Source organism: Zingiber officinale, chromosome 5A (assembly GCF_018446385.1).
Source record: "Zingiber officinale cultivar Zhangliang chromosome 5A, Zo_v1.1, whole genome shotgun sequence".
Lineage (NCBI taxonomy): Eukaryota > Viridiplantae > Streptophyta > Magnoliopsida > Zingiberales > Zingiberaceae > Zingiber > Zingiber officinale.
In genome coordinates, this window is record NC_055994.1 from 70,877,301 (window position 1) to 70,949,389 (window position 72,089).

The 72,089-nt window shown below is 38.6% G+C and overlaps 2 protein-coding genes and 1 non-coding gene across 8 annotated transcripts; 1 reads left to right on the forward strand and 2 right to left on the reverse strand.

Annotated features, from left to right (window-relative positions):
* Window positions 1-17,953: 17,953 nt before the first annotated feature.
* LOC121980562 (CDPK-related protein kinase-like) lies at window positions 17,954-39,183 on the reverse strand. 6 transcript variants are annotated; one of them, XR_006111590.1, is made up of 11 exons: window positions 38,661-39,183; window positions 30,824-31,072; window positions 30,264-30,314; window positions 29,976-30,128; window positions 29,170-29,300; window positions 28,830-28,871; window positions 28,622-28,730; window positions 28,386-28,464; window positions 22,029-22,136; window positions 21,756-21,932; window positions 21,604-21,663 (listed from the first exon to the last, which is right to left on the reverse strand). XR_006111590.1 is itself a non-coding variant. In XM_042532652.1 (8 exons), the coding sequence occupies exons 2-8, from the start codon at window positions 30,267-30,269 to the stop codon at window positions 18,237-18,239; spliced, it is 525 nt and encodes a 174-aa protein (XP_042388586.1). In that variant the 5' UTR covers window positions 30,270-30,314; window positions 38,661-39,183; the 3' UTR covers window positions 17,954-18,236. The 6 variants fall into 6 exon arrangements, 1 of the variants encoding a protein (XP_042388586.1); XR_006111591.1 differs by lacking the exon at window positions 30,824-31,072 and adding an exon at window positions 38,297-38,381; XR_006111589.1 differs by lacking the exon at window positions 30,824-31,072.
* Window positions 33,119-33,224, reverse strand: LOC121983470. Its single transcript, XR_006112521.1, has one exon. It is a non-coding gene; the product is annotated as a small nucleolar RNA R71 (small nucleolar RNA).
* A 6,623-nt stretch (window positions 39,184-45,806) lies between the features above and the next one.
* Window positions 45,807-46,943, forward strand: LOC121979623 (F-box/kelch-repeat protein At3g61590-like). Its single transcript, XM_042531617.1, has one exon. It carries the CDS (start codon window positions 45,807-45,809, stop codon window positions 46,941-46,943), a length of 1,137 nt encoding a protein of 378 aa, XP_042387551.1.
* Window positions 46,944-72,089: the final 25,146 nt, after the last annotated feature.

Sequence of the window (72,089 nt, forward strand, 5' to 3'; positions counted from 1 at the left end):
CATGGAAATCCACCCAAAACCACAACAGTTTGGAGAACAGAACAACAACTAGTTAGAATAGCAAGAAGAATGAAAAAAAAATGTTAATCAGCATTCTATCTGAAGCTTTCGGGAACCCAAGAAGAAAACAGATCATCCTCGAAATCGACTTGAAGACCTCACAGGAACCAAAACCAACTCTAGGACTCCATAGAAAACTCAAACTTAATCCTATTACACCAATTAACATCTCGACCAGACATATAAACAAGCAGGTAACATTCAGAAACTCGCAACATCAACAACATGGAGGAAATCGAATCCAATCCCATTCACAGCCAAACGAACATCGTGAGAATTACAAACAGACAATTCCACTGGCAATCAAACTCCATCGATACATAATGCACTGGCAAAATCTAGAAAATCATGCAAACCAAGCAAGATCTTCATTGAAACCTCAAAGCGAAACAATACTCCATAGATGTGAAACCCATCCAAGAAAAATCAGTGCGACATCTCACGGTAACAAGCATAATCACATCGAAACCCAAACCGCATCGAATTATCATCATAACACTTGAATCCAGCATCGTTGCAACCAACCCAACCACCAAAACCACACGGAATACCGATTAAAGCCACCATCTGCCAAGAACCTCACGACAATCTCAAATTTCAAAGCATAAACCCAACATACATTCTCTGAATCAAAAGAAAACACTGAAACCTCGATTAAATCACAAGCATCACTGGATAAGATGTATCGCGATCCTTACAGTCAAACGGAACTCATCGATAAGGACTCTATCGTCTCCCAGTTCCCTATTCCATACCTCACAGATTTCGCAATTAGCATAGAGATTGAACTTGCCTTTCCCTTGTCGTTCCCGTCCTCGTTCTACCGTCGGAAGCCCTCATCCAGCCGTTTCGTGTCACCAGTGAAAGGATTGAAGACCTCCACGTCCGATAGCGACACCCCCCCAGAGGACTCGCCAGCGTGGGGTGTGTTGGGTGCTACTCGAAATATCGTTATGTTTCCCCTATACAAAAATTTGAACAAGCATAGAACGTTTCCTAGCAACCCATGTTCTCTTCAGAAGTTAAACTTGGATTGGAAATGGAACTTAACATTTTTACTCCAAGTTCGTTCTTCAAAGTTAAACTTGGATTAGGAACGAAACTTAACATTTTTATTCCAAGTTCAACCCTTGTGTTCTTCAAGTTAAACCATATTACAGAAGTTGATTAAATTTTTTTTCTAGAATTGGCTTCCAGGTCGTTGGCGAGGCACTAGGCTTTCTTGGTTATGGGATCATCCACCACTTCCTAGACAAAGCCTTTCAAAGAAATTGAATATTTAAACTTCTCACAGTAACCTTAGGTTTAACTACAAAGATCTCAATCAAAGCACAAGATCAAAACACAAAATCGAAGCACAAAAATGAAAACACGAAATCGCTAGCCTCTTGTGTTGGTATTTCAGGATCCATACAAAGAAAACAAAACTAGTTGTGCTGCGGAAAAATAACTAGTTGTACCTTTCTTCATAGATAAAGACCTCTTGATCTTTTGTCGTATTCCTCTCCTCTTCTTGGGCATCGTGTGGACGACGATCTACCAAGTTAAAAACACCCGAACCCCTTTTGTTTCCAAGCCGCCTACCACCAAAAGATGCAAAGAAAGGAACACCTCCTCCTTCTTCTTCTTCTCCTCCAAACCGTCGGGCACCAAGGTGTTTCATCTCTTCGTTTTCTTTTCCTCCAAGCTCCGGCCACCATGAGAAGATGGGGCGCCGGCCCTAGAGGGAAGAAAAGGGAAGAAGAAAAGAAGTGGGGCGCGACCCTAGAGGAAAGAAAAGAAAAAATGGGCGTCGGCCTTAAGGGAAAGGAGAGGGTTTTTAGTTGTGGAGAACAACTTATCAATTCTTAATTAAATTGTTGATTTTTGTGGCAGAACCTCCTCTCCTTTTATAACCCTTTGCCTCAGATAAAAATTGAGAAAAAATAATAGATTTTGTTTTAGAAAAAATCTCTAGAAAAGAATTAACATAATTCTTTTTAGAAAAATTTCTTAAGAAAGAATTAGTATAATTGTTTTTAGAAAATTTCTAAGAAAGAATCAACATAATTCTTTTTAGAAAAATCTCTAGGAAAGAATTAACATAATTCTTTTCAGAAAAATTTCTTAGGAAAGAATTAATATAATTCTTTTTTAGAAAATTTCTAAGAAAGAATCAACGTAATTCTTTTTAGAAACATTTATAATTCTGTTGAGAAAAAAATCTCTTTTTTTTTCTTTTTCTTTTCTTTTCTTTTGGTTTGACCGACCCCTTGCTTGGGCACCAAGGAAAGCTTGGCCTACCCCTTTCTTGTGTAGGAAGCCAGGCTTGGCTGACCCCTTGCTTGGGCACCAAGCAAGGATGTGGCCGGCCCCTTTCTTGGGTAGGAAGCAAAACCAAAACGGGTGAATGCAAGGCTTTATAGAGGCTACAATAGGGACCGAGAGGAGGAATTGGTTTTGGCCTCCTGATGGACTTGAGCTTCCTGTGTTCGACCCGAACACCCAACTCAAGTTCATCAATAATAACTCATACCAACCATAATATGATACATTACAATGTCTATTAGTTGGCTAGTTGCTACTATGTGATTAGTAGCTAACTACTACAACATGGCTACTGATAACGTTGTAGTAGTTACAGCCAAGTAGCTGCTACAATAATGAGAAGCCAATAGGGACTGTAGGGTTTAACCACATTATAGTAGTTATGGTCAAGTAGCTACTACAATAATGAGAAGCTTGTTATGCCCCGAGGGTAAGGTTGTCCGACAAAAATCGGACAACACCTCCTTTGTAGTAGTGACAAATGAAACATGTATACAATGTCACAGGGATACTCACAAGCTATCAACAATAACCCACATAGCTAGAACATACACAACCACTAAGTTATATACACAACCCACATGGTTGGAACAAAAAGAATATAACCACGCAGTTGTATAATAAGCATCCCACATGGATGTAACAAAACATAGTGGAAGTCACAAAATAACGAATGCAAAACCACAAAACAACTAGTTGTGAGCCGGATCAACTTGACACAACAACATCAAACTAAATACAAGAAACCACAAAGTTAAACTCCAAGTCCACGACGAGTTATTAGAATACCAAGTTCATAAATTCAAAACACAAATAAAGAAAGAAACAAAACCAGAAAACCATCCTTAGATGTGAGGTAGGATCAGGAGTTAGGATCTTCCAAGTGTCCTTGTATCATCTACCTAGTTCCTAGTGAAAGAAAAACTAGTTCAAGGGGTGGTGAGTGTTGGGACTCAGCTTGTAATAAACAGATAGTGCATGAGCATAATATAAATCTAGAGAACCAAAGGTATACAGTCTCATAGGATAAATTATCATGAACTACAGAGATATCATAATGAATGTCTATACCTGAATCCATATACTAAGCTAGTAATAGAAAGTTAGGGGTAGTGAGGAGCTGCAATAGTACTGCTCATAACTACACGGGTAACATGTAAGGTATATACATACTATCAAAAAGTAAGCCAGTGTATAACACATGCAATAGGTATATAACTCAACATATATAAGCATATCACATGGATACAATAAAACAACAACATGAGTAAGCAAACAACAACATAAGCAAATATAATAACAAAAGTGTATGCACGTATGGTTACTCCCGCCCACCCCTCTATACCATAATCCCTGTATGGTTGAAAGACCGGGACAATGACAAACTATACAATATTCTAGCTACCACTACTCTCGAGTGGCCAAGTGGACAGTTGCATAGTAGCTAACTAGCTACATAGCAATGGGGTCTCTACTGCTCGCAACTCTAGCTACCACTACCCATGAGTGGCCGAGTGTGCTGCGCTGACCAACAACTCACTCAACCACAAGGGAGACATAGTTGTTGGTATATATGCATGTAATGACATGATGAGTAAGATGCAACAGCCATCACATATATAAATAGAAATCAGGTATGCTACAGTAAGCCAGTATGCTTAATAAGGTATGTGAAAAAAAAGAGCAATCAAAGCAAATAAATATACTATCTAGTATCTGCTAAATGTCATGGATGACAACAAGAGACTATATAGATATGGATCTGAACATCTCAAAGATCAAGCGAGTAAGTATCAAACTCAAGAAAAATATGAGTGGAGTCAAGGTAAATATAGCAACTATCCGAATATAGCTCATGCACTAAGGTCAAAGTACTAAAGAAATAAGGTAGGAAGTACCCACCTTCATATGTAGATCATGCTAAATAATCCCACGTCGAGACGCTCGTCTCGAATCAACTTCCTACAAATCATATGATATATAGTTAGCTATTCACATATACAACAACTAGCTAAACCCAAAATCCAATCCTAATTCGATTAGATAACCATGTTTAATTCTACCTAATAATTCAAATCCAATTAGATGATAAGTCCATCCTTAATCTACCGATCAATACCTTAATTCTCACCAATCAATCACTAATCAAATTCCATTATAAATCCTTCTAAATCCACTAATCAGTAATTATCCAAGAAATAATAGATTACAAAATCTCTAACAAAATCTAGTACAAATCCATATCTGACAATCTGTCACAATTATGCAACCAAATATTCATACATAGCTTACCTTAATCCAGTTGGAATCCATTATCTCTCATATGAAGGTCTTACTGCGGGTAAATGGTAATCGACGCTAGGTAGAGCTGCTATCATCCAAACATGTAACGCCCGAAAAATTCTCAAAACTAATTTAGAAATATTCTATGATTTTTCTGGAATTTTTAGATATTTTTCCGGAATTTTCCGAGTAGCGGAAGTAGCAAAAATAATTAGAACCACAAAATAGCTTAGGCGGGAATCGAACCCGAGACCTATGGTTTGCGGATAATGTTAGAAACCAGTGAACCCAGCAGGGCCGTGCTGAAAGAGAAGGGAAACATTTATATTTATATTTAAGTTGGGCCTAGTTACCCACTTAATATAAATTAAGAACTTAAGTTGGTTTGGTTTAAGTTTTGGTTCGGCAACCCTCCCTCTTCAAAACCCTCACGCCGAGACCCAACATCACCGCCGCCTCTCCTTTCTTCTCCCCTTCCTCACGCATGGCACACCAAGCCCCAAGGGCCAAGGGAACATCTTCCGGCGACGACTCCAACACGAAAAAGGTTCTTCTCCGCGAGAGGAACGCGAAGACGTGAGCGGATCGTCGAGAAAATCATCTCCACCAGAATTCTACGAATAGAATCGTAAGAAATTACGAATAGGAGGTAAGAAACCCCTCACCTGCAGTATAATAGCTTCCGTTTGAGTTTTTATGCTTTAGTTAGGATGTATGCAGATTTTTTATCAATATCTAGGGTGTTTTTAACTCTCTTCGCAGATTAGGGATTTAGTTGAGCACCTCTAGACGGGTCGGACACATTTTCCCTCTTCAGATAGGAGGTTAGATGTTGTCGGGTGCCTAGAGGTGGTCTCCCTAATAGGGAGAAGAGTTAGAGCATCCTAGGTGCTCGATTAAAGGTCTAACTCAGTAATAGACAGTTTAAATTAACTTATTAAATGCACTAGAAGCATTTAAAACAGCAAATTAGATTTACTTCGACTTATGTAGGACTACGGTCCAATGGGTGGGCTCCCACAGTCGCCTCTATGTTCAGACAACCTAGCTCTAGGTTCAGATAACCTAGAAAGAGCAATTTAGAACAGTTTAGCTATACTCAGTATTTTACTTTTCAGTTGGCACTGTACTGGATTAGATATCCATTGGGCTGGGCTCCCATAGTCGGTCCCTAGGTTTAGATAACCTAGTAGCTCTACTAAATTCGGGACTTGCAACCCCGGGTCTAGTTAGAGATGCGCGCATAGCACGTACAGTTGTCGGGCCCCTCAGCAGCATGTTTAGTATTTTCACTTATTATATGTATACGGTTTTCAACCTTTCACAAATTAGTTCATGAACTCAGTACAGCTCTAGCAGTAGCTCAGTATTAGCGTAGCTCAGTTTCAGTATCATGCTCCAGTTTAGTTTTTCCCTGTGAATATGCATGATGACTTTATGTTCAGCTCTTAATATGCCATGATTGTATGCTTATATGCCATGCCATGCTTAGTTTATTCAGTATATTCAGCATATGTTTTAAACAGCATGATTTTAAATCATATTTGCATCGTTGCATGTTTTTGTGAGGTAGATGGTTTCTTACTAAGCTTTTTAGCTTACAGATGCTACTTTTCTTATACTGCAGATATAGGTAAAAGAAAAGTGGATTAGTGGAGGCTGGAGGGCAATGCAGATCAAGATGTGTGTGGAAGGAACCTGGAATAAAGATCCTAGGGATCTAGTTTTATTTTACTACGCATTAGAACTTGTAGCAAGTCTAGTTATTAAAGTCTTGTTCTCTTTTCTCTTATGCTTCGCATTCTAGTATGGTTAATGGTATGAATTAGTGAACATGCATTATATTATGTTTTGAACGTTGCCAGTGTATGATAGAATAGTTATTAGTATATGTTTAGAGTGGTTGCAGGGGGTTTTGGCACGATTAAGTGTCGAAATCAGCATTTCTGATTTCGTATCAGGAAATCAGACGCTGGATCGGTCTGCCGACCGATCCAATAGCGTACCAGGCTTCTGGATCGGTCAGCCGACCGATCCAGACGGATACAGTAGCTACAGTATCCTCCTGGACCGGTCGGCCGACCGATCCAGCCACACCTGGATCGGTCTGCTGACCAATCCAGCCACACATGGATCGGTCTGCCCGACCGATCCAGTTGGGAACCGAATGCCCCATAGCTTCAATCGATCTGCGGATCGATCGGCAGGTCTGTAGCTTTGTTGGGAGGTTCAGTTTCCCCTCCTTAGCATATGTACATCAGCAAAGAAGGTCTTTAGACCTTTCTTAGTAATTGTATCCGTCATTAGTAGAGTAAAATTTTAGTTAGCCCAGCTTTCCGCACAGCATTTAGCACAGCATAATGTAGCGATCGGCCTTACAGCTTAGTAGTAGAAGGCGGGTCGTTACAGAGTGGTATCAGAGCAGTGTTCCATACTTCCTACACACACATCAGCATTGTACCTGCAGCTTCCAAGTAAGAATACCTCTACTTTATTTATGCTCCTTGTCTTGTTATTACAGTTCATGTTTATATGTCTACTGCTTGTTAGTATGTGATAGTTTTAACCATGATATCAGTAGTTATATAACTGTAATTACTTTAGTTATGTTATGTTCTCTATGTCTTTAGAAATGGCACGGGGACGCCCAGCTAGAAGGGCATTAGCTGCTGAGCCCCAGCAAGAGGCGGGCAGTTCAGCTCAGTTACAGTAGCAGCTAGCTGAACAGCAACAAGAAATAGCCACCTTAAAGGCTAATCAGAAGAATCCCCCAGTCACCCCGGAACCGAATTTGACTACTCCGGTAGTCTTGGAGGTTCCACTAGCCCAGTACTAGCACCAACAGTCCCAGCAGCTGAGCCAAGAAAGGAAGCCTATCCGATCCAGTGGCAGCGGGTCACCGAGAACTTCTCGGCACTAGTGAACCATGGGATGCACAAGCCTGGTTCAAAACACGGAGAGCACAATGGAGCTTCTGGATGGCCGAACACGAGAAGGTGAAGTGTGCCTCCTTCTGCCTGACAGGAGACGCACGCATGTGGTGGGAAAGAATCAGAACGAAGCGCCCAGTGAACCAGATGTCATGGGCTGACTTTGAGAAGGAGTTCTTCGAGGAGTTCTTCCACATACGGGTTATGAACCGCCACTACGACGAGTTCACTGAGTTTCGGGGCAACCTTTCGGTTGAGGAAGCCGTGAAGAAATTCAACAGGTTGGCTCGTCCCAGAGCTAGTCAGCACAGAGAAGGAGCGAATCCGGTTGATGCTCAAGATCTTGAGGCCGGAGATAGCGAACGTGGCTGGTGGCATACATAGGCCACAAACCACAGAGGAGCTAGTGAGCGGTGCCTTGACCACGAGCATTACCAAAACAGCAAAAGCAAGTCTCCTCCGAGTCCAAAGGCCAAGGAAACTCTCACGCTCAAAAACAGCAAGGCCACAGCTCTAACGGGAACTCCAACAGCAAGCGCAGATCGAAGTGACCCAAAAGGAGGACCATCTAGCAAGCGACCCAGTTATCCAAAGTGTGCTACTTGTGGAAAATTCCACCGGGGTTTGTCGCAAGGGCACACGAGGATGTTTGAATGTGGACAAGAAGGGCACATGGCTAAGCAATGCCGAACAAGACCGGTCTTCCTCGGCCACAGCAGATTCAGTATGCCAGCCAGCTCGGTTATATCAGATGCAGGCGCTCGGAAGGTCCACTCATCACCAGGCGGATTAGAAGCCCCTCGGCTATGGCGAACGCGAGGATCTACTCACTCACCGGAGAGGAGCCAATGCCTCGACAGTTGTCACAGGTCAGATTAGCATTTTTCAGTATAGTGCTACTGTTCTATTTGATACTGGGGCAACCCATTCATATATAGCCAGGGTGTTCTCCGAAAAGTTAGAAATACCCTCAGAAGCACTCAGTGGTCAATTTTTGATGACACTACCTTCAGGAGAGATCATGGCATCCACGCACTGGCTCAGAGCAGTGCCAGTCATTATAGCAGACAAAGAGCTCTTTTGTGATCTGATAGTGCTAGAAATGACCGACTATGACGTTATCTTTGGAATGGACTTTCTGATCAAATACGGTGCTACCATAGAGTGCCGTAAGCAGAAAGTCATCTTCCAACCTGAGGCGGCAGTACAATTTGAATACAGCGGAGAACCAGAGAGAAAGGCCAAGAAGTTCCTCTCAGCTATGAAAGCACAGAAGCTACTAAATTCAGGGTGTACAGGATTCCTAGCACATGTAGTCAACGCCAGCCAGGACAAGAACCAACAGCTAGCAGAGGTTCGAGTCGTATGTGACTACCCAGCAGTCTTCCTTGAAGAGTTACCAGGCTTAGCACCAGACAGGGAGATCGACTTTGAGATAGAGCTCATTCCCGGTACAAATCCTATCTCCAAAGTGCCTTATTGCATGGCTCCAGCAGAACTGAAGGAGCTTCAGGAGCAACTACAGGAGCTACTTGACAAGGGTTTCATACGCCCGAGTCACTCACCATGGGGAGCGCCTGTATTGTTCGTGAAGAAGAAGGATGGAAGCATGCGACTGTGCATAGACTACAGATCACTGAACCAGGTCACGATCAAGAACAGGTATCCCCTTTCCCGAATCGATGACCTGTTCGACCAGCTGAAGGGAGCAGCAGTGTTCTCTAAGATTGATCTCAGATCAGGTTATCATCAGGTGAAGGTTAAAGAAGGGGATATACCCAAGACAGCATTCAGAACCAGATACGGACACTACGAGTTCGTAGTCATGCCCTTTGGCGTGACCAATGCTCCAGCTACATTCATGGATCTCATGAACAGAGTATTCAGGGAGTATTTAGATAAGTTTGTTATTGTGTTTATTGATGACATTCTTATCTACTCAGGAACTCAGGAAGAACACTCAGAACACCTGAAACTAGTATTGCAGACCCTTCAGCAGAACCAGCTATACGCCAAGTTCACGAAATGTGAATTTTGGCTAGATCAGGTGTCCTTCCTGGGTCACATCATCTCAAAGGATGGTATTATGGTAGATCCCAGCAAGATAGAAGCAGTAAGTAACTGGAAGAGACCTAAGAACGCCAGCGAAATCAGGAGCTTTCTGGGATTAGCAGGATATTACAGAAAGTTTGTAGAGGACTTCTCCAGGATAGCCTCCCCACTGACAGCTCTTACCAGAAAGAACAGGAAATTTCAGTGGACAGAGGACTGTGAGAACAGCTTCAGCGAGCTAAAAAGGAGATTGACCAGTGCTCCCATTTTGGCTCTACCAGACAACACCAGCAGCTTTGACATCTATAGTGATGCCTCTAAGTTGGGACTAGGAGCAGTACTGATGCAAAACGGCAAGGTGATCGCCTATGCCTCCAGACAACTCAAGGATTATGAGAAGAATTACCCTACTCATGACCTTGAGCTTGCAGCAGTAGTGTTCGCTCTCAAAATTTGGAGACATTACTTATATGGAGCTCAGTGCAGAGTGTATACAGATCATCAGAGTCTGAAGTACTTCTTCACTCAGAAGGATCTGAATATGCGACAGCGCAGATGGCTAGAGCTGGTCAAAGACTATGATATTGATATCCTCTACCATCCGGGAAAAGCCAATAAGGTAGCAGACGCACTCAGCAGAAAGTCCAGTGCTACCTTATTATCTCTTACAGCCATGTCACCGCCCCTACAGAAGGAGATCATAGATTTCGGTCTCGAACTCATCGTTGGACAGCTCTCTACTATGACCTTAGAGCCTACCTTGCTTGGTGATATTCAGTCAGCTCAGGATCAGGACCCTGAAATTCAGAAAATCAAGCAAGGACTAACAGAATCAGAAAGTAGAGAATTCAGAGTGTCCGATAGCGGGGTGTTGTATTTTGGTGACAAACTCTGTGTTCCAGATCAGGAGGAGCTACGGAGACAGATTTTAGATGAGGCTCACAGGACTCCCTACGTAATGCATCCAGGTTCCACCAAAATGTATCAAGACCTGAAGAAACGCTTTTGGTGGCCCGGGATGAAGCGAGACATCGCCAGATATGTTAGCATCTGCCTCACCTGTCAGAGGGTCAAGGCAGAACATCAGCGACCAGGAGGAGTTCTGCAGCCTATACAGATTCCAGAATGGAAGTGGGAGGATATCTCTATGGACTTCATAGTGGGACTACCCAGAACCACGAATGGTTTTGATGTCATCTGGGTAATAGTCGATAGGTTAACTAAATCAGCCCACTTTTTAGCTATCAAGATATCCTACTCCATGGAGAAGCTAGCTCAGTTGTATCTCCAGGAGATCGTCAGACTTCATGGAGTCCCACGTACCATTATTTCAGACAGAGACAGCAGGTTTACATCACACTTCTGGGAGTGTGTACAGTCAGCATTGGGCACGAAGTTAAAGTTCAGCACAGCATTCCATCCGCAGACATATGGTCAAACAGAGCGAGTAAATCAGGTACTCGAAGATATGCTCCGAGCGTGTGCCCTAGACTTCAAGGGAAGTTGGTGCAAATATCTGAGCTTAGCAGAATTTGCATACAACAACAGCTATCAGGCCACTATCGGCATGGCACCTTATGAGGCTCTCTATGGGCGGAGGTGTAGATCTCCAATCTGCTGGTATGAGAGTGGTGAACAGAAAGAACTAGAGCTTCAGACAGATCTAGTAGCAGATACCACAGCAGCTATACAGCAGATCCGCCAGAGGATAGAGACAGCTCAGAGCCGCCAGAAGAGCTATGCTGATACAAGAGAGTTTTCAGTTGGGGATTCAGTGTTCCTCAGAGTAGCTCCCATGAAGGGAGTAATGCGTTTTGGGAAGAAGGGCAAGCTAAGTCCCCGATATGTGGGACCATACCTTATCAGCAGAAGAGTGGGCAAGGTAGCATATGAGCTAGAGCTACCCCAGGAAATGTCAGCTGTCCACAATGTATTTCATGTCTCTATGCTGAAGAAGCATACCCCAGATGCCACCCAGGTGATTGAGCCCCAGTCGGTACAGATCCGCGAAGACCTCAGCTACGATAGTCGGCCTATTCAGATAATAGACCGAGCAGTTAAGAAATTACGGAACAAGGAAGTATCATTAGTCAAAGTCATTTGGCACAGTCACACACCAGAGGAGGCAACTTGGGAGACAGAAGCCAGCATGAGCCAGAAGTACCCAGAATTGTTCTAAGTTCGAGGACGAACTTTTTATAAGGTATGGGGGATTGTAACGCCTGAAAAATTCTCAAAACTAATTTAGAAATATTCTATGATTTTTCTGGAATTTTTAGATATTTTTCCGGAATTTTTCGAGTAGCGGAAGTAGCAAAAATAATTAGAACCGCAAAATAGCTTAGGCGGGAATCGAACCCGAGACCTATGGTTTGCGGATAATGTTAGAAACTAGTGAACCCAGTAGGGCCGTGCTGAAAGAGAAGGGAAACATTTATATTTATATTTAAGTTGGACCTAGTTACCCACTTAATATAAATTAAGAACTTAAGTTGGTTTGGTTTAAGTTTTGGTTCGGCAACCCTCCCTCTTCAAAACCCTCACGCCGAGACCCAACATCACCGCCGCCTCTCCTTTCTTCTCCCCTTCCTCACGCACGGCACACCAAGCCCCAAGGGCCAAAGGAACATCTTTCGGCGACGACTCCAACACGAAAAAGGTTCTTCTCCGCGAGAGGAACGCGAAGACGTGAGCGGATCGTCGAGAAAATCATCTCCACCGGAATTCTACGAATAGAATCGTAAGAAATTACGAATAGGAGGTAAGAAACCCCTCACCTGCAGTATAATAGCTTCCGTTTGAGTTTTTATGCTTTAGTTAGGATGTATGCAGATTTTTTATCGATATCTAGGGTGTTTTTAACTCTCTTCGCAGATTAGGGATTTAGTTGAGCACCTCTAGACGGGCCGGACACGTTTTCCCTCTTCAGATAGGAGGTTAGACGTTGTCGGGTGCCTAGAGGTGGTCTCCCTAATAGGGAGAAGAGTTAGAGCATCCTAGGTGCTCGATTAAAGGTCTAACTCAGTAATAGACAGTTTAAATTAACTTATTAAATGCACTAAAAGCATTTAAAACAGCAAATTAGATTTACTTCGACTTATGTAGGACTACGGTCCAATGGGTGGGCTCCCACAGTCGCCTCTAGGTTCAGATAACCTAGAAAGAGCAATTTAGAACAGTTTAGCTATACTCAGTATTTTACTTTTCAGTTGGCACTGTACTGGATTAGATATCCATTGGGCTGGGCTCCCATAGTCGGTCCCTAGGTTTAGATAACCTAGTAGCTCTACTAAATTCGGGACTTGCAACCCCGGGTCTAGTTAGAGATGCGCGCATAGTTGCCGGGCCCCTCAGCAGCATGTTTAGTATTTTCACTTATTATATGTATACGGTTTTCAACCTTTCACAAATTAGTTCGTGAACTCAGTACAACTCTAGCAGTAGCTCAGTATTAGCGTAGCTCAGTTTCAGTATCATGCTCCAGTTTAGTTTTTCCCTGTGAATATGCATGATGACTTTATGTTCAGCTCTTGATATGCCATGATTGTATGCTTATATGCCATGCCATGCTTAGTTTATTCAGTATATTCAGCATATGTTTTAAACAGTATGATTTTAAATCATATTTGCATCGTTGCATGTTTTTGTGAGGTAGATGGTTTCTTACTAAGCTTTTTAGCTTACAGATGCTACTTTTCTTATACTGCAGATACAGGTAAAAGAAAAGTGGATTAGTGGAGGCTGGAGGGCAATGCAGATCAAGATGTGTGTGGAAGGAACCTGGAATAAAGATCCTAGGGATCTAGTTTTATTTTACTACGCATTAGAACTTGTAGCAAGTCTAGTTATTAAAGTCTTGTTCTCTTTTCTCTTATGCTTCGCATTCTAGTATGGTTAATGGTATGAATTAGTGAACATGCATTATATTATGTTTTGAACATTGCCAGTGTATGATAGAATAGTTATTAGTATATGTTTAGAGTGGTTGCAGGGGGTTTTGGCACGATTAAGTGTCGAAATCAGCATTTCTGATTTCGTATCAGGAAATCAGACGCTGGATCGGTCTGCCGACCGATCCAGTAGCGTACCAGGCTTCTGGATCGGTCAGCCGACCGATCCAGATGGATACAGTAGCTACTGTATCCTCCTGGATCGGTCAGCCGACCGATCCAGCACGATACAGTAGCGCACCCAGGGGTTTCGGGTGCCTGGATCGGTCGGCCGACCGATCCAGCCACACCTGGATCGGTCTGCCGACCGATCCAGCCACACATGGATCGGTCTGCCCGACCGATCCAGTTGGGAACCGAATGCCCCATAGCTTCGATCGATCTGCGGATCGATCGGCAGGTCTGTAGCTTTGTTGGGAGGTTCAGTTTCCCCTCCTTAGCATATGTACATCAGCAAAGACGGTCTTTAGACCTTTCTTAGTAATTGTATCCGTCATTAGTAGAGTAAAATTTTAGTTAGCCCAGCTTTCCGCACAGCATTTAGCACAGCATAATGTAACGATCGACCTTACAGCTTAGTAGTAGAAGGCGGGTCGTTACAAAACAGACACCCAAAATCAACACTAAACAAATACCCAATACTCAAATCTTCTGCTAGAGTTAACTGATTACCTCTAGGTGTGGCAGCAAGAAGGCTCCGTGTAACGCACTACTTGGTCAATGCTCAATTGATCGGGAAGAATGAGAAAGGATGGTCGATCTAATCTCTCACACCAGGGTGGCAATGGATCTGCTCTGGCTATGACAAGGGAAGAAGAGGAAGATCGACGGTGACATCAAATGGCGCTCGGGCGATGGAATAGGGAGCTAGGGCTCAAACAAACTAACCCCTAGTCCAGATCCAGTGTAGAGGAAGAAGTGGTGGACGTCTCTAATGCAAGATCCGCAAATTTTCTTGACTCCACGAGCAAGGGGAAAGGATTGCCCTAATCCCTTCATTGATTCTCCTTCTCCAAGTGATGGTGACACTCAATAGCTATCATCTTCATTGGCGCTCGAGTGGAAGGTGCGGCGGTGGCAAAGCTAGGGCACGTAGATGGTGAATCGGGAGTCAGCGTCGGGCAATGTCGCAATGAAGGAGAGGAGGGTGGTGTTGGCTATCAAGTGAGGGGAAATCATGAGAGGGGCTCGGGAGAGAAGGGAGATCGGGCGGAGATGAGAGAAGGGAATGAATCGGCTAAACCTATGTTTAGTTTTATACTTAGCTCAATTAATTCCAACGTTAGGCGTAATGAAAATAATCAACTATTCCAAACAAGCTTTATTTAGCCTAATAGATTCATCCTCTTAAATGTATTATATAGACTTCGTTTAAATCTCGAAAAATTTCTAACAATTTTTGAAAAAAATCTAATAAGGTTATTCCTTTGATAACACTTATTATTTAATTGCCGAATTTTACAAAGATAGTAGGGACTGTAGGTTTTAACCACGTTATAACAGTCATTAGGGTTTAACTACGTTCTAGCACCTACTATCAAGTAGCTGCTATAACGTTACAACCTTTTTTTTTTTAAACCTCTATTCACTGAAAGTAATCTTCAATTTGAATATCCATAATCATTCAACACCATTATAGCAGCTAGGAGAAGAATTTAAATCCTAAAAAATTAAAATTGTAAAAAATCAAAATCCTAAACAATAGGAGAAGAATCAAAACACTAAACTCTAACGAAATACTTATGAGGAGACAAAGTTTCGGAGGAGAAAATGAGTCGTCGAGTTGAGATTGATAGAGGAAGACACTATAGGCCACCGATCTATTATCAACGAGAATCTTTCGAAATATTTGTCTCATGCTTGGTTTAGGGGTTAAAACTTTAGCCGAAACCATAAGGGTAAAATGGTAATTACATAATATAATTTCGCTTTCACGTCATGCATGATAATATATATTAGGATTAGAAGGAATTACAACTTAAACTGAAATGCCTTATCATCGAATGAATTATGTGAAATGATGTTTGGCAAGTTTCCTGCAAATTATATAACGAAAAATAGTAAGAAAAAGTTGTTTGGAGTGTCCAACTAGTTGCTACAATGTGTAGTAGTTAACTGTCGAAGTAGTTACTACAACGTGTAGCAGCTAGTTGTCGAAGTAACTGCTACATGTTGTAGCATAAATCTTAATAATATATATTAGGATTAAAGGGAATTACAACTTAAATTGAAAGGACTTACCATCAAATGAATTGTGGGAAATTAAAAACGACTTAAATTGGTAAGTTTACGACAAATTATATAACCAAAAAAATTAAATTTTATCAAAAAAAAAAGTATTAACATTGTAAGATTGTATGTTGTAGACTTCAAAAGCTTGTATTGCATCCTATTTACTCTCGAAGGACCGGTGCATAGCGTCCTTAAAACAATAAACTTGTGTAAATGCTTCTATCTAGGTGTCATAAACACTCGACTGACGACCTATAAAGACAACATATGTTTTCCTTATATTAATTAAATAGATCATTTAGAATCACGTATAAATAAATATATTAGAATTAAAGGAAATTATAACTTAAAATAAAACGACTTACCAAGTAGCTGCTACATGTTATAGCAGCTAAATGTCCAAATAACTACTACAACATGTAACAGCTAAATGTCCAAGTAGCTGCTACAACGTATAGCAGCTACTTGGACATTTAGTTGCTAACATTGTAGCAGCTAAATGTCCAAGTAGATTCTACAATGTGTAGCAACTAACTATCAGTAGCTGCTATATGTTGTAGCAACTAAATGTCCAAGTAGCTGTTATAACGTGTAGCAGTTAACTGTCCAACTAGTCATTACAGCTGTAGCGGCTAAATGTCCAAGTAGCTAATGTTGGTGCGGTTAGCACGGACGGTCTAACTCAGGTTTTGATAAATGACAAAGTAGGTTAAGCTAGTTTCGTTGTGATCTAACATTTTGACTAAGTGTGCAGGAGAAGCCCAGCTAAGTCGACAGGCCGACCGAATAGTTGGCACGAAGCCCAGCTAGGTGACAAGCCGATCGGATAGCTAGCACGAAGCCCTGCTAGGTCGACAGACTGACCTGATAGCTGACACAAAGTCCAGACTGGTCGATGGGCTGACCGAATGTCTGGCATGAAGTCCAGCTAGGTTAACGAGTCTACCGGATAGCTGGCATGAAGTCCAGATAGGTCGACGGGTTGACCGAATGTCTAGCAGGTAAGTTAAGGTAAGTCACTAGAGGGGAGTGACTTGAGAGGACGCATTCCCGGTTAGAGAACTTAGGCGTCGATCCAACTTAAATCTATTTCGGAAATCTAAGTTGAGATTGTGACTAGATTTCGGTCTCGAGGAGACAGAATCTAATTACTACTCTATTTGATTATAAATTATGCTAACACCTTGTTTTGTAGGGTAACATATCTTTTATGTTACCTCGGACTAACATTTTCATACAGGGAAATGAGTCTCTGGAAAATGGTGGTCCGGGCGCCCGGAAGGGATCCGGGCACTCAGAGTTGGTCCGGGCGCCCAGAATTGGTCCAGGCACTCGGAAGGCAAAAGCTATCCTGACAGCTAGGCGAGCGCTGATTGGACGACTGACATCATGGTTCAGGCACCTGGAAGGGATCCAGGTGCCCGGAGCATGCCTGTAAAAGAAGGCCTCCACGGAGTACCAAAACACAACAACTTCTTCCTACGACTGCTCCATTGCGCACTGCTCTTGTGACGCTGTGAGGCTACTCCGACAACCACGATTCGAGCTTATTGTTTTCTGTTGTCGGTATTTCATTTTTATTCTTGTACTTAACTTTGTAATCAATTTTTGAACTACTAGTGAATTGCACAATGAAAGCACTTGACGAGTGTGGGCTTTGGAGTAGGAGTCGACGAAGGCTCCGAACCAAGTAAAATTGATTCATGTTATGGTTGTGTTTCATCTTTCCTTTCCGCTGCTTACTCTAATTCGATAACGAATTTTTGATCGCTACTCACCTCCCTCTAGCGACTTCCACGATCCAACAGGTGGTATCAGAGCGGGTTCCGCTCTAAATTGGTGCAACCACCAATCGAGCAAGAGGGGTTCTTTTTAAAAGAAAAATAGATATCGTTTGTGTTTAAAAAATATCCTTACGCCTTTCATTTTTTCCCTCCAAAATTGTCACGCCCCAAAGGATTCCCTACCAGACAAAAATTCGATAGCATCTCCCCTATACCGGTGACAATCTGAATCATACATACATCCACAAGAATACATCAGCCCACATAGCTGGAATATACGCAACCATACAATTATATACTCAGCCTACTCAGCTGGAACAAAATATCACAACCATGCAGTTATATATATATTAACAGCCCACTCGGCTGTACTAAAAAAACACAGCAGAAAAATAAAATGAAAGAAAGCCCATACAAACCAAAACAATAAAGACTGCTAGCCGGCTAGGCTTACACAACCACAATAAAACAAATACAACTCCACATAGCAAACTCAAAAGAACAAAGTCGAATTTATACAACACCAAGTCCAACAAAAACGTAAGACAAGTAAAGGAGAGCTAACACCAGAAAACAGTCCTCGATGTGATGTGGGACCGACAGACAGGATACTCCAAGCGACAGGATAGATCTATGTGCTAACCTGAAAATGATAGTAAAATTAAGGGGTAGTGAGTATAACATACTCAGCGGGTATCGAACTAACATGCATAGTAAGATATAGCTACCAATAATAATCATAGAGTACAGTCTCCTGATCTATAACAGGAAAGGCAAAACTGAATAACAAAAGAAGAACTATACTCACCAGGACTTCCTATTCTAACATAAGGGTGTGAACCTCACCAATAGATGCAGGGTCATCAGTCCAATAAATAATGTCTCATGTATGCATGTCAATCATATGCAACGACCAAAATGCAGTATACAAAAATGCAGCAATCACAAGCAATAAATACAATCCATGCATATGATGCAAATGACATGGTCACCCCTGACACCAGTCAAACATCTCACACACGATGGTGAGATTGAGAGGGTAGGGCTATGATAATTGTGCACTCTGCCATCACTACTCCTGAGTGACCGAGCGGAAAGGACCTACCCCAAACATAGTGGGGGAGCATAAGCTCTCATTTCCCTGTATCATTGTTAAGTGGAGGGATCCCTGCCCACTACACGCTGCAGTCATCGCTACCCATGAGCGGACTAGCGAAGCCCTGACAGAGCAAACTGCACATACCCTGCCTGATGTACCACTAATCCATGAGTGGTTGTGTGTGCAGATCATGTAACTGGCGATGTGCTCAACAACAATGGAGCCGAAAATAGCTCAACAGACAATCATGCAAGATAGTGCATGACACTACAACATGTAAATCTTGACACCTCCATAATATATACCAAAAGATAAAGAAATCCAACAAGGATCTAAGTATCATGAAACTAGGTACACATGTCAGATATGTCTAGTAACTAGTCCTGCACACAGTAAGGCAATGTATGTCACTACTTATATGATCATAAGTACACATGGCAAGAACAAAGGAATATAAGTCTAAATGCATAACAGATAATGTGCATAGATGGTATACACTTGTTAGCATGTTTTGACGCACATTCACATACTTTGTGCATGTTTTATCTATGTATTTTCGTACTTCCAGCTTTCCTTTTTAGCATATTTACTCTCTTTGTTTGGAGATCTTCTTTTGTGCATTTTCTGTACACAGGAGTCGAATTTGGTGAAGGATGTGTGTTCGAGGCCAAATCTACAAGTAAAGCGATGGAGGAAGCCATGATACCTGAACCCCACACGACCCTGCTATGGGGGTTTGCCCAGGCCGTGTGGAGATGAGAGGTCGTGTAGCTGCAGCAGAGAAGGAAGATGGCTTGGCCGTATGAACCTCACACGGCCGTGCCAAGTTTTGAAGCCCAATGAAGCCTAGGTCGTGTACACCACACGACCATGTCAGTTTTCTAGAGACCAGAGAAGCCTCGGTCGTGTATGCTACATGGCCGTGTGAGGTTTCCAGTGAGCAAGAGAGTGCTGTCCGTGTGCACCACACGGCCGTGCCAGGTTTCCAGAGGCGAAGGCAGTACAGGCCGTGTAGATCTACACGGTCGTATAAGGGGGGCATTGGTAGAGGCAAGACACGACTGTGTACCTCACACGGTCGTGTGAGATTGGCAGAGAAGAGAATGGAGCAGGCCGTGTGAATCTCACACGGTCGTGCCTCTGGGCCGTGTGGCACCCAAACCCCTCTTCTATATAAAGCTTCCTTCTTGATTTGAAAGGGGATCTTCTCCCCTTTGGGAGAAAGGAAGATTTGGATGATTCCTTCCATTCTTGGGTGGATTTCTGGGCGATCTAAGGGAAGATCTTCACCGATTTTACTCCAGGAGCGTGGATTGGATCCGAAGACCGTCTTCATCATTAGATAAGCCTTCTTTCTTTCCTTTTCTTGGATTGGGATCAAGAATGCTTGTAATCTTTATGTTTTCGGATTTCTTTCTTCGATTGATGGAGTAGTTTATCTTCGTTCTAGGATGGAGGGAGTATTTGTAAGGATTTCTTGATGTAAACTCTTATGGATTTGCTAATTTCCTATTTCTATGATTTTACCCTGTTTGTATTAATTAAATCTTGGATGTATTGTTGTGATTTGGACCTAATTCACATTCTTGATTGATTGTTTGAATGTCTTGTGGATCTTGTAGAGATTATTTTTCACTCGATTTTTCGAGGGAAGCACGCGAAAGGTGCAAGCCCATGTAAGGACGTTTGAGGGATGAGCTTTAGGGGAGAAATAGGACAATTCAAGAGGGTAGGATAGATTTATGCATTAATCTTTATATCTTATGAGTTGAGAAGTAATGATTTCTATGTTGATTTTCCGAGGGATCTTCGTGACAGAAGCATGCTCGTGTAAGGACAACATAGGCTCATATCTAATTGATCGCATTTAGGTATAGATTTCAGTCCTAGGCCGGTTGTCTATTGCAAGAGAGAACCGACAACCTTCTACAAATGGTGGACAATTGAGAAATAAGATTTGGTAGATCATTTACATTGAAGAACCTTACAAAGAAACCAAAACTCCTAGAACATCCCTTATCATTGCCCTTATTCTTGTTTCCTATTCTTTTATTCCTTTATTTACCTTTCATAGTTATACTTAGACTTTGTCAATCCATTGATTTGTTGTCTAGCTAATTCGCGTTGAGATATTCTTAGTGCTTATTCTAGTCCCTGTGGATATGATAATCTTTTATATTACTTGTGATATTTCCATACACTTGCGGAGGTCAACAAGTTTTTGGCGTCGTTGCCGGGGACTACGCTATAACCACTACAACAAAAACCCTCATAGACATCGGTTTTCCACCGGTGTCTATTACATTTTCGACCAATGTCTATGAAGGCGATGTAAAAGGTCTGTCATTTTAGACATCAGGTTAAAACCAGTGTAGTATCACTTAACGACACCGGTTTTCGAATCGGTTATTAACCGGTGTAGTATCACTTAACGACACTGTTTCATCAACGGTGTAAAACCGATGTAATATTATATGGTAATAACACCAGTTTTGGCAGCGGTATACGACCGATGTAATATTAGTTAATGACACCGGTTTTGCAGCAGTGGAAAACCGATGTAATATCAGTATTTTTTACCAACACAAATTTGATTTTCGACACAGTGAAAAACCGACAGTATTCAAGAAAATACACAAATATTCACAAATTATACAAATATTCTTCATTCAACAGTATCCATAAAATACACAAATATTCACAAATTACATAAATAGTCTTCTTACAACAGTATCTATAAAATATACAAATATTCTTTTTACATCAAAAGCTAATAGATATTGTATACATCAAGGTAGAACATCGTGAGTCAAAAATTAAGCTGAGGCTACATTAAATTATGAGAATCAGAATCTGTTCAACTTGATATACTGCTCCATTCTTCTTGTGCCTTTAATTTCCCTAATCTCACCACTTTTCACCTTCAAATGCCTAGTTTTCTGAGTTAAAACATCCACTGTTCTAATCTGTCAAACAAAATTATCATTTGGTCTACTTAACTACAGCAAAGAACAAAAACAGAAGAATTTTACATGCTGCAGAAATCCTAGAATATTACCTCGCAAAAGGTCAAAACTGCAGCATATAAATTCTGTAGTAATGGTAATGGTGGAGGCATACAAAAGAAACTTAGCAACTGCAAAAAAAATGGCAGCAGGAATAAATGCCTCGCCACATTTAAGATATCAATAACCTTACTCTCCTTCATTGACTCGGTTACATTTTGCAATAGGGCCTGCACAAGGATAGACATAGAAGTAAATGATAGAGGAAAGTATGCAACTGAACAATCACATTTTGGATATTGGCAAATAAATTCGACTAGACTGACCATTCGAAAGTTGTCGAACGATATGTGACCTTCTCCGTTTGGTGCTAGTAGCTTAAACTGTGATCTTAGATAAAACAGCTGATCCTCTGTTAGGGCTTTAGATAGCGCCTGAAAAGTGCGATGCAATAAAAAAATATTAAACAAGTAAGATATGTTGGAGGATCTTGCGGCCGGCTAGAAGGGGGGTTGAATGGACGGCGCCCCCAAATCTTTGCTTCCTACGATGTTAGCGCAGCGGAATACAAACGAACACAAATAGAAAGCTAAACACCAAATACAAGAATGGAAATGCAAACCGCTAACACGTTCGTTTACGTGGTTCGGAGATAACTTGCTCCTACTCCACGGCGTGTCCGTAAGGTGGACGATCCCTGAATCCGTCGGTGGATTAGTCCCCGGCAAACTCCGGCTAGCTCAACCTCCTTGTGGATGGAGAAACCTCACCACAACACTCACCAAGAGCACTTGGACACAAGGGAACCTTTGAGCACTTAGTGACTACTAATTAGGCTTTAACCAAGTCTAATTTCGTCACCTTGGCCGGCCACACCAAGCTCCTTCTTATAGAGCTTGGAGCAAATCAGCAACCTAATTTGCCCGTTACCAGTCGACTGGTCCATGCACCAGTCGACTGGTGCCAGCCCAACGGCTCTCTGCTATAGTGCATCAGTCGACTGGTCCATGTACCAGTCGACTGCTACAATAACGCTACAATAACTGCTACATTAACGCTACAGTAACTGCTACAATGCCGCTACAGTGAAACCCTAAAACTAGGATTTTACTCCGAGTACAATCTCTCATGCACTCGTACCCTCACGACTCATTTGACTCTTCTTTGCAGCCTTGACCTTTTGCCTTCAAGCCTACTTCCTTTGGCTCTCATCCCTCGGATGCATTCAAGCCCGCGGCTTGTCCCCAATGCCATCCTTCGCGTATGCCTCGAAGTCGCTTCCCTCGGCCATTGTCCTTGCTGCCTTGTCCACGGTCCCTCGGATGCTCCATCCTTCACCGGACTCGAAGCCGTCAACCTGAGTCACATGTGTATCCTGTAGTCCTGCACAACTCAAGTACACATATCAAATACAAGGGTGAACCTAACTTAAACCCTTTGCCCAAACACCAAAACACATGGTCCCACGGACCATTGGGATTGCTCCAACAATCTCCCCCTTTTTGGTGTTTGGCAATACATTTAAGTTAGGGAAAACAAATAGCAAATAAACATGCTAATACAATGGACTTACGATGCCAAGGCTACACACTTGGACTTACAACGCCGAATGGACTTACGTTGCCAAGGCTACACACTTGGACTTACAACGCCGAATGGACTTACGTTGCCAAGGCTACACACTTGGATTTACACCGCCGAATGGACTTACGTTGCCAAGGCTACACACTTGGCAATCGCCAAACAAAATGTAAATATGCATTGAAACCTATCACAAGGCTCCCCCTACACCTAAGCTCCCCGTTGAGCTAGGATTTTATCACAAGGCTTTTTGAGAACCTATCACAAGGCTCCCCCTATGCAAAGGCACCAAAGGTTTTCCCAACTAAACCTTAGTTCGCCCCCTTTGCCTAACATCCAAAAAGTTCTCCAACAATATCCCAATTGTTGAAAATTTATCATCCAAACTGACCCTAAACTCATGTATTAATCCCCCTTGGATCTCATACATCTAAGAGAGTTGACATGGTCACAAACTAATGCTAAAAATAATTTCAGACTGGTATCAATCGACTGCCCTAAGTGCCAGTCGACTGCCCCCTTCGACACAACCTTACAAAATCATTCTGTGGTCGAAAAACACTGTTACCAGTCGACTGGTCTTGGCACCAGTCGACTGCCCCCATAAAAATGAGCTTACAGAGACATTCTGTGCTCAAAAATATTGTTACCAGTCGACTGGTATCTGTACCAGTCGACAGGCACCCTATTTCTGAAAAAATCAACCTTTTCAGGTCAACTTCAGAAATACACCAGAAATTCCCTAGACCTCCAAAAATCCCCAAATTTTGTGGAGAGGTCTATTGTACCCTTATCTACTTGGGAAAAATACATTACAAAATGTATCTATCACCAATCCCAAGATTGACACAAGATCCAAAACTAGCTAAATGGTTCAATTGAACCTTGACCTAAAGTCCTAGTTTTAGCTTCCTCTTGATGTATTTGCCCATACCAACCCATAATGCATCCCTAGCATTGGTTTATATGGCATCTATACATCCAAAACCAATTGTCATGTTATATGACCCCCAAATGTCATATTTCTTGCATGAAACACAAACCATGTGTGCCAAATCCCTAGGTTTGAGACTCAAGTCCGTCTTCAAACCATTTGACACACTTCATGGCTCCTCTAGACTCCCAAGTGGTACCCACCTGAGATTCATTTACCATGGGTCTCAATTTGACTATTTGAGCTCCCCCTAGAGATCTTAACCTTAGCCATCTTCTTAGATGCTTTCTCCATTATGGCTAAACCACAGTGGTGCACCTTGGACACATCATCCTTGCCATAATCATATGCAACCCTAGCATATTTCTTCTCATTGGCTTTAGATGACTCTCCCTTGCCCTTATCATGTGCCCCCCTATCACATGGTCTCCTTTTAGCCTTGGAGGGACTAGATCGGTATCCCAAACCCGATCTATCATTGTTGGGTTTTTGGCTACTCAACACCATATTTAATCCCTTAGATCCAATAGTGAATCTCTTAAGGAATTTCTCCAATTGATCAAGCTTTGCTTTCAAAGCTTGATTTTCCCTTTCTAGGTTCCTAAACCTAGAATCAACATGTCCACCATGGACATTCCAAGACCTAGCCTTCCTAGGCATATGCCTCCCCTTCTTGGGATTAATGCCTTGGTTCTTCTTAGGTTTACCATTTCTAGGTTTATCATGCATGGGTTTCCTAGGGTTTTGATCTACATTAACCCTATTCCTATCATGATATCTAAAACCAAAATTTTGCATGGATAAATAATAAGAATTATTCCTAGCATGCATGGGAGTATAAGAATTTAAACTTGAATTACGATTCAAACTAGGGTATACCTCCCTTACCCTTGAAGCTCCCCCTTGATTTGAGTTCCTCATCTTCTTCTCCCATTTCTTTAGATGCGCAAGCTTCTTGATTTCCCTCTTCTTGGGGCATTTTGTGTGATAGTGACCCATCTCACCACACGTGAAGCATCTAATGTGCTTCCTCTCCTTCTTCTTCCTACAACTCAAATTAGATTCTAAAGGAATTGAATTGAGTTTAGGAGATACCTTCTTCTTACCCATTGGACACCTACTCTTGTAGTATCCCTTCTCATTGCATCCAAAGAAAATTATGTTGTTCTTTGACTTCACTTCGGTGGAGGTGCTTGCTGTGTTGACTTCCAAGACTTCATCTTCTTCACTTGTCTTGGAATCTTCTTCAATTCTTGAGGATGTAGATGATACCTCATCTTCCTTCTCCTCCTCGGATATTGAGCGTGACTCAACTTCCGTTTGCTCCACCTCCTCTTCTTGAGCTACTAAGCCCAACTCCTTGGGCTCCACATCCGATTGGTCCTTCTTCTCCTCTTGGACCACTTCATCACTTTCTTCGGATTTTTCTTCTTCTTCTTGTGTAGGCGAAAATTCCTCCCATGGAAATTTCTTCACTTTGCTCCATAATTCATGAGCATTCTCATATTTACCTACACGACTCACAATATTATTAGGCAACATATCAATTAAAATTGATATTACCTTGGAATTTTCCTTTGATCGTGAAATTTGCTCCTCCGTCCAATGTCATGGTCGGAGCTTCTTTCCTTTCTTGTCCTTTGGGACTTTGAATGGCTCCTTTACCACCATCATGATGTCCCAATCCGTGTTGAAAAAGATTTCCATCTTCATCATCCAATAGGTGATGTCCCCAAGACTTCCTCCTTCAAATTTTGGAGGTTCAATCAAGCCGGTCATCTTTTGCCTCCTTGGCGGTTAGTCCAACGGAGAGCGGCCTCGCTCTGATACCACTTGTTGGAGGATCTTACGGCCGGCTAGAAGGGGAGTTGAATGGACGGTGCCCCCAAATCTTTGCTTCCTACGATGTTAGCGCAGCGGAATACAAACGAACACAAATAGAAAGCTAAACACCAAATACAAGAATGGAAATGCAAACCGCTAACACGTTCGTTTACGTGGTTCGGAGATAACTTGCTCCTACTCCACGGCGTGTCCGTAAGGCGGACGATCCCTCAATCCGTCGGTGGATTAGTCCCCGGCAAACTCCGGCTAGCTCAACCTCCTTGTGGGTGGAGAAACCTCACCACAACACTCACCAAGAGCACTTGGACACAAGGGAACCTTTGAGCACTTAGTGACTACCAATTAGGCTTTAACCAAGTCTAATTTCATCACCTTGGCCGGCCACACCAAGCTCCTTCTTATAGATCTTGGAACAAATCAGCAACCTAATTTGCCCGTTACCAGTCGACTGGTCCATGCACCAGTCGACTGGTGCCAGCCCAACGGCTCTCTGCTATAGTGCATCAGTCGACTGGTCCATGCACCAGTCGACTGCTACAGTAACGCTATAGTAACTACTACAGTGACGCTACAGTAACTGCTACAATGCCGCTACAGTGAAACCCTAAAACTAGGATTTTATTCCGAGTACAATCTCTCATGCACTCGTACCCTCACGACTCATTTGACTCTTCTTTGCAGCCTTGACCTTTTGCCTTCAAGCCTACTTCCTTTGGCTCTCGTCCCTCGGATGCATTCAAGCCCGCGGCTTGTCCCCAATGTCATCCTTCGCGTATGCCTCGAAGTCGCTTTCCTCGGCCATTGTCCTTGCTGCCTTGTCCATGGTCCCTCGGATGCTCCATCCTTCACCGGACTCGAAGCCGTCAACCTGAGTCACATGTGTATCCTGTAGTCCTACACAACTCAAGTACACATATCAAATACAAGGGTGAACCTAACTTAAATTCTTTGCCCAAACACCAAAACACATGGTCCCACGGACCATTGGGATTGCTCCAACAAGATAGAGTATACAACCATTGTATAAGTTCTGCATGTTGCTGTAAGACAGACTTCGAGGTTTTGATGAATTGAATATGATGGGTGCAAAATTGTTTGCTCGGGAATCGCTGTTTGTATGTTTGTTGTACTACTGCCTTAAGATATGAGAAGAATAGGTTCAGCAAATCAGCAATCAAATTTTAAATGATTTTTATTTTTTTTAAATTATTAGGTTGGAGAAAGCCTCAAGTAGTAAAGACCAACATAGCTTAATCATGATAATGATTTATCAAGAATACCAAGTCTACAAGATTTGAAATTTAAGCACACATTTACCGGGTTTGTAGAGTAGTAGCTCTAAGATATCCATATTGGGTTTGCCTTCTAAGTCATCTATTGCTATATCAATTTTTGAACCTTTAATTGTTAGTTTAAAGGCACCATACATTGTAGATCCCTTAACGTTCAAGACACATAGATCTAACACTTGCCTGCATTATTCATTGAGTTGAAATTTTGCCTTCTAATATTGTTAAATACTTCTATCTTGTTTTCATGTTAAACCTGGTATTTAATCCTTCCTCATTCTACATTAGCATTGCTTAAGTTTGTTGTGGAAATTCCATCTCATGCACTAACCCATATCAACTGAGGATATTTGGGTTATCAATGTATGGATAATTGAGAGCAATTATCAGGTCGAAATAGTTTCTTAGTAACAGTGGATGCTATAAGTTGTCACAAGACAATTTGACATATGATTCAAGAATGATGTGAATAAACAAGTAACTACTGTATAAAATTCTACAAATCCAAAGCCAACTAAAGAATAATTGAAAAGACCCGCTAGAAAAATCTGAAACAATTTCAATTGTCATCTTGAGGTGATCAAACTCAAAAATGTCTTCCAAGTAGCCAAGTTAGATATGAGTGCCACGCGATGTTGACAATTATTAGTTTGTAACCCTTCCCACTTTTCTCTTTCCAATCTAATATTACTTATATCCTACTCAAGATTATTATTACTTCTCATCATTTGCTGCTGTACTTTGATAGATTTATGTTAATGCAACAATTCTTACATGACGGTTTCATAAAAAATAAAAGCTGAAAAAAGAGGACTCTATTCCATTACAGTAAAAATCTGTAAAATACCTAAAATAGAATGCAGAAAATGATAGGTTGAATGACACATTCAAAAACTTCAGTGGCAAAGGAAACTCACAACAAATGGTACCAGAGAAAATAACAAAAGGAACCCATAACAAAATAGGATAACAATTTCATGTTTAACATCACCAAAAAAGCAATCAACTAGACCATGCCACTAAACAATGCTCACCTGGTTTAACAAAATCGGAAAGGCCAAAATCAATCAACTTCATCTGAGCATTTTCATCTCTGGTGGTGAAAAGAAAATTCTGTTGTTAAATACAAGGAAGAAATATTAACAGCGCTGAAAATATATGTTAAAAAAGAAATGAACAGCAGAATACCCTAAGTTGCTCCTATAAAATAAGAGATCTAAAGTAATATCATATATGCATAAATTGAATCAAAGTTCTCTATGATACAAACCTCTGGCTTTAAATCACGATGCACAACACCTTGAAGATGACAAAAGACGATTACACTTAGTATTTGAATAACTATAGCTTTTGCATCCTCCTCTGAGTACCTTCCCCCTCTTGAGAACACAAGGGAAAAAAGCAATCAGAAATTATTAATTTTCAAATTCAAATAATCAAATAGATATAAATTATGGCCAATAAAATCACTTTTTTACCTGGATAAAATTCTTTCTAATAATTCTCCACCTTCACATAATCTGGAAAAGAGAAAAACATATTGTTGAGTTCCAAATTAACAGAAGTACTACATAATTTTTTTTTAAAAAAAATTGTTGCCTATCATCTTAGAAGTGTTCATTTTTAAATTTCTATGGAAAAGTATTATCATTTTTCCTTAGTGTAGGATACAAAGTGGAAAGCAAAGAGGCATATTAGTAGGATACTACATGCAAAAAGTTTTGGATATATCAACTCTATCTTGTGACATGGAACAAATATCAGATGTAGAAATGTTGTTACTCATTGTTAAGCTAACTAGAGTTAATTAAGACATACTCCATGACTACGTAGACGTTAAGTGCATCCTTACATGCATCATAAAATTTGACAAGATTATTATGGTTGGACAAGGCTTTGAGGATTTTGACCTCTCTACGAACATCTTCAATTGATATTGGTGTTGTCATCTGTAAAAACAAGAAAGAATCTGTGAAGTTTCAAAACACCCATTACAATGTTAAAATACACTAACAATATGAGGCATGCATGATAGCAAGGATACACTTTCCAGCATCTGAAGGAAGAAGTCTCATTTCAGTGACTTTTGACAATTTCAAATCATCATTACTTTCTGAATCTGAGCTTTCAGACTCTTCATCTTCGTCGCCTATCTCGATCTGATGAAGAATCTAGCAAACAGTACATAAGCAATAAAGCAAAAAACAGCACAGGAGCCATCAGCCAATCTGACTATCCTCAATGGTGTAACTCAAATTTGCCCCTCAAATAATTCAAATCCTTCATGACATTATTACTATAAAGAACCATTCTCAGCTAGTAATCACCAACTCAAATAGGCAACCTCAAGCACCAACATGTAGCTATCCAAGAAATAGCTTACCGGTAGCCCCTTAATTCATGCTAAGAAAATTCAAATCAGAGGCAACAAAAGTTCAAGTTTACCAATCAGTGAGGGAAAATAGCGCATTATCGAGCACCACAATGAATTCTCCAAAAAAACACAGAAAGCTTTCTAATGTTCAAGATAGAACAAAACTAATTGTCAGAAAACAAACAGCAAATAGAAGCATCAATCATCAGCTAAATGGAACTTGTATCCAGCAACATAAGTTTAAGCTCACCCAAAATTCTTCATCAAGAATAGCCTCGCGGGCAGTAAAACGGCCGAAGACCTTCCTGTGCATGCATTCTAGTTTGTCCTCCAATTGACTGGTTGGCTCGAAGCGTCGAATTGATCGACTGGACGAGGGTTGATCACTAGAAGACACCTCAATCTGAGGAAATTTAGAAATGGAACTAAGATCGCCAGAAATGCCTGCCTTATTCATGGCGCTAGAAGGCATTGCACGCTCATCCTTCCTACAATTTGAGACAGAGAGGAGAGGCAGAGAAAAAGGCTATGCTCTTACCTTCATGAAGACCTGGAAGCTTAATTCTGAGTCCAGAAACTGCTGAAACAACTAGAGAAATATGAAAAGGAAAAAAATGTTAGTTCAAATTATAGGATTTACCTTCATGCAAATGCAGTGCAATTTTTCTTTCTTAAAAAAAACCTCAGATACTCTAATACCAAACTGAGCCCCTAGAATGTTCTTAATCTATATCTTACCTTTTTTATTATTGAAAACGTCAAACACACAAATTCACATAGGTAGCTCTCAAGTTAGTTTCATGAAGAAAATACTAGAATTGACACCTCCAATTGTCGATGTCATTTTGAAGGAACCCATGGTGTTATGTTTTAGATTTTTATTTTTTTTTCTCCAGAACCACAATGTTTAGTTACTTATGTATTATCTTTTAGCTTTGCACATTTCACCCCCAATATAACCACTTCAGGCATTTTGCTAATGCTGACAATGACCAATTTAAGACTAACTCATCTTGCGAAATTTCTACTTTAATCAGCTTCAGAATTTTACTCAATTGTTTAGAACATAAAGCAGCATTTCACAGGAATTGACTATACCTGAGATTGTCGGGGTCAAACAACCATCGCCAATGACCATACTTGTCCCTAATAGCGTAAATAGTAGTAGCAAAAGTCGAGAAGTCTGATTCTTCTCGAGAAATTTCTTTATCCGTAAACTAGTTCGAGTTTCCTCACAATCAGTTTCAAGCTCGTAAGCAGTCAGGTGCTCATGTGCAGCATGGGATGTCCTCGACAGTCCAATCTTTGAATGCCGCAACATTAATGAATACAGAGCAAAGGTCCCGCCTGTATACAAGAGAGAAAATGAAGATGGAAGACCCAAGTATACTGGACCGGATTTTGAAATCTAGTAACTACCTTCACCATTATCATCTGCTCCTAGCACCAAGATGATGTACTTGCAGAGAGCGATGAGAGTGAGACTCCAGAAAACTAGAGAAAGAGCGCCTAGAATCTCAGCATCCTCTTCATGGAGGCGTAGCCTGCCCGAGAAGGTGCTCTTGAAGACATAAATAGGAGAGATGCTTAAATCGCCATACACGACACCAAAACGATGACACCAGGCTCAACATGCATCATCTCCTCGCCGTCGTCGGATTCCAGCAGGGGTCGTCCATCGTCGTCGACGACGCGACCATCGAAGTGCAGCAGCCCTAAACCCATAGCGGGAGTATCTTTAGGGTTCCTAGGACACAATGCCCCTTTTTAATCCAGCACGAAGAGCTCAAAGGCCTTCTTCAGAAGGCCTCTCCAGTGCTCGAAAAAGGTCACCTGCCAGCTGGCTAGGTTCTCTATCCTCCTCATCTGTGTCTTCCCTCTCACCATGTCGACCGATTAGTCGATAACACACCCGGAGGCAGCGCCGAATCCTACCGCGAGCAGCAAAATCAGCGAGCAAGGAGCTCCGATCAGTCCTGGCCACACGAGGATCGACAAGCAGGGATCAAATAGAAGAAGGAGATGAGGAATCCAGGTTACCAGATGTGGGATCGAGAAAGCATGGAGGAGGGCGACTTCTAGCAACTCAGCGATGACCCCAAGCCACACAAGCAGCCTCTTCTTACCCAAAGGAGGAGATGGAGGAGATGCGGTGTGGTTGGATGGAGAAGCAAGGGCGTCGTGTGTTGATCCTAATCGGGAGAGGAAGGGGCGTCGATCTAGGAAGGGGAAGAGGGAGATGAGGCTGAGAGAGATGGTGGACGGCGCGATATAGGTTTAGGTTTGGAGGAAATATTGAAGTGTTGCAAATTTCGGCTAAGTATTGGTGGGAAAATTAAATTATTTTATTTTATCATAGACACCGGGTTTTAAAAACTGATGTTAAAATCAGTGTCTATTAACAAAAAAAAAGACGCTCATATATATCAGCTTAAAAAACCGATGTCTAGGGTGAAAATCTGCGCTGATAAACACCGGTTTTTGGAAAAACTGGTGTAAAATACTCAAAGACATCGGTTTTTGCTTAAAACCGATGTTGTTCCACCGATGTCTATGAGGATTTTTCTTGTAGTGAACATTAGGGATTATCAATTGAGTTAGACTAAACATAACTTTTCTTTTCTTTTCATTAGCATAATTGAAACTAATCTTTAGAATTCTGTTTTCATCATTTGCATATCTTTCTAATTCTTGACAATTTTTTTTGTTGCAATTTTAATTCTAATTCTAACTTTGCATTCTTGATTTCTAGCACTCTAATCTAACTTTTCTCTGTTTTCTCTTTTGATCCAGTTTCTTTCTTCTTTTCTTTTGTAAACATATCTTGCAATCTTTAGCATATGAATTATTCTAGATATTTTTCTTGTTCCTTTTGTCTTTTCTTTCTTGTTTTCATTATGCACTTTCTTTCTTGCAATTTAATTTCTGCAATTTCTTTCTTGCTTTTCATATTGCATTTTATTTCTTGTCTTTGATTCTTCATTTTATAATTTTTTTCTTGAATATCCATGAGCACTAACATGTCAAGCAGGCCCATGAGAAATTTTTCTACACTTTTTTCTGCAAAATTTTTATCTCCTATTGTGCAACCTCAAATTGAAGCAGAAAGTTTCCAACTAGACCCACAGTTAATTTTTATGATACAAGGTCACACATTTGGAGGAGAAGTATCAGAAAGTCCTTATCTGCATCTTGAAACATTTTTAGAGATTTGTGATATGGTGAAATGTGAAGGAGTGTCAGCAGATGCAGTTCGATTGATGACATTTCCTTTCAGTATCAAGGATAATGCAAGGACTTGGTTATATTATCTCCATCCTCAAAGTATCATAGGTTGGGAGCAATTGGAGAAGCAATTTCTGAATCATTTTTTCCCTCTAAGCAGAATAGTGTATATGAGGAATTGCATAACAACTTTTGCTCAGGCATATGGAGAATCATTGTTTGAAGCATGGGATAGATTCAAGAGTCTTCAAAGATAGTGCCCTCATCATGGTTTTGGAAAATGGTTGATTCTGCACATATTTTATGAGGGAATTTCTTTCTCAGATAAGAGTTTATTGGATTCATCAGCTGGATGTTCTTTTATGGACAAAAGTGTAGATGAAGCATATATGTTAATTGATCAAGTGACATTGAACCTTCATAAATGGTCGAACATAAGTTGGATGAAATTTCCCTCAAACATTCAAGAAGTGCAAGCCATAAATGCTATAGAGCCTGTCAAACAAATTGTAACTCAACCATCTATGAGTTTTGAAAATCACAAGTCACAGAACGAGGAGTTCAAACATTTAGGGGAAAAGATTGAAAGTATTGTTTCAAATTGGTTTAAAGAAGATCCCTCTCCTTCGCAGACAAGATCTAGTGAAAAGTGTGATGATGTTGGGTTGAGAATTGAAAAAAATCATGAAGACCTTCTAAAGAAGGGCATGTTTAGAATTGAGGAGAAGAACAATAGAAGACCACATGAACTCAGTTCCATTATTCCAGGAGGTTTCCAAATGGCACAAGTACCTTTCCCTCAACGATTGATCATACCAACACTAGATAAGCAAGTTGAATCTCCTCCACAAGCTAAAAGGGAATATGGGAAATTAGAAGTATCTTTCCCAAGACCTTCACTAAGGGTTCCTTTTCCACAAAGGTTAGTGGGGGTCAATGAGAACTATAACTTAAAAAAATTCTGTGACACTAGTAAGGTTGAGTGCAAATTTTTGAATTTGTATAAAGATGAAGACTCTTCAGATGAAGATTGTGAAGATAATGCAGTGGTAAATAAGTTTTCAGATCTACCTCCAAATTTTATAGGGTGTTATAGTGACATTGAACTTTCAGATGATAAATGTGATGTGGTAGATCAACTTAAAACTGCAAATGAAGTTATTGATCCTCTTGTTATTGATTCTCCTATTGAGGACATAGATGTTGGTTTGTTTTTTGATGTTTGTGTTGATGATGTTGATATGGAACAATGTGTAAGGAGCTGTGTTGTGGAAGCAGCATCTCAAGAATCACCTCCTTTGTCCACACAATCCTTAGATGTTGTAAGAGTTGCAAGGATTGAGCATGTTGTGGACCAATGTGTAGGGACTCATGTAGATATAGCAGAGTCTCAAGAATCACCATCTTTGATATCGCCAACACCTGAGCCAGAGCCAGAGCCAGAACCATCTTTTGATTCAGAGGAAATTGCATCCACATGTTTAGAAATATCAGGTATTTCTCAGAAAAGCAAGGTTAGTATTTCTTGTGATCTTTTGGAAAATTTTATTGAGGTGCCTATTATTGGCTTTGTTGGATGTGATTTAGTTTTTTCTTATTCTTCTTATCTTAATATGGTTATGGCTCTATCTTATCTAATATGTTTGTCGGAGATTTGTATTTTCTTTGCATGTGCAGATTTCACTTGGGCTAATAATTGGAAGCTCAATCTGAACCGTCTTTGACCACCCGAAAGAACTTTAAAGAAGACGAAGATGGAGAGAGCGATACTTCATTTTTTTAACTCCTATATTGAAAGCTCCCTCCATAATAAGAGCCCTTGGTAGGAGGGTGTTGAAATATCTTACCCCTCCAAGAGAAAGATTTAGATGAATCTAATGAGGTGATCGAGCTAATGACCTTAAACAAGTGCTTCTTGGGAGGCAACCCAAGTTCATTTTCCTTATTTTCTTTTATGTCTTTAGTTCTCTCTTTATAATAAACATGTATCCTCTACTTAATTTTTCTTGTCTATCTTATTGTTGTAGAATTCAAAAGTTGTGGAGGAATATGAGTATTGGATGGAGGAGTATCCTTAAAAAACATGAATGTCAACCATTTGGAGCTCATCACTTGGTAACTTCTCTTAAAATCTCCTCCACATTGTTTTTAGTTTTCATTGGGACAATGAAAAGTTTAAGTCTGGGGGGATGCATTAGATGCATTTGAATTGCTTTGTTTGTTTTTTTTTGTTTTTGCTTATGTCTTACATTTTGTTTTGATTTCTTGTGGCATTCATCTTGAGAACATCAAACTTCACTTATATGCTTTCTTGCCTTTAAGATTAAATGTTAGCACGTTCATTATCTAGATTCATGATGTTTTTAGTGATGCTAGTAGTATGCTCAATGAACCTCTTTCCTCTATCTTGAGTAGCATGAAATAAGCTAAGTATCTTATGGAGATGAGTTTTAGTCTTGGCTTGACCTTAAGGATCTTATTTTCACTACACTTTGACTTGATGCTTGAATGGTTGATATCATTGGTATAGTCATGATTCATCTTGTTTGTTTAGTACTTGGTTTCCATGGTGATTTCTCAAACTTCATTTTGTTTACTGGATGAGGCTCAACTCATATAAGCTCATTTGGAAAAATTAAAATATCCCAATATTTATGCTGAAAGTATATTTGTGAATAAGATTTGCACAATGCAAATACTTATGAAAAAAAAAGTGTGAAAAAAGCAAAGGAAAAAAGTGAATAAGGGATATAAAAAATAGTTGTTGTGAGTGGAATCTAGCTAGTCACCCCTTTGAGACCGAGTTAGGTTACTAGGGAAATGACTGCTTAGCTTCTCTTGAGATTGAGCATGCCTTTGAGCCCATGGGTTGATTGAGAAATATGAACCAAGTGTGTGGCAAGTAAGTGCCTATTACTGATTACTTGTCTATCACTGAAAACACTAGGAATTCAAACTTGATGACGGCTTGACTAGGACATGGATTGAAACTTGAAGAGTTTTGAGTTGTTTTATACTATGCACAGGGTACTTATGCTTGAGCCAAACTTAACTTGTTTTCATGATCATGCTTACTAATGAAACCATTTGATAGAGTTAGGAGAATGCATTAGGGATATGAGAGCATTGTAAAGCATATGAATTTAGATTGCAGCATTTTTCTTGAGGACAAGCAAAGGTTTAAGTCTGGGGGTGTGATGTGCATAGATTGTATACACTTGTTAGCATGTTTTGACGCACATTCACATACTTTGAGCATGCTTGATCTATGTATTTTCGTACTTCCATCTTTCCTTTTTAGCATATTTACTCTCTTTGTTCGGAGATCTGCTTTTGTGCATTTTCTATACACAGGAGTCAAATTTGGTGAAGGATGCGTGTTCGAGGCCAAATCTGCAAGCAAAGCGATGGAGGAAACCATGATACCTGAACCCCACACGACCCTACCATGGGGGTTTGCCCAGGCCGTGTGGAGATGAGAGGTCGTGTAGCTGCAGCAGAGAAGGAAGATGGCTTGGCCGTGTGAACCTCACATGGTCGTGCCAAGTTTTGAAGCCCAATGAAGCCTAGGTCGTGTACACCACACGGCCATGTCAGTTTTCCAGAGACCAGAGAAGCCTCGGCCGTGTATGCTACACGGTCGTGTGAGGTTTCCAATGAGCAAGAGAGTGATGGCCATGTGCACCACACGGGCGTGCCAGGTTTCCAGAGGCGAAGGCAGTACAGGCCGTGTAGATCTACACGGTCGTGCAAGAGGGGCATTGGTAGAGGCAAGCCACGGCCGTGTACCTCACACGATCGTGTGAGGTTGGCAGAGAAGAGAATGGAGCAGGCTGTGTGAATCTCACACGGCCGTGCCTCAGGGTCGTGTGGCACCCAAACCCCTCTTCTATATAAAGCTTCCTTCTTGATTTGAAAGGGGGTCTTCTCCCCTTTGGGAGAAAGGAAGATTTGGACGATTCCTTCCTTTCTTGGGTGGATTTCTAGGCGATCTAAGGGAAGATCTTCACCGATTCGACTCTGGGAGCGTGGATTGGATTCGAAGACCGTCTTCATCATTAGATAAGCCTTCTTTCTTTCCTTTTCTTGGATTGGGATCAAGAATGCTTATAATCTTTATGTTTTCGGATTTCTTTCTTCGATTGATGGAGTAGTTTATCTTCGTTCTAGGATGGAGGGAGTATTTGTAAGGATTTCTTGATGTAAACTCTTATAGATTTGCTAATTTCCTATTTCTATGATTTTTCCCTGTTTGTATCAATTAAATCTTGGATGTATAGTTATGATTTGGACCTAATTCACATTCTTGATTGATTGTTTGAATGTCTTGTGGATCTTGTAGAGATTATCTTTCACTCGATTTTCCGAGGGAGGCACGTGAAAGGTGAAAGCCCGTGTAAGAATGTTTGAGGGATGAGCTTTAGGGGGGAAATAGGACAATTCAAGAGGGTAGGATAGATTTATGCATTAATCTTTATATCTTATGGGTTGAGAAATAATGATTTCTATGTTGATTTTCCAAGGGATCTTCGTGACAGGAACATGCCCGTGTAAGGACAACATAGACTCATATCTAATTGATCGCGTTTAGGTATAGATTTCAGTCCTAGGCCGGTTGTCTATTGTAAGAGAGAACCGACAACCTTCTACAAATGGTGGATAATTGAGAAATAAGATTTGGTAGATCATTTACATTGAAGAACCTTACAAAGAAATCAAAACTCCTAGAACATCCCTTATCATTGCCCTTATTCTTATTTCCTATTCTTTTATTCCTTTGTTTACCTTTCATAGTTATACTTAAACTTTGTCAATCCATTGATTTGTTGTCTAGCTAATTCGTGTTGAGATATTCTTAGTGTTTATTCCAGTCCCTGTGGATACGATAATATTTTATATTAATTGCGATATTTTCGTACACTTGTGGAGGTCAACAACAGATAATAACAAACAAATGCATGCTATAGGTATCAAGTAGCGACATACCAATGGTAGCTAAAACATAACCATTACTACTAGATATAAATTACTACGCATATCATAATGATAATATCAAAAGAGATAAGTCAAAGGTATCCGCCTCAAAAATGTCGTATCGGAACAAATCCCACATCGAAATGCTCGTCCCGAATCAAAATCCTATAACACAGTACTGATTAGAAATCATATCTTACCCCCAAGAAGCTAACCTAAATCCAAATCCAATCATAAACCCTAATTGGATCATCTGACCCCTCAATCAATTCTAACTAATCCATTATAATTAGGACTTGCTATAAACATAATCAATCACAACAACTTAATCTAAACCAATACTAAATGGAATAAATCCATAGCACAACTTACCCAAATCCATTTGTTTTTGAATCAACCCATTTCTAGAAAACCCCTTGCTGTCGGAAGATGGTCGGAATAGCACTGTCAGCCAAAGCTATGAAAACATAGAAATCGATCAAGCACTAAAAGTCTTAAAACCTAAACATATCTTTAGATTTCGGATATTCCAACACCAATCCAAAAAATCACTCAAATCCGATCGTGTTGTTGCTCACAACCGGACCTACAGTGGTTGGGTCTAAAGCTAGAACCAAGCAACTACACTTAATCCTCCACTACCATTTGGAAAACAATCCCAAATCCAACTAGTTAGGAATTCTAGCAATAATTTACCTAAATCCACATCGCAACTGCAGTGAACAAGAATCTTTACCTAACTTTCCTCTTCTTCGACGATGGCAGCAAGCAATTAGATGTTGATGGTGTCACTAGGTCAAGAGACGTCAGCACTCAGTGAGCCGGTGCCAGATCAGGAAGAGGTGTCTCGAAGGTAGTTCTAGGGCACGATCGAAAGCTTGGCTGTCGGAAGTCCCTTTTGTATCTGCGACCAAAGATGGGATGCCAGAAGGGAGGTTGGCTGCTAGAACAAGGCTTGGATGACCGTCGGTGATGAGAAGGAGAGGAGCAGCGACCGTCGATAGGCACCGACACTTAGGGAGTGGAGCACGAGTAGGCTGGCGGTGGATCGAAGTTAGGGCACGGCTCCAGATTGGAGTGGCGACGATGCTGCTCGGCGCGAGGAGACTGAGATCGGAAGGGAAACGATGTTGAGAGCTCAAACCGCCAGTGGCCAACGATCAACGTCTGCAGTGAGGCGGCGACGTCGGGTGTAGGCGACGCGATGAAGAGGAGGAGGAGATCAGCGTGAGGAAAGGGGAGGAGAAACGAAGGAAAAGAAAAAAGAAAAAGAAAAGAAATAAAGAAATTAAACATTTTCTCGTTCAAATAGAGTAGCTTAAACAGGTTTTCCCCTGGCCCAATCATTTATCTCCTTAACATATGCCATACGAGCTCCGATTAAATCCCAAACCTAAAAATTCCATTAAGGTTATTCCTCAAATAACCTTATTATTTTATTATTATTTGGGTGCCGTATTTTACAAAAATTATTTTTTAATATTTTTTCTCCAACACTGCTAATCTAAGACCAAGTTTTGGCACCTCTTTTTAGTTTTCTATCTTCAGTACTTAATGACTCAAGTCGAAGGACGAAGCATTTACGAACCACCTCCATAAAAGATGTACAAGAGAAATGAATTCAATTTGTGGAGGATGTAGATGGAAACTTTTATCCTTATGAACGACTTCGATGGTGGCATGTCATTGAGAAGATCAACGCAAAACTCGAAAGCAAACCAAAAGGTAATAAAGTTAGTTTCAGATTTATTACCTAACAAAGTTACTAGCAGGATAGGAAAGGTCAAGGATGCCCACGAGTTTTGGACCTGCCTGGCCAAGCTTCACGAGGAGCCATTGGAGTTAGACGATCAAGTCAAAATCGAATCCAAACTCGAGTTAGATCCAACGGAGAAGCCTACTGCATTAGGAGTTACGCTCAAGGTTAGTAATATTTACCAAAATACTCCTGCTGGTAGTAGTTTAAAAAATATGCATGTTAATTTGGATATTTCTAAAAATATACGTGAAAATAATGTATTTGACAATATGCAAAAATACTCATAGGATATTATCTGATAAAACAAATCTAATTAATTTAGAAAATTCAGAAAATCTAAAAATAATTAATAACTCTAAAAATTCAAATAATAATCAAATCAATTTGAATGACTCTACCTCTAAGAAAAATTCAACTAATAATATTAAAAATATTACTTTACACAAAAATTTAAGCAAATTAACAAATTCAGAAAAGTTAAATATTAAAATTTCAAATTTAAACTTAAACAAATATGAAAATTCAAATGATAATGATGACAAGGTCAATATTGATCTAGATAAAATTAATAAATACCTTAATAAAGTATTTAATAATCTAGACAATATCAATCTAGAAAATTCTATCTAAAACTAAGATAATTTAATTAACAAAAGATTAAATTTTAAAGATAAGACTAATCTAATAAATTCAACTAATCATATCAACTTAAAAGACAAAGAAAATATAAGGATAAAATCAAATATTTTGATAAAATCAAAACTAAATTTAACAAAGTTAAAATTAAATGTTAAAAATAATATATTAAACAAAGATAATCTAGAAAATTCAAAATTAACCGTTAATAAAAAATTAAGAGATAAACCTTTAAAGAAATATAATTTAAATAGTTTAATCAATTCAAATTTAAAAACTAATAAAAATTTAAACACTAAAAATCTAAACTTAATAAAATTAAAATTGAAAGAAAATTTAAATATTAAATATACTCCTTAAAAGTAGGAAAATTTGACCAATTTAATTAATTCAAAATTAAAAACTTAAATATAAATTACAAATTAAAAATCTTAAAAGGAAAATCAATAATTTAAGGGGGGCTCCAAAATAGCTGGCACATCTAAAAATAACCTATCAGGCAGGGTAATTAGGATTAGCTTAAAAAGGGATAAAGTTTAACTTGACCTACAGTACTAATGAAGTTTTGGATGATAGTAGGTTAGGGAAACTCAGTCTATGCATGTCTAAGAAGATATGGCTTCGACGTGGTGCATTGGGCTGAGTGGAACTAATTGAAACTACCCTTACGAATCCTAACTAGTTAGACCAAGATTTTGTATTAAGTTTAGTGGATAGGACTATTTGAAAACCTCGAAAGTATGTGTTGGTGTTGCAAGGTTGCAAACATTATTCCACATTGAAAACACATGGGAAAGATCATGAGTTTATAAAGAGAAAGATATCTCCATTGGAATGAGGTCTTTTGGGGAGAACCCAAGAGCAAAGCCATGAGAGCCTAGGCCCAAAGTGGATAATATCATACCATTGTAGAGATATCTAATTTTTTTTCGGTCCTACAATTGGTATTAGAGCCTAGACTGCCAGAAGATTTAACCGCCGACTGTGCACAAGAACTATGGTCTGATTGAGTGAGGGCTCCTATGTTCGGATCAAGAGGACCAGACACCAGGCAGGAAGTCCTAGTTGCGGCTAGGCAAGGAAGTCCTTGTAGGTCGGGTGGACCGAGGGGCAGGAATAGGCAAGGAAGTCCTAGTAGGTCGGGTGGACCGAGGGGCAGGAATAGGCAAGGAAGTCCTAGTAGGTCGGGTGGACCGAGGGGCAGGAAGACTTGGTGGGTCGAAGATCATACATGGGAGGCCTGTGGTCCTTTGTTTGAGGGGGGGATTGTTGGTGTTGCAAGGTTGCAAACATAATCCCACATGGGAAAGATCATGAGTTTATAAAGAGAAAGATATCTCCATTGGAATGAAGCCTTTTGGGGAGAACCCAAGAGCAAAGCCATGAGGGCCTAGGCCCAAAGTGGACAATATCATACCATTGTGGAGATATCTAAATTCTTTTTGGTCCTACAGTATGGTTACTCTAATGATGTCCAGGTGACTCACCATAGTCCAGAAGTTTATCCAAAGAATGTCTATTTGTTGAGCTCAAAGCTAAACCTGAATCTAACACAAAGTTAAACCAAATCCTAAAAATTCAACTTAACTTCATCTCACAAAAATTATAGGTTTCCCTTGATTGAAAACATAGATTGGGTGAGATGACTAAGCACATTAAATTAAATTAAACTAAATCAAATCAAATTGAATTGAATTGAATTAAACTAAATTAAATTAAAAATAAAATAAAAATTAAATTAAAACTAAATTAAATTAAATTCAATGTTCAATCTTACAATTATTATTTTAACTTAAAATTTTCTCTAAAAATTATTTTACCTTAAAATTTTCTTCAAATTATTTTAATTTAAAATTTATTTTAAAAATTATTTTTACTTAAAATTTATTTTAAAAATTATTTTTACTTAAAATTTATTTTAAAATAGTTTTAACTTTAAAAAAAAATTTAAATTTTTTTTTAAAATTAAATTATTTTAACTAAAAAAATATTTTTTAAAAAAATTATTTTAAGTTAAATTATTTTAACATAAAAATTATTGTTTTAACTTAAATTATTTTAACTTAAAAAATTATTTTAAAAAATATATTTTAACTAAAATTATTTTAACGTAAATATTATTTTAAAATTATTTTAACTTAAAATTTATTTTAGAAAAATTATTTTAACTTAAATTATTTTAACATAAAAATTATTTTAAAAAATTATTTTAAAATTATTTTAACTTAAAATTTATTTTAAAAATATATTTTAAATTTATTTTTAAAATTAGTTTAACGTAAAAACTATGTTAAAAATTATTTTAAACTAAATTAATCAAAATTTAAAACTTAAATTAAAAAGAAAATAGAAAACTTAAATTAAGTTAAAAATTAACATTAAACTTAAAATTAAACTTTAAAGTGGGATGAAAAATTAAATTTAAATTAAGTTAACTTAAATTAAACCTAAACTTAAAATTAAAATTAAAATTAATTCTAATCTATTTTACTTAACTTAAATTTCAATTTAATTTTGACAACTTGAAATTAACAACTTATTTAATTTACTTAATTCCAATTCTTAATTTTAAAAAAAATAACCTATCCTACTTATCTCCTAACTTGTTTAACAAATTAAAAATCTTTTGAAAATCTATTAAAAAGTTATTTTAAAAATATTTTAAAATGTCATTTTAAAAATCCTTGTTGCTAACAAAGATAACCAAACAGTGCTAGGTTAAGAGGCAACAAGGACCTTAAAAATATATTGCATATACTAGTATAAATTCATGGGGAGTAATAAATTCAGGGAGTATCAAATTTAGAGGGAGTAACAAATACAGAGAGTGTATCAAATTTTTATAGAAAATTATTTTCTCAAGTTTTATTTTTGGAATTTTTTATCAAATTTCTTTTTAAAATATTTTTTGAAAATCCTACCGCACTTTTGAAAAAAAAAATACTTTGAAAATCTTACTTTAATTTTTTTTGGCAAATATTTCTAAAAGTCTTATTTCAAAAATAATGTTAGGGGAGGATTAATTCAAATTGGTTTCATATTTAGTAAAACTATTTGTAACAAAATTATTTTTTTCTGTGAGAATGTTTTGAGCATAAATGTTTTGAAAAATTACTTTAATTTTACAAATCTATTTTTGGAAATTGAATTTTATAAAACTTGTTTTTGATAAATGTTTTGAAAAATTGGCTTTCACAAACTTATTTTTGAAAATGACTTTCATAAATTTATTTTTGAAAATTGGCTTTCATAAAATTATTTTTGAAAATTGACTTTCATAAACTTATTTTTGAAAATTATTTTTTTTAAAAAAAATTGACTTTTATAAACTTATATTTGAAAATTGCTTTTAAAAATATTGCTTAATTCTACAAGTTTATTTTTGAAACTTACATTAATTTTGCAAGCTTATTTTTGAAAATTACTCTAAAAATTAATTTAATTTTGTAAACTTATTTTAACTTAGAAAGCCAGTCGATTTTTACCTTAATATTTTGTAAAATTATTTTAGAAAATATTTTATGAAAATTATGTCAGATGTTGAAAATTGTTTCTGATATCGAAAATTTAAAGCTTACATTTTTGCCTTAAACGACTTTTTCAAAACATTTTCCACTAACTTATTTTTCTAAAGTTAAACTCCCCCAAGTCAACTTGAAAATTTTATTTATCAAAATTTTCTGTTGTCAAATTTGTTTTCTTTTACTTTGCCATTTTTCTTTACTTATCTATGCTTGCTATTTTTGATGAATGTCGAAGGGGGAGGGTTAGGTGGTTTAAGTTAGTTAGCAACAAAATACCAAAAACATAAAACAAGGCTAACTTAAAAAACCATGTCATTTCTTATAATTCCTTATGCTTTGCATATTTTTTCACTAACTTAACCAAAGTTATCATTGTATGAAGAAATGGGAGATTGTTGGTGCAATTAGCACTGACGGTCTAACTCAGGTTTTGATGAATGACAAAATAGGTTAAGTCAGTTTCGTTGTGATCTAACATTTTGACTAAGTATGCAGGAGAAGCTCAGCTAGGTCGACGGGTCGACCGGATAGCTGGCACGAAGCCTAGCTAGGTCGACGGGCCGACTGGATAGCTGGCATGAAGCCCAGCTAGGTTGACGAGCTGACCTGATGGCTGACACGAAGTCTAGATTGATCGACGAGCTGACCGAATATCTGACACGAAGTCCAGCTAGGTCAACGGGTCTATCGGATAGCTGGCATGAAGTCCAGACAGGTTGACGGGTTGACCGGATGTCTAGTAGGTAAGTTAAGGTAAGTTATTGTAGGGGAGTGACTTGTGAGGATGCGTTCCAAGTTACAGAACTTAGGCGTTGATATAACTTAGATCCATTTTGAAAATCTAAGTTGAGATCGTGACTAGATTCCGGTCTCGAGGAGACGGAATCTAATTACTACTTTGTTTGATTATAAATTGTGCTAACACCTGGTTATGCAGGATAACATATTTTTTATTTTACCTCGGACTAACATCATGTAGGGAAATGAGTCTTTAGAATTAGAGAAAATTATAACTTAAAATGAAACGACTTGGTTATGAAATTTGAAAAATGATGTTTAGCAAGTTCCTTCCGAATTATATAATGAAAAATTGGTAAGAAAGTGCTGCTGCTACATATTGTAGCAGCTAGGGTTGTACGCTGTAGGATAAATTTTAATGAAAAATATTGTACAAAGTTAAAAAACTGATAATGGAATGGAAAGGCTTACGATCGAGAATGGAGAGAATAAAAAAAATTTAATAATGTTAAGAAATCTAGCTAAAAATACCACATCAATGGATTGCTTATGATCGCGTAGAAAACATCGGGCAGCACACACACATACACACACATATATATATATATAAAAGCTATCCAGATAAATTGAAAATTATTCATTCAGATAGTCAATATTATTAAACCTAATTTTTATTAAGAAAAAAATCTCCTATAAAACACGGTAATTGAAACTCGCTTACAATTGTTGCTATTTTATTTCTTCGGTTATTGTCCTTTTATGTCAATATATTTTTTATTTCATCCAGTGTAGACGTCAATTTTTTTAATGAATTAATTGTTAGTTTATTTTTTTGATCATTAGTTTTTTACGTCAATATATTTCCTTATTCATATTAATTTTTTTTAGAAATATATTAATCGCTTTCTAATATAATTGTTATGTTTCAATTATTAAATTTTATTTCTATAGAATAAAAAGGAAAAAAATGGGGTATTTAAAAAAATATCTTATATTGATTTTTTCTATTTTCCTATATTAATTATATATTTATTTTTTTATTTATTAAATTTTATAAAAGGAGGAACAAGCCCTAACCTAATATATTAATCAAAACCAAGTAATAATATATCTAAAACTTATTAAGGTGGGACGCCTTATTTAAAGGGAAGAAGAATTACAATTAGGTTTTGTCTCTTACGTATCCGGGTACAAGATTACGATCTCATCTTCAGAGATCAGGACGATGCCTAGAGATAGCGACGGCGAGGAGGAGGAAGAAGACGAGGGAACATTGCAGTCGTGGGATGCCATTCTATCGGACGAACTCCTGCAGAAGGTGCTCTCCTTGTTGCCCATCGCCAACATCATCAAATTGGGAATCGTGTGCAAACGGTGGTACGAGGTGGTTCACTCCTGGCCCCCGTTGTCGTGGGCGATGATGGCGCCACAGAAGCCGTTGTTCTTCAGTTCCTGCTTTAACGACTGCGCCTTCTCAGGCCGCGTGTACGACCCTTGTCTCCTCCGGTGGTACAACTTCGACTCCACCCGCTTAGAAAAGAGCATCTGGCGCACGTCCTCCTCCTGCGGCCTCGTCTGCTTAATGAACGTCAATGACGAGAACAACTTATTGGTTGGCAATCCCATCAAGAGAGACTGGAAGTTGCTTCCTCAAGTCCCCGGTAGCTCTTCCCCCCACTACAACGCGCTCGCCTTGTCGTTAGACCGCCGCACGCGCGGCTACACCGTGGCCGTCGCCAAGTGCACCCACACCCTGCTGCCAGGGAACTCCTGTCATTGGCACTTATCCGTCCACATCTACGAATCCACGTCAAAATCGTGGGCCACACCCTTTGCCCAAGACATCGGCTTCTGGATGGGCAGCAACGAGGCCGTCATATGCAACGGTGTGCTCTATTACTTCATCGGCCTGCACACGGGGCATCGTCGCTTAGTGGCGTTCGATCTTTCCAAGCCGCCCTCAAGCATAGAGTCTCTGATTCAAGAATCGATTCGTGGTCCATATCGTCTTGTCGATGTTGGGTTAATCAACCTGTCGAACAAATTGGTCATGGTCGGCATGATAGAACACTACTGGCCAAACGAGGCAGAGGGAGCGGTGATTTTGAAACTCGAGGATAAGACATGGCGGGAGGTGGCTCGAATGCCGATCTCCGTGTACATGGCGTTACACGGCAAAAATTTCATTTGCTGCGGTGCCGGCGACTTCCTCTTCATGCACTCCTCGTTGTCCCCGGTGCTACTGACCTTCGACATGAGGCAGAAGGTGTGGAAATGGTCGAGCCGCCCGTGCCCTGAGCACTTGGACATTGCAGTTCAGGTCCCTAACCTACTGCGGCTTCTGCTTCGAACCGAGGCTTGACGTCTCCTCTTGATTTCTCTACTGCATGCTTCGTTATTTACAACTATATTTTTTTAGTTTATTTTCATTGTCTGCTAAGACTTTGTTCATCTGTCTATATAAGATAGAGTAACGAATTTCAACATCATCTTTGCCATCTCATGAGAAATCATGACTAATTTCAAACTGTTTATGGACTTCAAGAGCAGTGTTTAACGTGGACTAGTCAGATGAACAAGCTACTTTGAAAACAAAAAGTCAAACTAGTAGCGGAAGAAATTTACCATAGATCTAGTTGTATCCTTTTAGTTTAGTTCCTTGTGTTATTTGATTTCCACCCTTTCAACTGTTGTTTTAGTTCGCGTTTTAGTTTTAATTTTAGTTTTAGTAATGGAAAGATTTTCTCTATTATGGTTGTCATCTTTTAATTTTAATGACTCTTTTATCCTACTTTAATTTATAGAAGATTTCTTATTTAACTGAAAATGATTCTCCTTTGTTTGCCTTTTACCACATCAATTTACAATTATTTTATTTTATAAAGATGCTTTTGAGCTTAATCAAAGTTTTTAAGAAGTTGTTTTGCCAGAGTTTTAGAAGGTAAAAAACATGTTCCTAGATATATTATTTTCATATATATTTGGCACTATATATATTAAAAGTGTGATACTATATATATATATATATATATATATATATATATATATATATATATATATATATATATATATATATATATATATATATATATATATAAAAGTGTGATACTATCCATGATTTTATATGGGATTATATTATAGATATGTAATTAAAAAACTAATATTTAAGTTTGGTTCATTTATAATCGAGTCGAGCTCAAGTTTTATTTAACGAATACATTCATGTCTTATGAGCTTATTTGATTTTTTATTGAGCCTAAATAAATTTAATAAATATAAATTATAAATTTAAATATTCATTAAAAACTAAATTATATATTTAGAGCAAATTATAATATTCTTATTCAAATTTATAATTTTAATCAAATAAATAAATTTAATATATTTGTCTATATATTATGTTTCGTAAGTAGAGTGTAAAATATATAAATTCAATATTTAAAATATTATTTTTTATTTAAAAGTTGATTCATGAGCTTAACCAACATGTTCACGAGCTAGCTAGCCGAATATTGCTCAGCTTGAGCTTAGTTTGTTTATCTTAACGAGTCTCATTAAACGACCTCAAATAAATTTTTATCGAATTGAGATTCGAATAGAAATCCTCATTAGGACTTGCGTAGAGCTTTTTTTTTAAAAAGAAAAATAAATGGAAATGACAACTTAAAAAAAAATCAAATTATATTCTATAAGAATACTACACATAGGATTTGTTAAACAAAAATCATAATTTGTTAAATACTGAATTTTTATCTAAAATGTTTCTATATCTTAAATATTTAATTTCTAATTTTAATTTATTTTAGTTAATTTATATTTCAATGATTTAAAGTAAATTAGAAAATTTATAAGGAGTTCGATTTTCTAATTCTCTACCAGCTTCTTCGCACTCCACGCAACACCATCCAACAATTCTTTATTCTTTTCCTCTAGCTAACACAAAGCTGCGAATTAACCACCGATTTAACTATCGAAATAAAATTTGATTGTTAAATAGAAACTCAATTTAAATTTATTCATTACACTAGAGATGGAAATTCTATGCTAATTTTAACGATGGAATTAATATCTATCATTAATTTTAGCAATCAAATTAATATCAATCGCTAATGCTAGCAACCATGTTTTATTCGATCGATCGTTAAAATTGAAATGTTAGAATTTTAGGATCATAATTGTAATTATAAATATCTAATGTCATAAATTAAAGAAGTCATAGTTTAATGTGATCTAATTTATGATTAAGGAATATGACTTAAGGGTTTAATTGTTATAAATAAATTAATGTGGATACTATGTGCAATTTCTAATTTGTTGAAGGGCCAAATTAGAAATAAGCAAACTTATGTTTCTATAAATAAGGGTTATGGTCCCAGTTTGCAGATGATTTGCTTTTGTTTTATTTTCTCATCGACAAAACTCTCTGGATACTAAAGAATATCTGCAAATTGAAGATCTTGCCCAAATCGACTGCATACTATGGATTCTTGTACGCTTCCGGAATTTCTGTCTATCCAGTTTATACTTTCTTAAGAATTTGAATAGAATACATATATTTTGTGTTGAGATTTATCAACTTATTTTTCCATCATGAAACATATTTAAAATTTTCATCGTTAATTTTAGTGATCGAATTAATACTAGTCACTAATGTTAGAGAGCAAATTTAAATTTAATTACTAAATTGATGTAAGATAGATTAAATTATATTCATCTACTAATTTAAATTTGGTTGTTAAATAGCAATTCAATTTAAATTTGATCATTAAAATAAAAATAAAGATGTAAATTTTTATCGATAATTTTAACGATCGAATTAATATCTATCATTAATTTTAGCAATCGAATTAATATCAATCGGTAATGTTAGCCACCAATTTTGATTTGATCACTCAATTAGCGACTAACAAATTATATTTGATCGCTAAAACTGAGACATATTTAAAATTTTTGTTGCTGATTTTATTGACTGTGTTAATATCGATCACTAATGTTAGAGACTGAATTTAAATTCAGTCGCTAAATTAACATTCGATAAATTATATTTGGTTGTTAATTTTAGCGATTGATATTTTATATTTGGTAATTAATTTTAGTGATCGAATTAAAATGATCACTAAAATTAATAATGAATAGTTTAGTGATCGATTATTTCAATTTCTAATCGATAGCTAAATATATTTAGTGACCAATTTGATTGTCACGAAATTAGTGATAATAAATTATATTCTATCATTAATTTAAATTTAGTCGTTAAAATAGAAACGAATTTTAAATTTCCATAGCTAAATTTAACGACCGAATTTAAATTCTGGAAATATTTTCACGAAAAATATTCAGAGAGCTCCAATCGAACCTATTCAAATTGTTACATGTTTTTGATGTGCCCTGAAGTCTATAGATATCTAGAGATATCAGATTGAAGTCATTAAAATAGTAAATAAAAATTTTTCAAAGTTTACTACTTTAGGACAACTGACATACACATAATTTATTACAAGGATGTTAGAATTAGACATGGACATAATAAATACTTTCATTGTACTACCTTCTTCCATTATATGTAACTTTTTAAAAATTCAAATCTCCTAACTCTATTAATGGATTTCGATCAAAAACTCATTTATGAATCTAGGATCTCCTATTGGACCCATGGGTTTTTGTAGTACTCCATAATTCAATTATGTATCTTTTTTTACCATTTTATAAAAATCAACACTATTATAGTCCTAGTGTTTTAAAATTTTATTTTATTTTATTTTTTATAAATAAATATTAAAAATAGAAGATATTTAAAAATTAAAAAATATTAACCTTTTCTATATTTTTAATTTTTAATCGATGGATCGATCGGTCGATCAATCTGTCCTAGAAGAATGATGAATTGGTCGATCAATCGATCAACCCTAATGGATCGACCGATCGAGTCAGCTCATCCGAAAAGAGATGGTCATTGAGCTCCCATAATTTTGACTCAAATCATTCTCTATTTTGACTTCCCCTAGCAACTTCAATAATCGCCTTATCAGTTTCTATATCTTAAATATTTATTTTCTATTTTTTTAAAATTTATTTTAGTTAATTTATATTTCAATGATTTAAAACAAATTAGAAAATTTATAAAGAGTTAGATTTAGTAGTTTGGGAACGAGGGTATTTGGTTTAGGGTTTGAGAATAAGGGAATATATTTATTTCCAAACCTTGTGTTTAGTTGATGGTATTAGAATTAAAATTTTGAAATAAAACCCCAAAACTTGGATATTGATTAAACTCACCTCCTCCCTTGAGTTTTAATGGGAATAAGAATGAGAGTTAAGTTTTAGACGAAAATAACTTTAATATTGTCACGCCCCAGAGGAGTCCCTACCGACAAAATTTCGACAGCATCTCCCCTGTACTAGTGACAATATGAAACATAAGTACATATAACCACAGACATACTCATCAGCAGTATATAACAATCCACACGACTGGATAAATAACATAACCACGTAGATTTAATATGCAGCCCACACGGCTGAAACATAACACAGTGGAAATCACAACGTAAGGAACATAAAACACCAGAACAACTAACTACGAGCCGGCCCGGCTTGACACATAATCAACAACATCAAATACAAGGCAAACTCCATATAACATATACAAATACGAGAACAAGTGCAAAACCAAATATGCGAACGGAAACACTTACGGTAGAAGTAGCTCTGTGTGACACGGGACTGGTGGACAGGATCTTTAGGCGACTCCATAAATCCTTTACCTACTACCTGGCGCAATAACCAGTTTACAAGGTGGTGAGTATAAAGACTCAGTGGGTTCCGGTTCCGGCGAACGAATAATCATTAAGTCCTCCTCTTTCCGGACAACACATACAAAGAGACCCGCCAATCATCAAGTTTTTAGTGAACCTCCGAAAGATAGCTATTTTTTTTATGATTAATCCTTTTTTTCCTATCTCTCATCCATCTATTTAGTTATTCACTAGAGCAATTATGATATGTCAATCCGAGGCAAGTGTTCGGATCTATTATGACATAACGATTAGGTGCCCAAGGGGCCTGTTTTTCCTTGGAAAGTACTTTCCCGGCGAAACGAAAAAACAATTTTTTTTTGCAACCTAAACTAGTACACTTATATCTGAATGTATAAGTACCCATATGAATCTACTTCTATAAAATATTCAGACGGATAGTGCATGAGTATAGTAAAGAACTAGAGATACAAAGATATACAGTCTCGTAAGGAATATAGCAGATACTGTGATATCATAATAAGTGTTCATACTTGAAACCATATCTTAGACTAGTAATAGAAGGTCAGGTGTAGCAAAGACCTGCTACAGTACTACTTATAACTACATGGGTAACGTGTGAGGTATATACATAATACCAATACACAAACCAGTGTCTAAACTCATACCTTAGGTATATATCTCAACCTATGTGAGCATATCAGCATAAGTAAGCAACAACAACATAAATAAGCAATAGCAGCATAAGTAAGCAACAACATCAACAAGTATAATAATAACAGCGTATGTACGGATGGTCACTCCCACCCACCCCTTTGTACCATGACCCCTGTATGGTCGAGAGGCTAGGACAATGACAGACTGTACACCACTCCAACTACCACTACTCTCGAGTGGCCGAGGGGACAGTTACATAGTATCTAAATAGCTACGTCTGCGATGGGGTCCCTACTGCTCGTGACTCCAGCTATCACAACCCATGAGTGTGCGAGTGGGGGGGGGCATGACAAGACAAGCGGCACGCTCCAACTACCACTACCAATGAGTGGCCGAGCGTGCGGCCTTGACTGATGACTCTCTCACACCATAAGGGAGACAATAGTCGTTAGTATGCATGTAATGACATGATGCGCAAGATGCAACAATCATCATCTATATATATAACAGAAATCAGGTATGCTACATGAAGCCGCATGCTCAATACAAAACATAAATACACAGTAGTCAAAATAGGTAAACATGGTGTCTAGTATCTGGTATCCAATATCTAGTATCTGATAACTGGTATCTGCTAAATATCATAGATAGCAATGAGAGACTGTATAGATACATAAATGAGTAGCTAAAAGATTGAGTGGAAGTATCAAACGCAGGAAAAATACGAGTGGAGTCAAGATAAATACAGGAACTATCCGAAGGTATAGCTCATGCACTAAGAACAATGTTCTAAAGATATAAAGCAAGAAGTACCCGCCTTTATCTATCGATCGTGCTAAACAATCCCACGTACTTTTGTCTCGATTCAAAGTCCTGCAACAAATTGTAGGATCACAACCAAATCCCTTCATACAACAAATAGCTAACCTAAATCCAAATAAATCGATAATTAACCTAATAAACCGATCTCTTAACTGGAATTTCAGAATTCAATTAAGCTCATACCTAATCCTTACCTCAATCTCACAGCTACTCTCTGTTAGATCCTCAGCCAGATATAGTTACTGCTACAAGGAGTAGCTGCTAGGACCAAGAAGCGCCACTATCAGATGGAAATACAACCACCGGTTACCCCTAATGAGCAAGGGACAAGAATGATCATTCACACAACAATCTCAACAACCAAACAGAACTTGAAGTTAATCCTTGCTAATCCAAAACATTGTAATCACTCACCACAAACCCAGACCCACAACTTCCTTTCCAACCAACTTGATGTTGGTCCAAGGCAGAGGAGATCGACAACTGCACTAGGGCACGACAGTGGAGATCGGGAACAGAGAGCTTGATCGGCGACGCCCAATGAATATGCGGCGCAGCGGGATCGAGAGAAAGAGGGATCGGGAGAGAGCTAGATTCCTCCCCATCGTGGCCACGATTGGTGCTATTAGCCGTGGAGATCGACAACATCCGGGAGTGGCGACCAAGCATCGGCGCATGGTGGTCTGTGACAATGCCGAAAGAAAGGAGAGGGCGAAGGAGATCAGGCGATGAGGATGGCTAGGCACGGGGCAGCGACTCGGAGAGAAGGACAACCGCGGCAAACGTCCGACGATCTGTGGAGATGGAAAGTTCGGCCAATGGTGAGCAGATCAACGCCGACGAACTCGGGATTCTGGCGTCGAAGAGGTGAGCGGTGGGATTGCGGCGTCGAAGAGGTGAGAGGCGTCAGGGAAGAGGTAGGTTCAGGCAAAGATATAAAAGAGGAGAAAGAATTAGGGTAAATATATATAATATAAACTTATGGTTAGCTTAATTAAACTCTAAGTTTCTCCTTAATCAACTCTCACTTTTGGATATTCCAAAGAGGCTTTCTCGCATCCCAATAAACGCATATCCTCTAAATATATCATACGAGCTCCGATTAAATCCCAGAAAATTCTTAAAAATTCTTGAAAAATTCAATAAGATTATTTATCAAATAATTTTATTATTTAATTATTATTTGGACACCGTATTTTACATTCTCCCCGACTAATAAAAATTTGGTCCATAAATTTACTGCTCAACTCAGAGATCCTCATCTAAGGGTAACCACCAAACAACATACTCATATACCACTCCATCCAAGTTTCATGAACAATCTCCAACCTCAAGGAATAACACTATGAGTTCTGAGCTTATCCTGCTTCCGCTACTCACATATTGTTGTCTAATCAACTATAGATAAAGTAACTATCTTCGTACTGTGTAATACATTATTAGCAAAACCTCTAACGTCCATATAATGCACTCAAATTGTTCATTTGTCTGAGTGTGAAAACTTCTATTACCACAAAACTCCATACTCACAATGTGCTACCATCTCTGCCAAAAATGTGAGGTGGATCATGGACCTCAATCCAACATAATACTCAGAGGTATGCCATAAAGTCCGGTAATCTCTCTAAAGTAAAACCCTGCTACTCGATCCAAAGAATCTGTCCTATAGATCGATAGAAAGGGATCCAATCTAGTCAACCAATCAATGATTACCCAACACATCATATCCTCTCCGTATCTTGGGTAATCTCACAACAAAGTCCATCTTAGCATGTGCTCACTCCATTCCAGTATCCGAATCTACTGGAATAATCCTGCTAGCCTTTGATGTTCAACCTTCACTTGCTGACAACTAAACATCAAGCTACAAAATCTGTGATATCTTTCTTCATGTCGTTCCATCTATCGGAACGCTTCAGGTCTTTATACATTCGAGATACCACCCAAATGTATCACAAATCTAAATCGAGGTGTTTCATGCAGTAACTCCTCCCGGTCAAGAAGTGACTCAGGAACATACATAATCTCTCACAGAAATAAAGAATCTCATATAAATAATGTCTCCACATTTTCAACGTGAAAATGATGGCTGCTAATCCCAAATCATAAGTCAGATAATTTTCTCATGATTTTTCAACTATCGAGAAAAATACGGACTACTCAATCGTGTTGCTTCATAACTGCACCTAACCCCTACTACTATACTTCTATATGGAGTATATATCCGTCCACATTAGAAAGTAAAACTAGGGCGAGTGCAGTTATTTATCTTCGTTTCAACACCTGAAACTGGTCTCAAAAGCATATGTCCAGAAAAATTTCACACCCTTCCTAGACAGTCAAATCAACGACATAACAACGTTGGAGAAACCCACAACCAATCTCCGATAATATCCAGCTAGACTAAGGAAACTGTGAGTCTCCTATACAAACTTCAACTACTCCCAACAGGTAACAACTTCTATCTTCTGTGGATCCACAGGTGTACCCTACTGGTGATCATGTGTTCCAGAAATCTCACAAAATACAATCAAAATACGCACTATTGAACTTCTCATATAGATGTTCCTAGCGAAGCATCTCCAAAACTTTACGAAGATGGCATACATGATCCACCTCGGATCGAAATTATATCACAATATTGTCAATGAAGACAATGGTAACAGATCCAAACACCCTAGGAATACCAAATACATCGAGTCCATGAAAACATCTAGGGCACTGTAAGCCTAAATGGTAAAACTAAGGACTCATAATATCCGTACAACAAAAACACTTAACCATAAAATTCCCAGCAACAAGTCTATAGTTTGATCACCAACTAATAACATATCACCACACCTGATCTAGTAATATCCCTCAATCTCAAATCATCCTCAACATCAATTAAACCTGATAGCCTCCTGCACAAAGCCATCATCCTTCAACACCCACTGCCAACCAACTTAGATATATCCACCATGGTTCAACATTGCGCGTCCGTGTTGTACCACTACAAGAACTATATTTAGTGGGAACAATCCATTATCGTATATCTTTAATGAGACCGACCAATCGTGCACTCACCAATCTAATTTCCCACCAATTTGCTCTCATCATGAACTACAATCAAGATGTGGAAATATATCACCATCCCACCAACAATGTATCACAACTGAAATCCAAGGGCGTCCCTTGATTTCCTTATCGATAACTAACAACTCTCTAAATGATAGAGATATGGTCAATCCATGAGATATGAGTATATAAAACTCTACTAATCTTATCCAAAAATATCCAAATAGTATATCTAATCTCATCCATTCAAATACCCAAAAATCCACTGTAGGAGAATGATGATCCAAAATCCAAAGCGTCACTCAACCTCCTGACTAAAAGTCTACCCATCAAGAGAGTATCTCCACAACTCTCATAGGCGAGTCGTCAACATCCTTAGTCAACTGTCGACAAAAGGTCGAACACCCTCTGATATGACATATAGACTTCAAGACCTTGGATAAATGATCACGTGATCAAGGTCTTGAGTTACTCGATGGAGACAATGTTAGCTGAGATATCTAACCAATGTATTGTAACACATACTATGATTGCTCTAGAGGTTTAGTAACCTCTAGTGACAAGCCACGCACATAATGACACAGGAGCCCTATCACTAGATTGTTGGTCGAAATAACTATCAATTGATGCACTGCTACTGTAAAGAGGATATTGGTGCCTTGATATCCCACGGCTGCCTTGATTTTGTTTCCAAGATCTCCTGGCATTTTTAACCAGAATTTCTCAGAAAGCTCTGGTCCTGTAAAGAGGCATCCAGTTTTTGCTGCTAATCGCATGTAGTCATTAATATACTGTATAATATTTTTAACATTGTCACATGCCAATTTTTCTAAATCTCTGTAAGCTGAATTTTGAATTTCAGTTGAACCCTGAGTTGGGTCTTCTGCAGAGAATACTCGCCTCATTTGTGATAGAATATTCTGTGTTCCTTCACATCCTTCACTAATAGAGATAAGAGCATCATACTCAGTAGAATATGTCATTCTTCATTGTATCCATGTAATTTTCTCAATTTCGCCCAATTAGTTTTCAATAAACTCTATTTTCTCTTTTGAATCTGAGAAAGCTTGTGATGCCATGAAATTTTTTGTAATTGATTCCCATCTTGAAAAGGCATCATCGAATAAGTTTAATTGCTCAGGAATGACAAAAAGTGCCCCACTTTGTTGCTGAGCAGAGGGCAGCGTCTACAACTCATTGTTCATTCCTCCTTTAAATCTGACCTTGGGGGGTTGTTGTTCATATATTGGCTGGAAATTGGGGGGTCATGAAGAGTTATTTGCTGGTGGATAACCAGGTGGCCCCATTGTTGTATTCGTAGGCGGTCTATATGGAGAAATAGCAGTACTGGTTGAATATATCTGTTCTCCCGATAAAGTATTTTCTGTCAGCCTTTGAATACTTGGATATTCCATTTCACAATTTACCGCAATAATTTGAACAAATTCTTCATAGTGTGCTGGAATTATTTCTATAAAATTCTCCTGTCTCCCACCACCTTCGCTTGCAAATGGATTAGTCCATTCAGTATCAGATGTTGAATATGTATCCGATAATGGTTCAATATTGGAAAGTGATGCCAAGTATTGAATGTAGTCTAAGTAGGAGTCAGTATCTTCCTCATAGCTAAGAGTAGTTTCCATGGAATGCGGTACAGAGGCCCCTGGGCTTGTAGTCGCTGCATGGTCTTGCTCAAAACTATTTTGGAAATCATCTCCTTCTACTAAGACTGCTATCTTTTCTTGGGGCAAAAGGAGAGAAAAGATGTCCTGGGTTGTCAGCTTCTGTGGTTCCTGGGAAGATGAGGCTTCATCCACTGGTAGGAAAACATGGTGATCAGTAGATCCAAAACCCTTGTTGCCTCGATCAGTATAACTGAGGTGTGGAACCTCATAAACTTCTGGCATAACTATCTTTTCTAAGATTAGCTGAGCAATGTTTTGCTGTGATGATATCATTATTGGAAGGTTAGTTCTATTAAATAAAAGAACTTGTACCTCTCCTCGAAAGTTTGAGTCTATTACTCCAGCTCCAACCTCAATCCCGCTTTTCCATGCTAATCCAGATCGTGATGCTAGTCGGCCATAATATCCGTATGAAATTTCTATCCGGAGTCTAGTATGTATAAGATCCCTGCCATATGGTTCAATAATAGAGGCATGGCTGGCTGCTATATCCAGTCCAGCAGATCCTTCTGTTTGTTGTTTAGGCAATACTGCCTGCGGGAACATTCGATTAACTAAAATATGAGGTTCAGATGAGTACCTTTCTTCTTGTTCTGCTACTTGCTTTCCTTTTAACATATATTCATCATAATCCCCATAATTTTTGAAATATTCCTCCTCTGTTCCTTCATAATGAGTAAAAACGCCTGGATGAGTTTCAATTAATACTGCCAGAATCTCTTCATCGTTATTGTTATATTTTGGCTCTTCTGCTGGTTGAGCTACTGCATAGTTACTAAAGCTCAGTGATATCCGCCCATCCATCATGGTTTGGTTGTTTACCTCAGCTGGTTGCATGGGAATTGCTATTTGAGTTTGGTTGATAGTCCAATTTAAACCTTGTAGTCTGCTTGTTGAAAAGCTTCTTCCGGGTAGGGCTTTAACTCCATGAGATGTTAAATAATCTACAACACCTTGAATTTCATAAGCAAAACCAACATTAGGTGTGTTTGAAAGCCTACCTACCAGTCCTCTGGTGATTAGCAGATTAGCTTCACTATTCTGCCAGGCTTCATATCCTCTTGTAAGAATGGATATTTGGATATTTCGATAGAAATCACCAATTGTCATCATAATTTCTGGAATAACATAAATCATTTGATTTCCATGAGTCAGGTCTACCTCCATTGTTGCCAGAATTGCTTGGTCACCTTGCCATCTATTGTCTCGGAAGACAATAAGCACCATTGTTCCTTCTCGCTGTCGATGCAATATTTGTATTCGTACCAGAAGAACTCCCAAGTGGATATACTGCATTCCATTACGCCGTAATTGATGAAAGCTTTCTTCTTGAATAAAGCTTCTGTCTGCTTGGTGGTTATCAGTAACAAGCATAGCTTCTTCTGATCTATGCACATATACCCTATGATGAGCATCATCTCTTCGTGAATGGTAGAGTACTTCAGCTGGTACTATAGAGGCTCGTTCCTACATGGATAACTGTAATTGTGCCTCCGGTTCTATTTGTTGCTCAAGGGTATGTCTTGTGGAAGTGCCACCAGTAAGTGCTTGTCCAACACGCCTTGCCGCCTGCTGTACATTATACAGTCTTCGCTGATTTCTTCTGTAACCTCTTATTTGATCTTCAAATAAAGGTGTTGTGGTTACTTGTTGTTGTTCTGTTCTTGTGGTGGCCATAATCCCTTTAATTTCTCCTGTTCTTCTTTCAGGATCTTATAGGGATCTTTAAAGACACGGAGTTTTCCGGGTTTTTCCTTAGGCTTGGAAGGTGAAAGAGATAGGTTTTGGAGTTTGGTGATGAGATCTTGTGGGAAAGGAGTAGGGTTTTGTTGTTGTAAATTTGATTGAATTCCTTTCAAGGTTTCAGCTATTTGGATAAGGAGCTAGATTTGAGTGTTATTTTGCTTAATAATTGTTGCAATACTAGGTGTAGTTCCCTGATAATCACTTGGTTTAGCAAAACCAGTAGAAGGGGATTGTATGGGATCGGTTGCAGAGATGGCTTCTCTACAAGATGAAGTGTTTCTTGAAATGATATAATTATTCATAAAAGGGATCAGTACTTACAGGGATTCCTGGAGCTCGGACGAGGGTAGTTCCTTCCTTGAGAATCTCATATAGATGTGACCTTGGTTATATTTTAGGCCTCCTTTGCCTTTCTCTAACCAAGTTAAGATCTATCCTTTTGCTTCTCAAGGTTGCTTAATACCAACAAGCCCAAACAATCAAGAATATGTATAGCTCTGATACCACTCAGTCAATTCTACGTCTGTGCAAGTCATGAACTCAAATGTGTCTTCTAGGTTATCTAACCAAACACAAATAACCCAAAGGTCAAAATCTTCATGAAATAGAGTAAGTTAGTCTTCTACTGACCGAACTAATAAAAATTCTCTCGGTACTTTACTAACTACACCAATAAGAATGAATCAATCCTCTATTGACCAAGTCAACAAAGGTAAATCGAACATCTACGACTGAAGCAACTAGGATAAATCAATCCTCTACTACCCCAAGTCAATAAAGGTAAATCAGTTCTCTACTAATTGAAACAACAAGAGAAACTTGGTCCTCTACTGACCAAACTGCCAAAAATAAATCAGTCCTCTACCGACTGAACCAACACGAGTAAATCCATACTCTACTGATCAAGCCAACATGATATTTAGCAGATACTATCCACTACCAAACTTGTGGTAACAAAAACTAATAATACTGGTGGTATGGTAAAAGAAATCCCATGAGACTGTAATCCCTGATCTCTAGTAGGGTCAACCATGATAAGTGATTGACGCAACACATGTGATGTATGCTACAAAACAACTAGACAGACACTAACAAAAGAGTACTAATACAGGACATAACTATCAGAACAACTATGCATGTACTAACGGAAATGTAAGATAACGATATGCAAATATACCTCATATAGCTCAGAGATTCCTGTCTCTGCCTAATCCCAAAACCCGAAAAGTCACATCGACAAACCAAATCGCGAAAAAAATCCAAATCACAGAAAATAGGCCTCGTAAACCTGTGGCTTTGATACCAATAAATTGTCACGCCCCCAGAGGAGTCCCTACTGATAAAATTTCGACAACATCTCCCCTGTACCGATGACGATATGAAGCATAAGTACATATAACCATAGACATACTTATCAACAGTATATAACAACCCACATGGCTGGATAAATAACACAACCACGTAGATTTAATATGCAGTCCACATGGTTGAAACATAACACAGCGGAAATCACAATGTAAGGAACATAAAACACCAGAATAACTAACTGCGAGCTGGCCCGGCTTGACACATAATCAACAACATCAAATACAAGGCAAACTCCATATAAAATATACAAATACGAGAACAAGTGCAAAACCAAATATGCGAACGGAAACACTAACGGTATGAGTAGCTCGGTGGGACTGGCGGACAGGATCTCCAGGCGACTCCATAAATCCTTTACCTGCTACCTAGCGAAATAAGCAGTTTACGGGGTGGTGAGTATAAAGACTCAGCGGGTAATAGACGGATAGTCCATGAGTATAGTAAGGAACTAGAGATACAAAGGTATACAGTCTCGTAAGGAATATAGCAGATACTGTGATATTATAATAAGTGTCCATACTTGAAACCATATCCTAGGCTAGTAATAGAAAGTCAGGTGTAGCAAATGTTGGAACCCCAAGGTTGTTTTGGTGTGATCAACAAATTAAGTTAAGTCCTGTGTGTTTCTAACCTTGTGTCTAAGTGTGCAGGAGCTTAGGAGCACAGGTAGTCGAGAGGAAGATGTAGCTAGTGAGAAGGACGACACGCGGTGCATCCGAGGGACGAGGCGCTGCAAAAGAGTACGCTGCGGAAGAGTACTAGATGAAGATATCGACAGAGCCGGAGAATGCAAAAGCACGAAAGAACTTTGGGAAAAGTTCTTAAAGATCTATGAAGAACCAGTTGAAGTCAAATCCAACTCTTTGATGTACACCAAGTCATCATCAGAACAATTCGAGAATGAGGAAACTGCCAAGACAGTCGAACTCCATCCTAAGGACACAGAAAGCTCATCCCAAATGAGCATCGATGAAGGGAGAGAGACTTCGGAAGAAAGCAACACAACAGGGGGAGAATCAACAGCTGACAAGGTAAGTCAGGTATGGTCTCTACCTTCTGAACAATTGGTTAAATCAACTAAAAAGTTGCCTGAAGATTTTTGCAAATTCGAAATTGAATCGTCGAAAGAGTTTTTTGGATTAGAAAATATTTTGTTGAAAGAATTTAGCAAATTAGAAGCATTGCCAAAAGATTCTTGTGAGTTACAAAATACTTTGTCGAACGAATCTTGCAAATTAGAAACATTGTCGAAATTTTTTTTACCAATTATGTTCTCGAAAGAATTTTCTGCATGCTTAATATTGTTTGTTTTAAACATGGAAAATTATGATTTGAGAAATTATGATAGACTAAAATGGAAATTTAGATATCATAATGATATTAAAGAAATGACAATAACTTGAGAACGAATTTTGTTTAAATAAAAATAACTAACTAAATATTTTTACCTAAGTTAAAAGTTTTTCTGAAATTGGAAATTTCTGCTCAAATTTTTACTTAGAATTTTCAAAAATATTTTTACAAAATTGCCTAAGTCAGAATTATTTTTACTTAAAGCTGTAGGACCGTTGGGCCGGCTAGAAGGGGGGGTTGAATAGCCCTGAATAAAACACAACCCTTTCTCGAACAATTAAGCTAACACTTGAAAAATAGATTAAGCAGAAAATAAAGCATAAAAACGAGGCACCGGATTTGACTTGGTTACAACCGGGGAGGTTGTTAATCCAAGGAAGATGATTGCACTAAGAACTCCTTCAGGCGGAGAAGTCTCGTTTACAGCAGTGTAGGCACAAAAAGAAAGAAGCTAATCAAATTAGTGGAAGCACACAAGTGTTGTTACAATTTCTAAACTGATGAAAAGCTTCTGGACCAAGGCTATATTTATAGCCTTAGTCGGGGCGCCTGGAAGGGTTCCGGGCGCCCTGGGGGGATAAATTTTATCCCCCAACGTTCAGATCAAGTTTTGACTCGATCTGGAGAAAATACTGGGTCCGGGCGCCTGGAAGGGTTCCGGGCGCCCCGGAATGTTCCGGGCGCCCCGGAATGTTCCGGGACCTCTTCTCTGGTTCAGTCCCGCCTCAGTCCGGTTCTTCTCCTCCGGATCCGCTCACTTGGGTGATCTCTGCCATCCGGAAAAGGGCTCACCCGAACCCAACTTCTGGTCTTCTCGAGCGGGCTTCCCTCTGGCTTCTCGTCCCTCGGAATTGCCACGTGTTTCCTTCTCATCCACCAGCGTACTCATCCGCAGTCTTCGTCCCTCGGTCGTCGACCTTCTCGCTAGCTGCGTCTCTTGCTCCCCGAGCAATCTTCCGCTCCAGCTTTCGTCCCTCGGAACCACCACGCGCTTCCTTCTCGTCCGCCGGTGTACTCTTCCGCAGCACCTCGTCCCTCAGACTGCCGTCCTTCTCGCTAGTTGCGTCTTCCGTTCGACTACTTGTGTTCCTAAGCTCCTGCACACTTAGACACAAGGTTAAAAACAAACAGGACCTAACTTAACTTGTTGATCACACCAAAACAACCTTGGGTTCCAACAATCTCCCCCTTTTTGGTGTGATCAACCCAAGTTAAGATAGGGTTAAAATAGACATTAAATAACATTAAGTAAATTAACTTAATTTTCAATTTAAGTGCAAAAAGATAGAAAACATAAAATCAAATTAAATCTATCTACCTCCCCCTAGACTTATACTTTCCCTTCTCCCCCTTTGATCACAAAAAAAAATGGGGTTCTAAGAAAAACAATCTAAGGGTTAAAGACTTAGAAAAAGTATTTCTAAAAAAAATTCCTAAGTTTTTAAGAGATTTAGATTAATTTTTCTAAGAAGTTCTTAACTTAGGAAAAAAAATTTTGAGAATATTTCTAAGTTTATAAAAAAAATCCAAATTTTTTTTTGAATTTTAAAAAAATCTTACATTTTTAAGTATTTTTTTTAAATTGACTTAGGCAAAAAAAATTTCTAAGCAAGTGAATTTCTAATTTGAAATAAAATATTTTGAATAACCTTTTTCAAGCACTAATTAATTCTTGTATTAATGCTTCATTAGTAAGTTAATTAAACATTTATTTCAATATTTTGGCTTCCAGGTCGTGGCGAGGCACTAGGCCTTCTTGGTTATTGGAACAACAACCACTTCCTTAGACAAACCCTCATAAAGAAATTCTTTGTTTAATTTTCTCACTTAAAGCGCTAATTTTAATTTTAAAATTAATTTAAGCATGATTTAGGAACCCAATATAGGTTCCAACCTACTAGATTAACTAAAAAGTTTTTAGGAACATATTTTCTTGAAATATTCCTAATTTATCCAGGGTGATATTTAAAGTACCAATTTAAATTATTAAATCTTCTAACATTGGTTTTAGATGAACATGCATGGTTTTTCAAGTTATCTACTTGAATTTTCAAATCATCATTTTCAAGTTTCAATTTTTCATTTGCTAGTTTTAATTTATCTAATTTTTCTAAGGGACAAGACTTAGCTAGAATTACTTTTAAATTTTTATTTTCACTTTCTAATTTGCAGCAATCTTTTGTTAAAAGTTTAACGAACTTAAACATTTTATCGGGAGGAAGAGATCGTACCTGACTTACCTTGTCGATCTCGTTGTCCGTTTCTCCCCCTGAGCTGCTGCTTTCTTCCGACGTGTCTTCCCCTTCATCGATGCTCTCGATGCTCATTTCGGAAGAGCTTGAATCGCAGTCGTCGTCTTGATGACTCGCCATCAGTGCGAGTCCGGAGAAAGCTTCGACTCCCGATTCGGACGATGTATCGTCCCACGTCGCTTTTAGGGTCTTTCGCTTTTGGATAGGCTTCTTACCCTTCTCCTTGTCATTGTTCTTCAGCTTGGGGCAGTTGTCCTTGACGTGCCCTTCTTCATCGCAGTGGTAGCAGCGGATCGTTCTTCTCCTCTTTCCCTGCGGATGGTTAGTAGATTTGGATTTACAAAGTTTCTTGAATCTTCTTACCATCATTACCATTTCCTCGTCGTCGAGAGAGGATTCCGATTCTGGTTCGTCTCTCGAGGCTTTGAGGGCGACGTTATTTTTAGACTCCTTCATTCCTGCACATCTTGACTCATGCACTTCAAATGTTGAAAAGAATTCTTCTAATGAAATCTTTTTTAAATCTTTAGAAATGTAAAATGCATCTACTAATGATGCCCATTTGGTATTTCTAGGAAAGGAATTTAAAGCATACCTGAGCGAATCTCGGTTACTTACCTTTTCTCCAAGATTCGAAAGACCGATGATAATTTCTTTTATTCTCGAGTGTAGATGCGCGACTGACTCGTCTTCCCCAAGTCGCAGGCTGGTGAGCTGATTGCGAAGCAGATCTCTTCTGGCGAGCTTAGCTTCGGACGTTCTTTCGTGCAGCTCGAGGAACTTCTCCCAAAGTTCCTTTGCAGAGTTGTATTTACCGATCCTGTTGACTTCTTGAGGCGGAAGAACGCTTAGCAGATGGTATTCTGCTTTGCCGTTCGCTACGAAGTCGGCCTGCTCCTTTTTTGTCCATTTATCTATCCCCTTGTCCTCTGGAGCTTGAAAGCCAAGTTTCATTGTTAAAAATAATTCAATATCTGTTGTAAGAAATACCTGCATATGTTTTTTCCAAGTGGCGAAATCCCCTTCGAATTTCGGCGGGTGAATGCTTGCTCCGGCCATCTCGTTAGTCCTCCTGAAGCGCCTTGGCTCTGATACCACTTGTAGGACTGTTGGACCGGCTAGAACGGGGGGGGGGGGGGGGGTTGAATAACCCTGAATAAAACACAACCCTTTCTCGAACAATTAAGCTAACACTTGAAAAATAGATTAAGCAGAAAATAAAGCATAAAAACGAGGCACCGGATTTGACTTGGTTACAACCGGGGAGGTTGTTAATCCAAGGAAGATGATTGCACTAAGAACTCCTTCAGGCGGAGAAGCCTCGTTTACAGCAGTGTAGGAACAAAAAGAAAGAAGCTAATCAAAGCAGTGGAAGCACACAAGTGTTGTTACAATTTCCGAACTGATGAAAAGCTTCTGGACCAAGGCTATATTTATAGCCTTGGTCGGGGCGCCTGGAAGGGTTCCGGGCGCCCTGGGGGGATAAATTTTATCCCCCAACGTTCAGATCGAGTTTTGACTCGATTTGGAGAAAATACTGGGTCCGGGCGCCCGGAAGGGTTCCGGGCGCCCCGGAGCCCAAAGTCAACAGCCGTTGACTTTTTCATCCGGGACCTCTTCTCTGGTTCAGTCCCGCCTCGGTCCGGTTCTTCTCCTCCGGATCCGCTCACTTGGGTGATCTCTGCCATCAGGAAAAGGGCTCACCCGAACCCAACTTCCGGTCTTCTCCTCGAGCAGCCTTCCTTCGTCCGCCAGCGTACTCATCCACGCCTCGGTCGTCATCTTTCAGCGTCTCTTGCTCCCCGAGCAATCTTCCGCTCCGGCTTTCGTCCCTCGGAACCACCACGCGCTTCCTTCTCATCCACCGGTGTACTCTTCCGCAGCACCTCGTCCCTCGGACTGCCGTCCTTCTCGCTAGCTGCGTTTTCCGCTCGACTACCTGTGTTCTTAAGCTCCTGCACACTTAGACACAAGGTTAGAAACAAACAGGACCTAACTTAACTTGTTGATCACACCAAAACAACCTTGGGGTTCCAACAAAAGCAATATTTAGAAATTTTTTTTGAGACTGCTTCTGTGAAAATTATTGCAAAAATTTTGAAAGTTCTCAAAATTTTCTAAGTCTTAACCTTTAGTTTTTTTCTTGCAACTCCATTTTTTTATGTGATTAAAGGGGGAGAGGAAAAGTATAAGTCTAGGAGGAGGTAGACCAAAAATAAATTTTTTATCTGTTTGCACTTAATTGTAAAAATTAGTTAGTTTATTTTAATGTCTATTTTTACCCTAGCTTAACTTGGGTTGATCACATCAAAAAGGGGGAGATTGTTGAAACCCCAAGGTTGTTTTGGTGTGATCAACAAGTTAAGTTAGGTCTTGTGTATTTCTAAACTTGTGTCTAAGTGTGCAGGAGCTTAGGAGCACAGGTAGTCGAGCGGAAGACGCAGCTAGCGAGAAGGACGGCACGCGGTGCACCCGAGGGACGAGGCGCTGCGGAAGAGTACGCCGGCAGACGAGAAGGAAGCGTGAGGTGGTTCCGAGGGAAGAGAAGCCGGAGCGGAAGACTGTTCGGGGAGCAAGAGACGCAGCTAGCGAGAAGGTTGGCATGGGGTGCGACCAAAGGATGAAGACTGCGGATGAGTATGCTGGCGGACGAGAAGGAAACACGTGGCGATTCAAAGGGACGAGAAGCCGGAGCGGAAGCCTGCTCGAGAAGACCGGAGCTTGGGTTCGGGTGAGCCCTTTTCCGGATGGCAAAGATTACCCAAGCGAGCGGATCCGGAGTGGAAGACTCAGACCAAAGGCGAGCTGAACCGGAGCAGAGAGCCCGGACCAAAAAGTCAACTTGAGTTGACTTTCAGGTCCGAGCGCTCGGATCAATTCTGGGCGCCCGGAGGTTCATTTTTGACCAGATCGAGTCAATCACGATCTGAACATTGGGGGATAAAGTTATATCCCCCTTAGGGTGCCCGGAACCCTTCCAGGTGCCCCGACCAAGGCTATAAATATAGCCTTGGTCCAGAAGCTTTTTAACGAACTCAAGAATTGTAATTCCAACGCTTGTGTGCTTTAAGTTTAGAGTTGAGCTTCTGTTTCTGTGCTTAAACACTATAAGAGGCTTTTCCGCCTGAAGGAGATATTCTAGTGCGCTTCATCTTCCTTGGATTAACAAGCTCCCCGGTTGTAACTAAGTAAATCTCTTTTGTCTCTTACTTTTAGTTTATTTGTTTAATTTATTTATGCAAGTGTTCTGTTGAGAGTTTGAGAAGGGTTGGTTTTTGTTTTTGTGTTTGCAGGCTATCCAACCCCCTCTCAAGCCGGCCCGCAACGGTCTAATAGCAAAGACCTGCTACGGTACTGCTCATAACTACATGGGTAACATGTGAGGTATATACATAATACCAATACGCAAACCAGTGTCTAAACCCATACCTCAGGTATATATCTCAACCTATGTGAGCATATCAGCATAAGTAAGCAACAACAGCATATATAAGCAATAGCAGCATAAGTAAGTAACAACATCAACAGACATAATAATAACAGCGTAGCACAGATGGTCACTCCCACCCACCCCTCTGTACCATGACCCTTGTATGGTCGAGAAGCCGGGACAATGACAAATTGTACACCACTCCAGCTACCACTACTCTCGAGTGGCCGAGGGCATAGTTGCATAGTAGCTGAATAGCTACGTTTATGATGAGGTCCCTGCTACCCGCGACTCCAGCTATCACTACCCATGAGTGTGCGAGTGGGGGGGGGGACGATAGGACAAGCGATACGCTCCAGCTATCACTACCCATGAGTGGCCGAGCGTACGACCTTGACTGACAACTCTCTCACACTACAAGGGAGACAATGGTCGTTAGTATGCATGCAATGACATGATGCGCAAGATGCAACAGTCATCATCTATATATATAACATAAATCAGGTATGCTACATGAAGCCGTATGCTCAATACAAAACATAAATATACAGTAGTCAAAATAGGTAAACATGGTGTTTAGTATCTAGTATCCAATATCTAGTATCTGATAATTGGTATTTGCTAAATATCATAGATAACAATGAGAGACTGTATAGATACAGAAACGAGTAGCTCAAAGATTGAGTGGAAGTATCAAACGTAGGAAAAATACAAGTGGAGTCAAGATAAATACAAGAACTATCCGAAGGTATAACTCATGCACTAAGAACAATGTACTAAAGAGATAAAGCAAGAAGTACCCGCCTTTATCTGTCGATCGTGCTAAATAATCCCACGTACTTTTGTCTCGATTCAAAGTCCAGCAACAAATCATAGGATCACAACCAAATCCCTTCATACAACAAATAGCTAACCTAAATCCAAATCAATCAATAATTAACCTAATAAACTAATCTCCTAACTGGAATTTCAAAATTCAATTAAGCTCATACCTAATCCTTACCTCAATCTCACAGCCACTCTCTGTTAGATCCTCAGCCAGGTATGGTTATTGCTGCAAGGAGTAGCTGCTAGGACCAAGAAGCGCCACTTTCAGATGGAAATGCAACCACCGGTTACCCCTAATGAGCAAGGGACAAGAATGATCGTTCACACAACAATCTCAACAACCAAACAAAACTTGAAGTCAATCCTTGCTAATCCAAAACATTGTAATCACTCACCACAAACCCAGACCCACAACTTCCTTTCCGACCAACTTGATGTCGGTCCAAGGTAGAGGAGATCAACAACTACGCTAGGGAACAACAGTGGAGATCGGGAACAGAGAGCTCGATCGGCGACGTCCAATGAATATGCAGTGCTGCGGGATCGAGAGAAAGAGGGATCGGGAGAGGGTTGGATTCCTCCCCGTCGTGGCCACGATCGATGCTATTAGCCATGGAGATCGAGCGTCAGCACATGGTGGTCTGTGATAATGCCGAAAGAAAGGAGAGGGCGAAGGAGATCGGGCGGTGAGGATGGCTAGGCACGAGGCAACGACTCGGAGAGAAGGGCAACCGCGACAAACGTCCGGCGATCCATGGAGATGGAAAGTTCGGCGAACGGTGAGCAGATCAGCGCCGACGAACTTGGGATTGTGGCATCGGAGAGGTGGGCGGCGGGATTGTGGCGTTAAAGAGGTGAGAGGCGTCAGGGAAGAGGTAGGTTCAGGCGAAGAAATAAAAGAGGAGAAACAATTAGGGTAAATATATATAATATAAACTTGGGGTTAGCTTAATTAAACTCTAAGTTTCTCCTTAATCAACTCCCACTTTTGGATATTCCAATGAAACTTTCTCACAGCCCAATAAACGTATCTTCTCTAAATACGACATACGAGATCCGATTAAATTCCAAAAAATTCTTAAAAATTCCTGAAAAATCTAATAATATTATTTAACAAATAATCTTATTATTTAATTATTATTTGGGCACCATATTTTACAAATATATTTGATCAAATTTTCTTTTATCACTTTCTCTCTCATTCTCTCTCATCATACTTTCTCTCTTCTCATTCTATTATCATATTTTCTCTCCCTCAATCTCTCTTATCATACACTCTCTCTCTTCATTTTCTCATCACACTTTCTCTCTTTTCATTCTCTCCCATTATAATTTCTCTCTCATCACACTTTCTCTCTCCTCATCCTCTCTCATCATGCTTTCTCTCCCATCACACACTCTTCCCTCATTTTTTTCTCATCACACTTTATCTCTTATCATACTTTCTATCTCCTCAATCTCTCCCATCACACACTTTCTTCCTCATATTTTCTCATCACACTTTCTCTCTCTTCATTCTTTCCCATCACACTTTCTCTTTCATCATCTTTTCTCTCTCCTCATCCTCTCTCATTATGCTCTCTCCATTGACTCTCTCCTCATTTTTCTCTCATCACACTTTCTCTTTCTTTCCCATCATATTTTCTCTCTCGTTATACTTTCTCTTTAATCATTCTCTCTCATCATATTTTTCTATCACATTCAATTTTCTCTCACATCTAATTTTTTCTTTTATTTTTCTCTAAGGGTAAAATAGAAAATTTTAATTTATTTTGATAGAAAATATTCAACAAACTAAATATTATTTTTAAGAATGATATCTATGCTCATACTCATGCTCATTCCATAATACTATGATTCTATTCTCATTTCGATTATTATGAAAGAACCAAATGCCATTGTTTTCTAATTCTCTTTATTCCTTTCCCCCGCTAGTACCAAACCCCTCTTCTTCTTTATAGTTATGAATTAACGACAGATATAACTATCAAAATAAAATTTGATCGTTGAATAGCAAACTCAATTTAAATTTCATCAATAAAATAGAGATGGAAATTTCTATCACTAGCAACTAACCAATAAATTATATTTGATCATTAAAATTGAGACAGATTTAAAATTTTCAGTAACTAACATTAGCAACCTCGGTTGCTAAATTAGCATTCGATAAATTATATTCTAATTTAAATTTAGTTGTTAAATAGTAACTCAATTTAAATTTGATCATTAAAATTGAGATGAAAATTTCTATCTATAATTTAAGTTATTCAATTAATATCTATTGCTAATTTTAGTAATCTAATTAATATCGATAGCTAATGTTAGCAATAAATTTTGATTTGATCGCTAAATTAGCGACTGACAAATTATATTCGATTGCTAAAATTGAGATGGATTTAAAATTATCGTCATTAATTTTAGTGATCGAATTAATATCAGTCACCAATGTTTGATATCGATTTAAATTTAGTCACTAAATTAGTGTTCGATAAATTATATCCAATAATTAATTTTAATAACTGATATTTTATATTTGGTCATTAATTTTATCGATGAGATTAAATGATCACTAAAACTAATGACGAAAAGTTTAGCGATCGATCATTTCGAGCTCTAATCGGTTGCAAAATACATTTAGCAACTGATTTTGATTCAGTTACTAAATTAGTGATCGATAAATTATATTCAATCACTAATTTAAATTTGGTCGTTAAAATAGAGACAGATTTTAAATTTCTATCGACAAAAATATTTTTACAAAAATTATTTAGAAAGCTCTAATCGAACCCAATCCAAGTGCTACATGTTTCTGAAGTGCCCCGGAGTCTATAGATACCCAAAGATATTAGAACAACAGTGACCTCAAAGTTTATGACTTCAAGACAATTAATAAATACACATAATTTATAGTAAAGAGATTAGAATTAGATATGAACACCATAAATCTTTCACGGTACTATCCTTTTCAATTATATGTTCTCTTTAAAAAAATCAAATCTCCTAAGTTTGTCAATAGATTTCTGTCAAAATTCATTGATGGACTTAGAGAGATCTTATTGTACAATTCTAATTCTTATCAATTTCTGTACTGCTCCGGAATCCAATTATGTTTTTTTTACGGTTTTTAAAAAATAACACCACTTGTTGTACTAGTATTTTAGAATTTTATTTTTTATAAATAAATATTAATAATAGAAGATATATATAGTTAACATTTTCTATATTTTTTAATTTTAATTAAAGTATTAAATTAAAATTAAAATTAAAATTAAATAAATTTAGAAGATTATTTATTAAAGTTTAAATTAAAATTTGAGAGAAAAGAGAGTAAAAGAAAAATATTGTATGTATTTAAAGAGAGAGGAAAGATAAGAGAGGAAAGAGAAAAACTCATAAAGGTGAAATTAGAATATGATGCATCATGTGGAGAAGAATGAAAGTTGCGTGTGTCTTTTAGATAATTTGAAATCTTAGGAGTGTTCTTTTCCAAAAGTGCCGCATGTAACAAAATCAGTAAGCACATCATCAATATGAAACCAAGTACATATAGTCTAA

Excerpts from the sequence above, each read along its gene's own strand:
- LOC121980562 (XM_042532652.1), bottom strand. Across the intron at positions 29,301-29,975 it reads TTCTTGATGAAGAATTTTGG|ATGACAACACCAATATCAAT; the intron begins GTGAGCTTAAAC and ends TTGTTTTTACAG. Across the intron at positions 28,731-28,829 it reads TTAGAAAGAATTTTATCCAG|AGGGGGAAGGTACTCAGAGG; the intron begins GTAAAAAAGTGA and ends TGTGTTCTCAAG.
- LOC121979623 (XM_042531617.1), top strand. The coding sequence starts at position 45,807 with ATGCCTAGAGATAGCGACGGCGAGGAGGAGGAAGAAGACGAGGGAACA.